Source organism: Pristis pectinata, chromosome 1 (assembly GCF_009764475.1).
Source record: "Pristis pectinata isolate sPriPec2 chromosome 1, sPriPec2.1.pri, whole genome shotgun sequence".
NCBI lineage: Eukaryota > Metazoa > Chordata > Chondrichthyes > Rhinopristiformes > Pristidae > Pristis > Pristis pectinata.
Genome location: NC_067405.1, coordinates 106,464,766 through 106,536,854, shown reverse-complemented (window position 1 = coordinate 106,536,854; position 72,089 = coordinate 106,464,766). Strand labels below are relative to the sequence as shown.

The window sequence follows — 72,089 nt, the reverse complement described above, 5'->3', positions numbered from 1 at the left end:
ATAGTTTGAGCAAGCTAGGGCTTTTCTCTTTGGAGCAAAGGAGGATGACAGGTGACCTGATAGAGGTGTACAAGATGATAAGAGGCATAGATCGAGTGGACAATTCTTCTTAAGGGAAAACTTTTCAGTGCTCCCCTAGTTTTGCAATGAATCATCTGGATTGAAATATGTACAGAAACAAAATTCTTATGTGTTTACTGAAAATGAATGCTACTATTTTACAAGAAAGTTTGTCTCACTGATGTTGTTTATATTCCATAATCTGAGGTTCAGAACCTTGAGCCATAGAGACTGCAGATGCTGAAATCTGGAGCAAAAAACAAACTGCTGGAGAGACTCAGTGGGTCAGGCAACATCTGTGGAAGGAAATGGACAGTCAATGTTTCGGGTTGAGACCCTTCCTTGGGACTTCATCAGAACCTTAATACTGGCCTGACTCGGGATTGAGACCCTTCCTTGGGACTTCATCAGAACCTTAATACTGGCCTGACTCGGGATTGAGACCCTTCCTTGGGACTTCATCAGAACCTTAATACTGGCCTGACTATCCCCAATACAAATGGAGACAAGGACAAGAACTTCACTATTTTTAGGCAATATTTTCTGAGTATAAAGTCAAGAAATAATGTTTTACATAAATTCTATGAAAGCAATCATGATTTTGAATCTCTCTTTAAAATAAAGAAAATGTTTTGTGCATTAGTAACAAGCGGACTTGTGGAATAGTTCTACAGGACAATTCCAGAGGCTACAAGTTCTCAGAAATGACTAAAACTTCCAGAAATACACTCAATTGCATATCTGCATCCTAAGGAAGAAGTAATAACTAAAACAAGCGATCATGGTGGCTTTCACTGTTACGTTTCTGCAATTCAGATAGATTGGGTTTAGAATGATAATAAAGACTAAAGAAACAAATATTTCCTGACTGTGATTGTTGCTGATCTAATGTAATTTGTAAAAAATAATCAGCCATTGTTGAACAACAGTGGTGTGGAAATCAATAGATATCCTGGAAATTCACATTAGGTCATCCTCTAATTCTGTAAAATTATCCTGATTAGAAAGAATAAAGAAACTCTTCCAAGTTTGTAGAAGCGGTGGCTTGATGAATCAAATGGCTTTGCTGGATGCTATCCTATTTCTGTATTAAAGTTGCTCACAATATATGTTTGGAAACACGATATAGTCTTTAGATTCCATCCTAAGGCCCAAGACACTTTCGTGAACAAAAAATCCTCATTCAGTCCAGTTAGATTAAACGCTGTCCAAAGTGTTGGCTCTGAGACAAATTAGGAGATATGTCTTCATTAATAGATCTCAGTTTTGTTTCAGCAAGCCATCTGTACAGTTGCGTTGACTTACTTTCAGGTCCTAAGAACGTAAGAAATAGTAGCAGGAATAGGCTATGCAGCCCCTCAAGTCTGCTCAGCCAGCCCACAAAATCATGACTTCCAACCTTGGCCTCAACTCCACTTTCCTCCCTGCAGTCCATGACTTTTCGCTGTTTTATAGTCCAAAGATCTACCTGTTTCAGCCATGAATTTATTCAATGATTCAGTCTCCACAATGCCCTTGGGAAGAGAATTCTAAATATTCATGACCCTCTAAGAGATGAGAAGGATTAAAAAGGTGTTCTCTTAACCCTACACACTACACTCTTGTTCTGGATTCCTCATATCCTCTTAGCATCTATCCTGCTAAGCCCATTCAGAATCTTATGTGTTTCAGTAAGATTACCTCTCATTTTTCCAAACTACAACAAGTTCAACCTTTCTTCATAATACAAATCCCATTAATTACTACCGCTCAATGCAATTGTCATCTACTTCCCATATTCAGGAACTACCTCTCTGCAAAATCCTCCAAGTTCACTGTAAGGATAAGCAAACCAATTTCAGTATCCAGTCTCAGGCCAGCATCCCCAACATTCAGTTGATTGTTGGGCAGACCATGTGGTTCACATGCCCAATACCAAACTATTCCAAGTTCTGTCACAGGAAGAGATTATAAGGTTTACAGAGGAAAAGATTCAAAGAAGAAATGCAAGATCTCCACTGATCTCTAGGAATTTCTGGCCCATGATGACTCAAAGTGGAGAAGAATCACTTGGGGTACAATGGCAGTGCACAGAAGCCCTGTGTAAACAGCGGAAGAAGCGGACCACCTCACAAATTATCAGTCAGGCACCTTCTATCCAATCTGGGGGAAGGCGTTTGCGGTTCCCATATTGACCTCATAAGCCAACTCAAAATACACAAAACCAAAGTAGAAGAAATTCATTTTTGATCCTGAGGGAATACCAAAGAAAAAGCACAATAGTTGTAGCAAGACTTCCCTACTTTTATACTTATCCCTCCTGCAATAAAAACATTCCATTTGAAATTCTGTACCTGCTATACTCATATACTAGCTTTGTGAAGACACCCAAATTCCTCCATATAGCAGCATTCTGTAGCTTCACTGCTGGTCCAAATAGATAGTACTTCAATGGTATTTCTGGTATTTTAATAGCAACGGCGGACGTTCCACACTGCTTTCTCTTATTACTCCCCCTGCGAGTTCAAGCTCCAGCTCTCAGCACGCCCCCAGATGCCAGACAATACAACGTTGTTTTTATAAAGCTGCACTGTCCAAGAGAAGGATTAATAGAGATGTGAAAGCTCCTTGCAATGCATGCAGAGTCAGCATCTATTGGAATCACTGCCGCATTTCTCTTCAGGGAACACTTGTAATATCAGCAAATTGACTATCTACCATTCCTTCAAGTAAGTTATTGATGTCTTTTTGGTAAGACTTTACTTCAGTTTACTTCATTCCTTGTAAACTTTGGACATTACCATGAAAGTAATCTGCATTGTCTTGAATTACCTGTCCAAGGTGACAATATATTACAGGCAAAATACTCCAAAATGTGCCATGGGATTTCCTGAAGAGCACCCTAAAACCAAGGACCTTTCAGCATCCCCTTGAGAGGTAAAATTGTTGTGTCTTCTCACGCAGCTGATACTTATTTCAGGGAATCAAACTGATTGTCTGTAAAAACAAAGAAAGTATACATCTGTGCACTGATTAATGTGGGTGATCTCACTAACACAACCTCAGAATGACCTGGAAGCATAGAACTTTCTATTACTTTCATCCTGCCTCCATCAATGCCAATGGTGGGTTTAATGATCTGCTCCCTTAAAACACTTAGAGCAAGTCAATCACTGTAGTTCTTGTGAAACATTGTCTGAATGGCCTGCATTGCTTTGTGTGACCAGGTCTGTCAATGCAGGTGGAAAGGTTCCAACACACACTTGTAATACTCCATTTGCCCTTTTATACTCCTTTAAAAAAACACAAGCCAGTTGTTATCATAGAATCAATGCTCACATGTATAAACAAATAATAATACTTTTCCCAAATAGAAATCCACCATGTGGTGTATTAGGGATTCAGGAGTTCTGGAATTATATGTATATACCAGATATCAATTCAAACCTGAACCAGTCTTCTGCTTTTAATGTAAATTGTAAGCAATGATCAGTTTGAAGTTAAAAGGACATATTTGTAAACAAACAATACTGTCTACAGAGCACAGGCTACTGGCCCACAGTAGGGGGCTGGCTGCTTGAAAGATACAGTTTGCAAAGTGTTGTGGCCGTGAGACATTCTTGTATGCATCAACCAAACGTAGGACAATTGGGCTATGGTAATTGGCCTACATCAAAATAGGCAATACTGGCTATGTTATTTTGTACCATTGTGACCGAAGCTTGCAGACCAGGCTGATACTGACACGTAGCACATCAAATACGGTCACAGATATATTTGCTCTATCAATAATTGGGATGTTTGTGTACTCAGGGAGTCAGCCTCACTACATTAATTTTGGGTGTCTGGGTTCTCTGTCTTCAGAAACTTTGTCCCAGAAAAGTGTTTGAACATTCTGAGGTCTCTCCCTTTGTAGATATGTAACTCAATAGAAGCATTGTTAGACTCAAAATATTGAAGTAAACAATATCATTATAGCTATTGAAATTGTATTGAATCACCTGCTGTTACCTTAAAAGTGTAAAAACTTGATGTATTTTGAGTTTGGGGAGACTACACTGAGAGGGTTTCCAGAAGAATGCCTCCTGTCATGATGAATAAAGACCATTTATATCAACCAGCTTCAGTGTCTCTCCAGTGACTCAGTTCAGTTACAACATGGCAAAAAAGTGACTGTTCTGCAATAATTACCATCATAAACCAGCTTTTCTATTCATGAGCCAACATTCTCAGCTACCATTCTGATGAAGTCAAAGTAACAGTTGCAAATGCTGGACAGAATCCCAAACAGAGAAGATGTGCTGCATCTGATAAATTCATGCCAGAATTTTAAACTTCAATGAAAGAGAAGAATATAACTGTGACACAGATTATGACATAGATATTCCTGCATGGTTCATTTACCTGGCATAAGGAAACTTTCACTGAAATTAATTCTTATGGTTAAAACAGCATTGCTTTACCCACATCTATGTCTGATCAGTGATTTATATTAAACAATAGTCTCAGGAACATAGGGTTAGAGTAAGCCATTAAGGACAATTCTTCAACATCACCCATTTGTGTGTAGTTTGAGTTCTTTTCCAGCTTATTGTTTGACCTTTAAATTTGGCTTCTATTTTTTTTTGGCTGACTGAGTCATCCCTGCCCATTCAGCATTATATTCGGTAAACTGACCACTGGAAGTACTCGGCAGGTCAGGCAGCGTCTGTGGAGAGAAATGGACAGTCGACGTTTCAGGTCAAGACTTTTCATGCGGGCTGCCCCCAGAACACTCTAGGCAAAAGAGGATTTCACTGTGTGTTTTGATGTACATGTGACTAATAAAGATATTTTATCTGGACTGAAAGAGTTGAGGGTAGCCAGCCAGTATAAAGAGGTGAAATGAGAGGAAGGGTTGGAGCAAGTGCTGGCAAGCAATAAGTGGATCCAAGTGAGGAGGGAAGAGTGGAAATCACGATAAGAGGCTGGGAGGTGACAGGTGGAGGCAACAAAGGGCTGCAGATGATGGAATCTGATAGGAAAGGAAGGTGGACCCATTTTAGTTCCCCTCCCCATTCCCACACCAACAGTCTGTCCTCGGCCTCCTCGCTGCCAGGGTGAGGCCAAACACAAACTAGAGGAACGTCACCTCATATTCAGCCTGGGTATTCTATAACCCGACAGCATGAACATTGAATTCTCCAACTTCAGGTAATCTGCTCCCCCTCTGTCCCTTTCCTCTCTCCTCATGACTCAGTTCCTCCTACATACATATCCACCCCCACCCCCGATCACCCTGTTTCCTTCCCCTCTTCCATTTGCCCATCACTCACACACTCCCCGACTAGGTCCTCTCCCCCTATTGTTCCCATCTGCCCACCCCACCTCCCTTCTTTGGTTTCATGCTCCACCCTGCTTACCTATCAGATTCCATCATCTGCAGCCCATTGCAGTCTCCACCTATCACCACCCAGTCTCTATCAGTATTTCCATTCTTAACTCCTCCATCTGCCTATCACTCCTCCTCACCTGGATCTACCTATCACTTGCCAGCCCCTGCCCCACCCCATCCCCTCAGCTCTTTATACTAGCTATCTCCCCACTACTCATTCAGCCCAGATGAAGGGTCTTAACCTGAAAAGTTGACTGCCCATTTCCCTTCACAGATGCTGGCTGACCTTCATCCAGCAGTTTGTTTTTTGTTTTTTTTTCCTCCGGATTTCAGCATCTGCAGCCTCTTGTATCTATTATTTTCGGTTGGAATGACATTTTTTTAACTGCCAGTGGCTTAGATCTATTGAACTGAGTGCTTCTAGCAAAGATATTTTGCCCCATTACTAGATTTGTAATTTACTTGATTTGGAATTTCCTCCACTTTTTGAACAAGTTTACTATGTATGCTGTTCTCATTCTTGGCAGCTGTTGGCTTTGTGGTCCTCTTGAATGGAGGGATAGGTATTTAATTTCTTTGAATCTCTAAATTAATCTCAAAATATGTGCTTCAGGGCCCCATCCTCAAATACTAAACCCTAATCACAGTCATGGATTAACATCCATACATGACCAGGCTCTAACTGGTCATCTCTACTTGAATAGCCAACCCGTTATTTTGAATGTATGACCTTTGGTTGTGGACACCCCAGCCAGATGTATAACCATTATTTGCATCTACCTTGTTAAGCTCTGTCAGAATTTTGCATGTTTCAATGAGTTCACCTCTCATTCTTCAAAACCCTGGACTATATGCTTAATCTCTACTCATAGGATAATATCTCTAACCTGGTGAATCATCATTGCACTCCCTCTGATCACAAATTTATCCTTCCTTGGGTCGGGAGACCAGAACTGTACACAGTATTCCAGGTGCAGTTTCAGTGGGGCCCTATGTAATTTCAGTAAGAGACCTTTATTCAAATCCCCTTGCAATAAAGCCCAACATATCGTTTGACTTCCTAATTGTTTGCTGTAATTGCACACCAACTCTCTGGTTCAGATGCAAGAACATTCAGGTTCCTCTGAAAACCAACACTTTTTGGCCTCTCAGCATTTAAAAAACATCCTGGTTTCTTTTTTTTAGCTGAAGTGATTTATCTCTTATTTTTCCACATTATGGGCCATCTGCCATGTCCTCACCCTTTCACTTTGCTTGCCTAGATCCTCCAAAGCCTCTCTTCATTTCACAACTCTTACATCAGGAAACTTGCAAAGATTACAATAATCAAAAAGCAAAAAATTGCAAATGCAGGAAATCTAAAATAAAAACAGAAAATGATGGAACTACTCAATAGGTTAGACAGCATCTCCGGAAAGAGAAACAGGTTACACATCAGGTCAATGGCCTTTGATCAGAACTAGGAAAAGTTAGAAATCAAGCATGTTTTTTGTTGCAGAGAAGAGAGAGCAGAATGGAGAAAACAAAGAGAATGTCTGTGATCCTTTGGAGATCTAGAGAGATTGAATGACACAAAAGATGACAGTGCCCATTGAAAGAGGGTGGTGAAGGCTTGTTAATCGCAGATGATCTGTCTGGAGGAGTTACAAGAAGAATAAGATGAATGAGGGCTGAGGAGAGAGAAAATAAATATGCTGGAACTATGAAAGTCAAGGGACTGCAACTACTGGAAATCTGAAATAAATAGAAATATTGGAAATAACCAGGCATGTAAAATCTATATTTCTTACCATTTTTTCCTATTCTGACCAATTGAAGGTATAGTTTTAGGTTTACATGTTCTGTCCCTCCTTGATATTCATTAGTTGTCTGGATCCTTGACTTCCTGTCCACCAGACCACAATCAGTAAGGATAGGAAGCAACACCCTGCCACGATTATCCTCAATACTGGTGCCCCACAGGGCTGTGTCCTCAGCCCTCTATTCGACTCCTTATACACTCACGACTCTGGCCAGATTCTGCTCTAACTCCATCTACAAGTTTGCAGATGACAACACTGTAGAGGGCTGAATCTCAAATAATAATGAGTCAGAGTACAGGAAGGAGATAGGGAGCCAAGTGGAACGGTGTCATGAAAATGACCTTTCCCTCAATGTCAGCAAAACAAAAGAACTGGTCATTGACTTCAGGAAGGGGGGGGGGGGTGGTGCACATACTCCTGTTTACATCAACAGTGCTGACATTGAGAGGGTTGAAAGCTTCAAGTTCCTAGGACTGAACATCACCAATAGCCTGTCCTGGTCCAAACATGTAGACGCCATGGCCAAGAAAGTGCACCAGCGCCTCTACTTCCTCAGGAGGCTAAAGAAATTTGACATGTCTCCTTTGAGCCTCACCCATTTTTATCAATGCACCATAGAAAGCATCTTATCTGGATGCATCACGGCTTGGTATGGTAACTGCTCTGCCTGAGACCGCAAGAAACTGCAGAGAGTTGTGGACACAGCTCAGCACATCACAGAAACCAGCCTCTCCTGCATGGACTCTGTCCACCCTTCTCGCTGCCTCAGTAAAGCAGCCAACATAATCAAAGACCCCACCCACCTCAGACATTCTCTCTCCTCCCCCCTCCCATTGGGCAGTAGATACAAAAGCATGAAAGCATATACCACCAGGCTTAAGGACAGCTTCTTTCCCACTGTTATAAGACCATTGAACAAGTCCCCTGAGGAAGTAAAGAGTTAAAAACTGTGACTAACTGTAGCCATGCATATAGCTGATGGAAAAATACCTCGCAAGCAAGAGCACGCAAGCTGCTGACTCAATGGATAGGTGTGAATTAGTGTATCCGAAACCTTGATTGCAGACCAGTTATGCTAGACAATAAGGGTGCTGGGTGCAATAAACAATAAGTGGGAAGCTTGTCCTAAACAATGAGGGTGATACCTGTCTTTGAATCTCTTGATTACAACTCATTTACGTTGGACAATAGGTGCGATGTCTATCTCGGGATCTCTGAGGCCTGACTGAAACTCATGGAGCCGAATTCATTAATTGTGCATGACAATATCTGTATAAATCACCGTCTGCTCCTTTGCACTGCGGAGACCTCCGATAAAGACTCTACATGACAGTCTGAGGAGAATTCCCCCGCAGTAACCTGCTAATAAACATGTTTTAACAGAATTAATCTGTGGCACTGTGTTACTTTGCAGCAGACAGGAGTGGGAACTTAAAATCGGGACAACAATTTGGCGAGCCAGCCAGGAGTCCAAGACGAGGTTTCAGGAGTGGCGTGAGCAATCGACGGGGATAATGACTACCTGAGACGGAAGGGCCCCCAAGGTAAGATTCATCTTGATCCCTCTCAGGGAGTCGGATACCTGATCGATCCCTTCGCTTGTCGAATATCCTCTGACGGACTCCTCACGAACCTGTCTGAGTGCCACAGGTAAGAGGGGTTTGGGGTTCGAGTCCCCAGTTAAGTTTGTGTTCGGGGTTTGAGTCCCCAGTTAGGTTCATGTTCGGGGTTCAAGTCCCCAGTTAGGTTTGTGTTCGGGGTTCGAGTCCCCAGTTAGTTTCGTGTTTGGGGTTCAAGTCCCCAGTTTCGGGTTTGGGGTTTGAGTTCCCAGATTTGGGTTTTAAGTTTGTGAATTTTAAGGTTTTGAGCTCTAAGTTTTGAGATCGGTTCTCCGGTACTACCACCCTGCCTTAGACCGGTTCTTAAGAGGGGAAATCCCCCACGGGAAGGTCAGGAACCTGAAGTGGGTGAAGGAAAGAGACTGAACTTATAGATAATCACAGCGATTTGTACCGTAAGTTATGTAAAAACAATCCAAAAAATGAGAATAACTTCCGTAAATTATCGGCATGCCTTGGTAAAAAAATTGGGAAATGAAATATGGCCATTGGGGGAACTTGGGATGTGGATAAGTGCCTAAAGGCAGAAAGGCAATTTGGGAGCGCAATACGGGGGAAACAATGGAAAATATTAATGTCTACTTGGAGAAAAACGGCTGAAGACCTAACAAATAAATCTAAACAGAATAGTTGGGAACATAATGCGCGCAGAAGGGGGATTAGTGTGTGTGATGAAAAGGGAAATCCTAAGAGTTGTGAAGTTCTGAAGTCTCAGTGTGGAGACCACGATGCTGAGAGGAACAGAAGGGAGAAGGAAGGGGTAGATCAGGAGAATAGGGAAAAACGTAGGAATAAAAATAGAAAAAAGTAAGGATAAAGTGGAGGTACCTCCTGACATGTCTGGCGTAACCCTGTTGTTTCAAGGTAATGATATGGACGAAAATGAGGAGGATTGGATGGTCCAACCCACAGCCCCTACCTACCCCCTGCTTCACTGACACCCCCATATAATGCGACTAGTCCGCGAACCATTCTGCTCTCACCACCAACGACTGCTAGCTAAGTCCCGCCCCAAGGACAATTCCATGGCCCTATTGCGTCCCGAACTAGGAATCAGCTTAGACAGAGAGAAAGCCCGCATGTGAACGACTCTAAGGCCACAGACAAGCGACGGGACTTTTTGGTAGGGGACAGACCTTTAGTAGACCCACAGACGGACACCGATTATGACTTCGATTCTATCACTGATAATGACAACCCTAAATATCCCGGCCCACCACCTATGTTGAATGGGGTAAAGGGTATCCAATGCACCCCAACGGCCCAAGAGCCCCAGCGTACAGACCCCCTCATGTGCCACTACCGCCCCCTCGTAATTACCCAGGACCCAGGAGACCCCAACAACCCGCACCGGCGAGCGTCAGGTTGACAGGATGCTACCTTTGTGGGGCACCTGACCATTGGCGGCGGGACTGCCCCCACTACCGCCAACGGCAGACTAGACCCCCCGGTAAATGACAACCTTTTTCAACTAGCAACCCGTTTTCCGCCTGACTAGCTGTGGGAAGTAGCCATTCCATGTACCCTACCCTCACCAATAAACTGGACAATGAACCTATTGTCAGTTTACTAGTTGAGGGAAAACCGATCCCCTTTATGATAGATACGGGGGCCAATACCTCGACCCTCGAAGCTCCTTGTATCTCCCAGCATGATTTTAAACTGTTCACTGCCATGGTTTCATTGAGCGGGTAAGGAGGGTACAGCACTTTTAGTTCAAGTGCCTAATGAATTGTGGAATCAGTCAGGCTTGACGTCCCCTCACATCATCCTGTCAGTTAATGAGGGTCATAAACCAAAGGAGCCGGGATTCCTAGCCCACCAACTTGAGGCACAGGCAGATACAGGCCTTTACGGAGTTCCCCAGATACTGCCAGAAGGGACCCTGATATTACCTCACCCCTTTCTCAGTGACAGGCTGTTTAGCCACCATCAGCCCCACCGACTCCCTTCGGATGAACCAACCCCCAATTTATGGGCCACGTCGAAAGCTGAGGTCGGATTCACCCCAGTGACCCCAGTCCAAATCCGTGTAAGACCGGGAGCACAACTGCCTTCCGTCCCACAGCACCCCCTTCGGAGAGAGGCAGTTGACGGAATAACCCATTTAATAGATTCGTTCTGCAAACAGGGCATCCTGGTTCCTTGCCAATCACCCTGCAACAGTCGGTGGTTGTTTATTCCTCCCATACCATAACGGCACTCTTGACCTCCCATCAGACTCAACACCTTACCCAGGCCCGCTTAAACCGATACAAGGTAGTGCTCCTGAATAACCCACTCCTCGCTTATGTAAAGAACCTCCTCCAAGCCAGCCATCCTCCTCACTAACAAATTGGCCATCATTAAATGCTCGGCTCACCTTTCAGACGCCTCCCTAGTAACACAGGGCAGACGCAGAGGCTAAATTGGCAGCACACTAGGGGTCTAAAATCGTTTCGACTGCGGAAAAACAGGCAGTTGCCTGCAAGCCAAAGATAACAACGCAGGGCACCCCAGACATGGTCACTGTGCAGCACTTACAGGGGGACGCCCCTGACTCAGAAAAACAAGTGTGGAAGGCGCACGGGTGTACGCACTCTGCGCCACATGGCCTCTGGATTACTCCAGTCGGCCAAGTATGTATACCTGATTCTTTGTTACCAATGCTTATTGACGGTCTCCATTCTGACACCCACCTTGGCAAGGAGGGAATGAGTTAACATTTTACTACGTACCTGGTGGCACCCCAGATTGGAGGAAGCAGCACAAGGCAAAATACGATCGTGTTTGATATGCCAACAAACCAACACTGGGAAAGGGGTGAGGTGCACCCCAGGCAAAACCCCCTTGCCAGGTGGTCCTTCGACTTAATGAATTACCGTATGTACATTGTTATAAGTACTGTCTTGTTATTGTTGATGTATTTATTAGATGGATTGAAGCTTTTCCAACCACAAACAATAAGGCCTCAAAGGTGAAGTTATTGCTTATGGAGATTATACCAAGGTTTGGGGTACCCGACAGATAAGTTCAGACAATGGTCCCCACTTCAAATTAAATAAATAAGGAATTGTGCGAGGCACTGCATATCGAACAGCAGTTCCATTGCACCTGCCACCCTCAGGCAGCGGGTATAGTAGAACGAGCTAACAGCACCCTGAAGAGTAAACTAACTAAATTAGTATCAGAGACGGGTCTAAATTGACTGAAGGTTCTCCCCTTAGCATTATACCACATGAGGATTACGGCGCCGCCCCCCCCCCCCACCCCCCCACTTGGCCACCGGGGTGTTGGTTGCCGAAATTGTCTATGGACGTCCAGGAAGGACCCCATGGGATGCTGACACCCAGCCCCCCACCCAGGTTGCCCTTAATATCATGGGGGATGAACTACAAAGGTATTTCAGACAACTTACGGCCTCTTTAAAGTTTCTTCATTCACAGGTGGAGAGTGCCTTTAAACCACTGGAAGGACAGGATGCGGAGTTGCCTGACCTGGACATCAGAGATTCGGTACTGATACGGGATTGGGAGTACCCTAAACTGGGACCTCAGTGGAAAGGCACCTTCCAGATACTACTCCAGACTCCTGCAGCTGTGAAAGTACAGGGCCAGGAACGCTGGATTCATCTGAGTGACTGTAAACGATGGCCACCGGAAGGAAAATGATGTTTCTTAATTTTGGACTCCTTATCATTACTGGTATTCTTGCGTGGGCATTAGAGGATAATTTGTTTTACAAAACACATATGCAACTACATAGGAATCGCACTGTTTGCTACCCCTTGGCAGAATCAGTGGAAGGTCTTTTTGTAGCCACACCAAGCTGGAGCCCCAGGGCTCTTTTAACGTATGAACACTCAAAAACAAAGTGTGTTGGGCAGACGGGAACTTACGGGAGGGTGCTGCTGGGTAAATGCTCGCAAAGAACAGTAACAGGTCCTAGTAGCACAATCAACCACCAGTCCTTCTCCCGCTGCTTCACCGATAAAGGATGGGGTTGTGGGATAGCGATTATACAGCACACGATATCATGTGCCACCACCACTTGTACAGAGAAAAAATGTGGATTTGGAGGGGGATGGTTTAGGTGTGAGTGTGCCGCCACTAGGTGTGTTACGTTACTTGCAGGGGAGCGATGGGTTTGTGGGGAAGGGAACGGGACCCATGTGAAATTGTCTAATGTCTCTTTAGAATGGCTAACCAGGGAGAATTACCTGAGAGAGCATGGGAGAAACGTTGTTGGAATCTCTTGGTATTCCCAGATGCCCAGTCCACAGCAATCGGGTAATGTAACCTGTTACCGGGCCAAGGAAGGGTATGTGTTCCTTTTTAATGGTACTTACACTACCACCACCCCCACTCTGTCAGCCTGGTTTGCAATAGGAATGATCGGGCCGGTCACGGTCCCCTGCCCCCAGAAGGCTCATGTCTGAATACTTGTGGCGCAGCCAGTTAGTGAGGAGTTCTGTGAGGACTGGAGGGATCCTATTATGTTGGGATCTCTCTTATCGTCGTTAGGCTATGGGTTTCTGAGTACTCTCCCTATGGGGGGTTCGGCAGGAACTATAGCCGCAAAAAACCGGAACTACCTTATTTGTGGACTGGCCGTGCTGGGAAACAGTACCATAAAGGGCCTGGAGGCAGTAAACCAGGGACTGGCGGAGCTTCGACTTTATGCCCAGCAGACCCGGTATTCCTACAACATTTCCCATGCCATTCAGGACATTCAGAAGCAGATACAGTGGCATGCAAAAGTTTGGGCACCCCTAGTCAAAATTTCTGTTACTGTGAATAGCTAAGCAAGTAAAAGATGACCTGATTTCCAAAAGGCATAAAGTTAAAGATGACTCATTTCTTTAATATTTTAAGCAAATTACTTTTTTATTTCCATATTTTACAGTTTCAAAATAACAAAAAAGGAAAAGGGCCCAAAGCAAAAGTTTGGGCACCCTGCACGTTCAGTACTTAGTAACACCCCCTTTGGCAAGTATCACAGCTTGTAAATGCTTTCTGTAGCCAGCTAAGAGTCTTCCAGTTCTTGTTTGGGGGATTTTCGCCCATTCTTTCTTGCAAAAGGCTTCAGAAGTTTGCAAAGGAACATCTAAGCAAGCCTGATGCGTTTTGGAAATAAGTCCTGTGGACTGATGAAGTTAAAATAGAACTTTTTGGCCGCAATGAGCAAAGGTATGTTTGGAGAAAAAAGGGTGCAGAATTTCTCCAACTGTAAAGCATAGGGGTGGATCGATCATGCTTTGGGCTTGTGTTGCAGCCAGTGGCACAGGGAACATTTCACTGGTAGAGGGAAGAATGAATTCAATTAAATACCTGCTAATTCTGGAAGCAAACATCACACCGTCTGTAGAAAAGCTGAAGGTGAAAAGAGGATGGCTTCTACAATAGGATAAGGATCCTAAACACACCTCAAAATCCACAATGGACTACCTCAAGAGGCACAAGCTGAAGGTTTTGCCATGGCCCTCACAGTCCCCCAACCTAAACATCATGGAAAATCTGTGGATAGACCTCAAAAGAGCAGTGCATGCAAGAAGGCCCAAGAATCTCACAGAATTAGAAGCCTTTTGCAAGGAACAATGGGCAAAAATCCCTCAAACAAGAATTGAAAGACTCTTAGCTGGCTACAGAAAGCGTTTACAAGCTGTGATACTTGCCAAAGGGGGTGTTACTAAGTACTGACCATGCCCAAACTTTTGCTTCAGGCCCTTTTCCTTTTTTGTTATTTTGAAACTGTAAAAGATGAAAATAAAAAAGTAATCTTGCTTTTAAAGTATTAAAGAAATGTGTCATCTTTAACTTTATGCCTTCTGGAAATCAGGTCATCTTTTACTCGCTTAGCTATTCACAGTAACAGAAATTTTGACCGGGGTGCCCAAACTTTTGCATGCCACTGTAGATAGCTTTAGACAGGGGCTTACAGGAGGGGTGGGTTGGTTGGGGTGGCTACTAGGAGGATCGTGGGCATCATACCTGCTGCATGGAGCAGTGGGGTTAATCGTTATTATTATAGCATGCTGTGTGGTGCTGGCCTGTTTAAATACCTGTTGCCCTCGGCCCCGTTCTTGGTGCCCCTCCAGATTATAATGTAATGATAACAGGAGGGAATGAGGAAGTAAAGGGTTAAAAACTGTGACTAACTGTAGCCATGCATATAGCTGATGGAAAAATACCTCGCAAGCAAGAGCACGCAAGCTGCTGACTCAATGGATAGGTGTGAATTAGTGTATCCGAAACCTTGATTGCAGACCAGTTATGCTAGACAATAAGGGTGCTGGGTGCAATAAACAACAAGTGGGAGGCTTGTCCTAAACAATGAGGGTGATACCTTGATTATAACTCAATTATGTTGGATAATAGGTGCGATGTCTGTCTCGGGATCTCTGAGGCCTGACCGAAACTCGTGGAGCCGAATTCATTAATTGTGTGTGACAATATCTGTATAAATCACTGTCTGCTGCTTTGCACTGCGGATACCTCTGATAAAGACTCTACATGAGCTGCTGACCCCAGAGAGCATGGAGGAACTAAAGAGGGATTACGCAGGTTGGAGAACCGTGAAACCCCTCTTTGACTCCCCTCTGCATTGGTGGGAAGCGACAAAGGAGAACATCAAGAGGTTCTTCATCCGCAGGGGGGTCCAGAAAGCAAGACAGAGTCAGAGGGAACTGTGCCAACTCCAGACAGACTTGCAGCAACTCCTCCTTCTGCAGTCGAGGGGGGTGGATGTGAGGGAGGAACTCCAAGAGGCAAAGAGCTGGCAAGCCCAGCTCCATGCCTCCGAATCCTCCAAGATTATCTTCCGATCCAGGGTTCGCTCCGTGGAGCAGGATGAGACATGCTCACGTTTCTTCTTCCAAAAGGTGCACAGGGGGAGCTCTGTGATCCACAGCCTTAAGGAAGAGGATGGCTTAGTAGCATCCTTGCAGACGGACATATTAAGGATCTGCAGATCCTTCTATGCCAGTCTGTATGACAAAAAGGCCACAGACAAGCACCGCCTCCCAGAACTTCCTGTCCTCTATCACGGAGGTCTTAGATGACAGCAAGCGGGAGAGTCTGGACCAACCACTGACCCTGGAGGAGCTGACTGGCTCCGTCCGTTCCTTTGATTCGAATAAAACTCCCAGAAGCGATGGCTTACCGGTGGAGTTGTACTCGGCTCTGTGGGACTGGATGGGCCCGGACCTGCTGGAAGTGTGCAATGCTACGCTTCAGTCTGGCAGTATGTCAGAGTCTATGAGGAAGGGCACCATTACCCTCATCTACAAGCAGAAGGGGGAGAGGGCAGACATCAGAAATTGGAGACCCATCTCACTGTTGAATGTGGACTATAAGATCCTGTCCAAGGCCATTGCCAACAGGGTCAGGTCTGCTCTGGGACAGGTGATCCATCCGGACCAAACCTATGCTGTACCTGGCAGGAAGATCTTTGACAGCCTCGTGCTGCTCAGGGATGCCATCGCCTACGTGCAGGACAGAGGGGTGAACACCTGCCTGGTCAGCTTGGACCAGGAGAAGGCCTTTGACAGGGTATCACACACGTACATGCTGGACATGGTCTCCAAAATGGGCTTTGGGGAGGGAATCAGGAACTGGATCCAATTGCTCTACACAGACATCTGTAGCGCAGTCCAAATCAATGGGTGGGAAACAGACAGCTTCCCCATCAAGTCTGGAGTCAGGCAGGGCTGCCCTCTCTCCCGTCTTGTTCGTGTGCTGTATAGAACCCTTTGCCGAAGTCATCAGGAAGGACGAGAGCATCAGAGGGGTGACGTTGCCAGGCAGTGAGGTCACCCAGGTGAAAACCTCCCTGTACGTGGATGACATCGCCGTCTTCTGCTCGGACCCAAGGTCAGTTCACAGATTGACCAGCATCTGCGACCAGTTTGAGTTGGCATCAGGGGCCAGAATCAATCGCGTGAAGAGTGAGGTCATGCTCTTCGGCAACTGGCCCGACTGATCCATTGTCCCCTTCACCGTCAGGCCTGACTATCTGAAGGTGCGGGGGATCTGGTTCGGAGGGGCTGGGGCGTGCAACAAAAATTGGCAGGAGCGGATTGGGAAGGTGAAGCAGAAACTGGGACTGTGGGAACGGCGCTCCCTATCGATAACTGGGAAGAACTTGGTCATCAGGTGTGAGGTGCTCTCAGGGCTGCTGTACTTGGCGCAGGTGTGGCCTGTTCCTCGCTCCTCTGGCTTGGGAATCACCCGCGCCGTCTTCCGGTTCATCTGGGGATCCAAGATGGAGCGGGTCCAACGGGCCACCATGCACAAGTCCCTGGACAATGGGGGTAAAGGTGTCCCCAGTGTCACCCTCCTCCTGATGACCACCTTCATCTGTGGCTGCATCAGGCTGTGCGTGGAACCCAATTATGTGGGCACCAAGTGTCACTACGTACCGAGGTTCTACCGGTCCTTGCTGTTGCAAAGGATAGGCCTGGCCCCATGGCCACACGGTGTCCCAGTCAGCTGGATGCTGCCGCGCTACCTGTCCTTCGTGGAAAAGTTCTTCCAGATCAATACCTTTGACCACAAGTCCATCAGGCAGTGGTCAGCACGGAACATCCTGCAGGCACTGCAGGAGAAGGACTCAATGGATACTGTGGGGTGGTTCCCTGAGCAGACTGTCCAGACCATCTGGCAGAATGTGTCATCGCCAGAACTCACCAACAAGCACCAAGACCTTGCTTGGCTGGCGGTGAGAGGGGCCCTCCCAGTCAGATGCTTCCTGTATGGTTGGAACCTCACTCCCAGCGTGCACTGCCCCCGGGAGGACTGCGCTGGGGACGAGATGGTCGCCCACCTCTTTGCAGGCTGTAGGTTTGCGAGGAGGGTGTGGCGAAAGATGCAAGGGTCCTTGTCACGGTTCATCCCCAGCAGCAGCGTAACAGAGGATTCTCTGATCTACGGGCTGTTGCCCGGGACACACACAGAAGCGGACATCAACTGCTGCTGGAAGGTCATCAACTTGGTGAAAGACGCTCTTTGGTCTGCCTGAAACTTGTTGGTCTTCCAGCACTGTGAGATGTCCGTAGAGGAATGCTGCTGGCTGGCACATTCCAGGCTGCAGGAGTATGTGCTGAGGGACGCACTGAAGCTGGGTGCAGCCAACGCAAAGGCTCGGCGGGAAGGACTACGGTTTAGGGCTCTTCACTGGAGAGGGAGGGGCGGGGACAGGCGAGAAAGCCCCTAAATATTGTAAATACAGGACCGGGTAGCTTCCAGGGAGCCACACGTGTGGCATCGGTGCTGTTTTTTTTTATATATATAAAAAGGTAACACTAATGAATGATCTGTACAAGAACGTAAAGGTTTGCACTGTTTTGTAATTGTATATAGTTTGTCTTTTATTATGAATAAAGTTTATTTTGAATTAAAAAAATTCTCCCGCAGTATACTGCTAATAAATGTGTTTTAACAGAATTAATCTGCAGCACTGTGTTACTTTGCAGCCGACAGGAGTGGGAACTTAAATTCAGGACAACACCCCTAGTACTATAAAATGGACTCTGACCTCACAATCTACCTCATTATGGCCTTACACTTCATTGTCTGTGTGCACTGCATTTTCTCTGCAACTGTAACATTTTATTCTGCATGTTGCATTGCTTTACCTTCTACTACCTCAATGCATTGTTGTAATGAAATGATCTGTATGGATGGCATGCAAAACAAGGTTTTTCACTGTACCTCATTACCTGTGACAATAATAAATCAGTTTACCAATATATTATGGTAAAACTCAAATAATCCAGCATGCTCAGGACTTTGATGATGCAGGATTGGTAGATTTTCTGGATTATTGGATGTTATTTCTATTAATACCTGAACACTTTAAATTCAGGTTTTAAGATATTATACAATATAATAATTTTTAATAAATTAGGTAAGTTGAAAGGGAGCATGGGAACCAGAGCCCTTTTGAGTGGAAAGAGAGCGTGGGAACCAGGACCTGTTTGAGTGCAAAGGAAACCCCAATGTGTTAGAGGGAGCTTGGGAACCAGGACCCTAGTATGTTAGAGGGAGCATGGCTATCGGGGCCCTGGGGTTTCAGATGGAGTGTGGGTACTGAGACCCGGGTGAGAGGGAAGGGAGCGCGCCAAACATTACCTGGTGAGTCAGAATGCCGAACCATCGGGATTTCCGAATAGTCAGATAGCAGATTCTTACCCATTTTTTAAAATATTACTTAGTTGCATATCCTACACATTCGTCGTACCTTTAACTTTCCCCTCTCCAGAACACGCCCCCACCATTTAGTTTAAAGTCCCGGCAGTTGAAGTTGGCCGGCTCGCGCCCTGCCACTCAGCGAGGTGGGCCGGTGCCCGGGCGCGCGCGCGCGTGCAGACGGCGCGTGCACCCTGCCCCGGGGGTGCCCGGGCGCGCGCGCGCGTGCAGACGGCGCGTGCACCCTGCCCCGGGAGCGCCCGCGCGCGTGCAGACGGCGCGCGTGCATCGAACCGGGTGCTCGCGCACCCAGTGAAAACGGTAGCTCCAGGAGCCCCCGCCTCCCTGTTTGTAGCGTCACGGGCTTCCCTGCGCGTCACGTGACCCTGGCTCTCCTGCGCAGCCATGATGGTAGGTGTCCTTTAATTTTGTCCCATTTACGGTTTCCTACACTTCGTTTCACTTTTTTTTCCCTGAGTGATTTTCGTTTCGGGCGCGGATGTCAGTATTCACTTGTGCAGTGACATTTATATTTCATTCATTTAGCAGGAAGATTTGGACGATGGCCCCGACTTCCTGTCAGAAGAGGACAGAGGAGTAAGTTTTTGCCGTTCTCAGTTTCTAGCTCTCCTGTATTGGGCCCTCGATTGGGCCTTAAAGGGGAAATAAATCATGTTCAACCCCTTCCTAGCTGCTACCTCCAGAGGTGAACTTGCCTCCTGCCAATTGCAACTGTGCACGAATTATTTCCCATTAAACAATGTTAAGTATCATGTAGGTTTCTTTTATTTTTTGGATCTCGATTGGCACAATATTATTGTAAGATGCATTTCATGTTATTTGTTGTTGGAATTGATTCGGGGTTACAGTTATCAAATCTGCTTAAAGAAATTAATGCCTATTCTAGTTTAGAGAAAGAATCAAGAAAGCTGTTGTATTGTTTTCCTTGCCTTTAGAAAGCTTCATATTTTGGGAGAAGACAGAGTTTGGGGGGGACAGGGACTCAGCTCTCTCAGTCTATGCACCTACTTCAACTGAGTTTCAAACCAATTCAAATGTAACCACAAAGATTAAACTGAAAAATTATTTGCACTCCCAGTGCAGAGTTGCTCGGACTCTTATCTCTGAATCAGAAGGTTGTGTGTTCTGGTCTTGTATTAGAAAGGTGAAAAATCTGCGTGAGAGTGCTGTCTTTTGGATTAGATGTTAAACTGAGGTCCTTATTGTCCTCTCGAGTAAAAGATCTGGTGCATTATTTCAAATCTGAAAAGAGTGGGTTATTCCTGGTGCTGTGGTTATTCTTTTCCCTTCAGTCAGCAATGCTAAAGACATCATCTAGTTGTTGTTGTATTGCTTTTTGTGCAAGTTTACAGTGTGTAAATTGACTGCTGTGTTTTTCAGATAACAACAATTAAAAAATATTTCATTGGCTGCAAGGTGTTAAAGTGTTTTGGGATGATTTGGCTTGACAACATGTTGGAAAGGTTTGGCACAAATCTGAATAAAAAGTAAACAAAAAAGACTGACATTGAATTTGCCCATAATGAATAGATGTACAAGTTTTCGAAACCAGACATCGTTTAGAATTTCTGAGTTGAATTGGCTGTATTGTTTTGCTGAAGATTTTATTACTAAATATCAAGACAGTATTAAAAATAAATGTTAGTTTCACCAAGTGATCAAAATGCACATTCCAAAAGCATACTGGTAAGAATGACAGTTGGGTTTGTAAACCTTCCAGATTCATTGTCTGTGGTTGTCTGTTTTCTGACTGATTTATCTCCTGCTAGAGCTGTAGACTAAGGGACTTCCTCAGTATCTTATCAGCCTAAAGATTTCTGAAGTCAAATCCATAAGTCAAGCTTGGTAAAATACATGATGTTTAAAAAAAAGCACAATGTTAATGAACAGAGTCCATTGTTCAGCAGTCAACAGCATAAATTTGATGTCTGGTTATATTGCCAAATTAGCATTGAACTTGAGTCTGAGGGAAGTCATGCTTAATGCTTTGATTAAGGTTTAACTTTGACTCCAGTCACTCTCTCAAGGTTTAAGCAACTGTCAAGCCTTGATGGTGGTAGAAAGAAGAGATGGAAGTTTGATTTCTTATTTAGAATGAATTGAAAGTTAGAAAAGTATGGCTTATTCAGCTTCGAAAGGAATTAATTGAGTCCAGATCTTGTGACATGAAATAAATAGCATTTATGTCGCATAGTTCTTCACAGCTTTTTAAGTATGGCCTCAGTTGTAAGGAAATGGATCAACTAATTTATGGAAAACATGATTGCAAAAGTAAACAAAGAGAAACTATTTAGTGATATTTTGTAATTTATGTATTCAACATAATATGCCAAATTAATAAACAGGTAATGGCAGTGTTTTAAAGTTAGCTAAGAGTTGACGTATAAACTTGTTGAGGTTTCTGGAGGCATTCATGTCTGGAAAGTTCCATGGAGTAGTGAAGTCAAAAGATCTAATAATTCAGATGATCTGATGGCAGAGTAGTGATTTTCTATAGAATAATGATCAGGATCTGAATTATCCTGTTGATCTGCTGAGCTATGATTTTTGTTATTCCATCGTACTCACTCCAGAATTTGAACTATTCCTTTGTAACTGTTTTTGGTGACAACTTTATATTTGCGTATGATGGGATATTTTCTCAATGCAGTGAAGCTGATGATAAATGTAGGTTGTTGATAGATACTGATCTCCTTGCATTTAGTACAAGTCAGTGTGAATAGAATGTTCAATAAAAAGGTAATTGCTTCTCTGTTAATCATCAGATAAACTTTTTCATTGACTGAATAGATTCAGAGGAGTTGTGTACCTTCCAGGAAAAACATGACTGCTTTTGAATTCAGTTATTAAGTTGTTAATACAGATCTTCCCTTTACGAATGTCCAACCTGTGTACAGCCCATACATATGAATCAGCATGTGGGAGACTGGTGATATGGATTTGCCAGCTGCTGCGGGGCTGCAAGCATCTTCTGCCACATGGGAACTCCGTTCGCGGCTGCATTTCCAACTTGCAAACTGTTCGGATTATGAACAGAACACAGGAACGGAGGCCTGCTGTATCCTGGGAGGACCTGTACCACTGGCTTTGAGTTGTTGAATCAAGATAAGATGGATATAGTTTGCAAACTTTTTCTTGACATGACATTTGAGGAAAAAACATTTTTACTGTCCAACACGGTGTGCTTTAGGTGGCTTACTGGAATTTTTTGCAGTGGTGAAATTTATATTCTCTTGTTCCTTCCAGCAGAGAATAAAGGTATTCAGGAGGTATTTCAGAATAAATAGTTCTTTACAGTGCAGTCCAAATATTTGTCTTTGTTATAAAATTGGAATCTATCATTTATTGTTTCTTCAAATTTATGGATAAAGTAGGGAAGAATCCTCATCTGTGAATTAGCTTTGTGCATTTCTCTGCCTTCCTTTAGTTTCCAAAGATGGATCTAAGTCAAGTATGGCATTCGAGTTGTCTGTGCATTTTAATTTGTTATCATAGCTGGTGAATACATTTAATACACTTTAAATAAAATACCTCTGTATTGTTTGAACACATTTATTAATCTTTAGTTAGAGCCTGAGCTTGCTAACTAATATTGGCTTCTCTGGATTTCTTGATTTTAAAATTTCTGTTCATATATTCTAAGTCCCCTACTATCTTTGTAATTGCTTTTAGCCCTACAATATTTTGAGAACTCCTCGCTGACCTCTTGTACAATTCTGACCTCTTATGCACTCCATCTCTCTTTGATTCAGCCTCAAACTTTTCCACTTCTGATATCTGCTTTTTACAGTGGTCGTTAAAAGCTACTTCTTTCACAAGCTTTTGTTCATCTATCTCAGCTTGGCCCCTCATTTTGTCTGATAAACATTCCTGAGAAGCATAGTCTCAACTGTATTCTCCAGGAAGTGGATTGCAACTTAATTTAAAGTCAAGACAAGAATCCAGAGGACTGCCAGAAAGGATAAGCTTTTGAAAGGAAACTGTGTTTAATAATTACTACAAATTTGACTTATTTGAAAATCTGAATTTTGTTGGTTAAGTTGCCAACTGGAGAACATCTGTGGGTTTTTAAAGGTACAGTATTGATATTTTTAGTTTATTGGCTTATTTCCTTTCATTAATACAGCCATGGATACTTTGTACATTACAAAATCTTAAATGTTTTCTTTTTGTTGGGCTACTGCTGAGGTTTGCCTTGGTGTAAAAGGTAATACTACATTCTGCTTAAGGATAATGGTTACTGCAAAAATGTTGATTTAATGTGGCAGTCCTGTGGAAATTATGATGAATAACGCTTCTATAAAAGTCTTCAATATTAGTTTGAGTTTTGTTGGAGGAAAATGATATTTCGGAGCATACAGAAGCCATTGTTTGTAGATTTTTCAAAGTAATAACGGAACATTGACTTTATATTCATTTTTATGTTTGCAGTTGTTGTTAGATTTGAGGTTATCGTCATATAAATACTCACTGCAAGCCTGTGTAGAATCAGACCTGTTCAAGTCGATGTCAGTGCTTTACCACACATGGGACACAAAGTCTGATTCTGCGCTTCTCATTGACTGCTTTCATCCTTCACCATCCTATTATTATAAGTCATTGTTGTTCTAGCAGCCACCTAATTTTCCTCTGAATTCATGGATCCTGCTTCAGTAAGAGTCTGAAGCAGAGAACTCCGTATTCTAACTGCCACTGATGCAAACGCTATCCACTTGATCCTTTACTGTGATTATCAACATTTGTATTGCTTTATTATTGTTGTCAGTAAATGGAAATAATTCCACCACTGGTTATGATCTTTTGAAATTTTGAAGATCTCCTTTATTAGTCACTCGTCAATAATAAATATAAACAAAACACACTGGAAATACTCAGCAGATCAGGCAGTATTATATGTGGAAAGAGAAACAGGGTCAACATTTCAGTTTGGTCTTTTTAATAAGAACGTTCTGGTGAAAGATTGTCGAACTGAAACATTGTTTCTCTCTCTGCAGATGATGCTGCCCAATCTGCTGAGCATTTGCTGCATTTTCTGGTTTTTATTTTCAGTTTTGAGGCATCTGTAGTGTTTTGCTTTTCAACACCTCAATAATCTCAGCTCGTGATAAAATCCCAACTTTGAATAATTCTTAATTATATTATCTCATATTTGATAGCTTCCAGTGAATACATTTTCTGCATTTTGCATTCCTTTTATATCTTTTTTGTAATGGATGAATCCAAAGCCATATACACTACTATCAAATAATTAAAGTCCAAGTTGCTGCTCTTGGCTTTTAAATGCCCAGGTTTTTAAAAAAAAGTCCATTTGCCTTTTCATTGTAGTTGTCCTGCCATCTTTGGTAACCCATTTATCTCCAACCAAACTCCTTGTGCTTCTCTGTGGCATTTGAAATTTACCATTTAAGATTTGTGTTTTTCCCAATTCTGACTCCTAAAGTGTATTAATTCACATTTTTCTACATTACTTTTATTTTTTAAATGGAATAATATTGTCAATTTCTTTGTACATTTTGAAGCTTAGTTTTAAATTATTTTTCCCATTTCAGTCTAGACCAGTCAATGTGGATCTCCAAACAGATGGCACTCTTCAGGTTGACATTTCTGATGCTCTTAGTGAAAGAGATAAAGTTAAATTTACAGTTCACACAAAGGTAAAGGGATTAAATTTAAGATGAAAACTGAGCACTTTAACTAATCTGTGTTTATATTTTCTAATATTCTGTTGTATATAATTGCTGTAATTGCTTTCTATTTAGTTTTAATTGTTGCCTACAGCAATGTAATCCTCCAAAAAAAATCACAATACTTACATTTCTTGCCTGAATTTTTCAGGTGCTGCTACAAATTTCATGAGTGACTGACTTGCTGTATGCAACCCACTTTGAAGTGAGGACACTTAAATTTGACTTGAAGCGCTAATGGTCTATGCTTATGTTGCATCCTTATTAAAAGTTTTCAGATGTTCTTAATTTTATAGTTTGTGGGCACTTTTGTGTCAGGAATGCTTAAGTTATTTAAGATAATTTTATTTCTGATCTACAAATTTAAGATACTTTTTTAAAATCAAATTGTTTACAGTTTGTTTGTGATCAGCAAAAGGAAATCAATCCACATTAAAAATCATTACAGCTTCAAATTTAAAATAAAAATTCAAGTTATTTGCCCTTTTGATATGAAAAATGAGTAAAATACTGTATGTTTAATATTTAGCTAATCCAAAGTTCAATTGTGTCCTCATCCTGCTGCACTTGCCCCTTAAACCCCTGTGGATTGATTTCAGCATTGTTATCTGTGTTTTAAAATATCCCTTAGTCTGATTTGGATAACAAATCGGTAAACAACAATTTTTCCTCTGAGTTGGAATATTGTGGATACAAGGCCCACACCAGGGACTGGAGCTCAGAAATCTAGCTTGAACACTGAAATACATTATGATGGGAGTATCACAGTATCAAGGGTGCTGCTTTTGGGATGAATAATTAACTGTTCACTCTCTCGTGGACATTATTCCCAGGCATTAGAATAGCAGGGGAGCTATCCTTGGTATGGAGTTCATCAATCAACTTCACATGTAAATAAGTTATCTGATTAATATCACAATGCTGTTTGTGGGAGTTTGGTCTCTTCAATTTGTTTGTTTCTTACAATGCAGCGGTGATTATGTTTCAAGACAACTTTATTGGCTGCAGAATTCTATGGGATGTTCTGGGTTGTCAAAGGGACTTTATGAATGCCAATTTTTTTTACTTTAAGTCTGATTTTTATAATCTAGCTGACATCATCTGATTCAGGATTGCTTCTTGTCTCCACTTATCCATTGGAGAGTGATATGTTCCATTAATCCTCCACTTCCTTGCTCTCCCCTGCTTTTAGAATACTCCAAACATTTATCTCAAACTATGCCTGTGTTTTGTTTTGAGCCCATTCATTACTTACTGCCCTTTGTCACCAATGTTAGTTTTTTAAACTGTAAATACAAGTCTGTTGTATTAAAATTCTTGGCAATTATACAAGTCAACATTTTGCTAATGGTAAATTTGTGAGGTTTATTGCACCTACCATATGTTTCCTTTTTCTCTTTTAAAAACGTGTAAGGATAAATTGTGACTTACTGTGTACTTGTATCCTTACAGAGTACTCTACCTAATTTCAAACAAGATGAATTTTCTGTAGTTCGTCAGCATGAAGAATTTGTCTGGCTTCATGATGCTTTTGTTGAAAATGAAGAATATGCTGGCTATGTTGTGAGTGTTTTGGAAATTGAATAGTTAATTATTACAAAGAAAAATTATTTATCTTACTGACTATCAATGTTTTAACTGAGCCAAGTTTAAAGTTTGTATAGATATACTGATACTCCACTTAGCACTACCCCGCAAGTAATGATTCATCATTGTACCCTTGGTCTTGTAGTCTGAATGCTCACAGATACGTGTACCTGTTCCTTAAAAAATGCATCTGCTCAGGCTGTACTGGAACCTGATGCTCTTGCGGCAGTGGAGCAGTGGCTTGGAATAGAGTAGAACACTGAAGCAATGTGCAGTGGCTGGCTGTGAGGGCTGGGGTGAGTGTTGCAGCTGATTAGAGCTGAGATGTGGGGTCCAGGGGTGTGCCCTGGTTGCCATGGCAACAATCGAGCTGGTTGTCAAAGAGAAATCTCTGGACTGGGAAGAGCCATGCAGCCAAACAAAGAGGGGGAGGTGGCAGCATCCATTGCATCTTACGGGAGATAATGATAGAGATTGTAGGATCTGTCAACGTGGAGCAAATGCTGCCAATCCTAGTTCCCAGCAATGCCTGCACTCACTGTGCTGGTCAGGGTGCACCATGCATCTCAGTGCTAAGCAGCAGTACCAGTTGCCATGGCCCTTCCAATACTAGCTCTCGCAGGTAGCCATGGGACATTGCCTTGGTGGCTCACTCTACATCAAGCCATGTGGCAATGAGATTACTAACTATATCAATGCTGTGGGAGTGCCAATGGAAGACTGAGCTTTCATTCAGGTTCCTGGCACAGCAGTGGAGAGGGCAGAGGTTTGTGCCATATTCCTAGAAAAGTAGTGTTGTCTGTAACGCATTATTATTTATGTAATTTTTATAATGACTTTTTTTTTTAGTGCTCATCACTAAGCGAGGTACCAGGGTAATCTGTCTCTTGAAACAGTAAATGAAAAGAAAAATTTGAATTAACTGATGAACTTTGTTCATGACAGTGTCAATAAAAATGTCTCATCTTCCTCTCCCACAGAACAGTGATTTCCCTGAAATAATTGGGTAAGGGAGAACATGTAATCTGGATTGCAATTAGCATTTATAATTTTTCTAAACAATTACTGGAGCAAAATGGACCACTAGTACATGGCAATTAAGCAGATTTGACAACTTGAGCAAAGGAAATAAAATGAAATGAACTAATCTAAAGTACAGGGATGCCTTGAAGAATTGGTGGGGGAGAGAAGAGAGACGGGAAGCTGTTGACAGTTATACTGCATTTTTATAAATATTTAAATATTTCCTGTTTATCATTTTATGTAAACAATTTTAATTGAAAGATTTGAACTTTTAGGACTCTGTTAAAATATTAGGAAATGGGAAAATTACTCGAAGTATCAATTTGTTGACAAACCGGTTGAATTACTCCATGTTTTGTTTTGAAGCAAGTTATCAAAAAGTCAGGAACCAAGCGTGAATTGAAGGGTCCCCACTGGGACATTTTTTTTCTTCAGTGACACCCCAACATTGATTTTAATGTACTCCCATTGCCATCAGGATGCAATTATAAAGGGTCCAGCATCTGTGAATTAGATGCTGCAATCAGTTGCACTGATAAGTGCTGTAGACCTGCTTGATTGTGACATTATGATTGGGGGGCTCCCCTTTTCTATCTCTCCCTCCATCTTATTTCTGTTCTTTAAACCAAAATTACCTAGTCCATTTACATTAACTCCACTGATCCACTTCCCAGCAGGTAGCATTTGAAAAAAATTTCAGCCATCTGTGAAATCCCAAGTCAGCTTGTAACTCTTCAAAATGTGAGGGGAAAACCAAGATGGTTATTTCCTAAAGCAAGAATATCGAAATGTAGCCTTTTTTTGTACATCTGATTTGGAGTAGGGCAAAACAAAGCATCCTTGTAGCATATCAGAAATTTAATTCCTAAGCTTGTGGGAGGTGAGAAACTTGTTAAATGTAATCAATTAAACTGCAGATAATTAAAACTTGCGATGAATCCTTCAATTGGTGGCATTGTGGTCCATGGGTTAGATTCTGACTGTCTGCATAACCACATGGGTTTCCCACCTAGAGCTTTGTTTCCCTCCAGCATCGCTGATGCATTAAGTTACTACTTAATACAGGTAAGTGACAAGAGAATCAAAATGAGACATGATGGGAGTGTGAGAGAGATTAAGTTGCAGACCTTGTAGGACAGTACAGAAGAGGAAATGGGGTCGATGAAATTGTTCTCTTGAGAGATGATAAGGACCTGATGAGCCAAAGGTCTTGTGTCATAATAAATGTCGATGTAGGACTATATTTAAGCTACTAGCTATGTTCTAATGTTAAATGTTATGATATAGAGTACATGGTGGGATATGGTACTAATTAAATTCTGCATTTGTCTATTTTGTTTGAAAGTACATATCTTGAAAGTTGTAAAATTGTCTTTGGCAGTTATTTCTGGTGATTTTAGTTTTATGCAGAAATTGCCATATTTAGCAAACACCATTTCCTTTAACAGATTTAATCACACAGTGGCGCAAAATCATGAAAACATTTCTAAATCTGTAAAATTAGTTAATTCATTATTTCTTAATGTGTGCTTGCAATTCATGAATGTCTGGGTATCCACGTCCTCATTATTAGTGAGGGATAGGAGCAGGGCTTTCCCATAGATAGCAAAAAAAAACTCTGATAGCAATGATATTCAGCGGTTTACCCCTCCATAGATATAATAACTTCAATGTCAGTTTTAACTTGTCAAAGTAGGCTGAAACTGACATTGAAGTTGTAATCGACGTGGACTCTGGACCCACCCCCCCGCCCAGTACTCTTAACCCTGACTCCAGACATGCACCAACTCTTGATATTTCATCTCAGCATTTACTTGACAACAGAAGAAAGGTCTCTGGAGGAAGATGCATGTGAACCTCCAGTCTCAGTAATATGTGGTCAACTTCACAAGTATGCAGATCTACAACTACTAAGTCAGTGGATATTGAGGCCTTTGTGTGTAGATCGACTGGGAATAAGGTAGCAGTTAAGAGTGGAGCATGGACATAACATAGGAAACAGGAGCTGGAGTGGCCATCCAGCCCTCTCAAGCCTGCTGTGCCATTCAATAAGATCATGGCTGACCCAACCTCTACACCATATTTGCATGCTCTCTCCATTTCTTTGACTAAAAAAAACTGAGATAGGGTTACCTTAGCAGCAAAATGACAGAGGTGGGGCCACATCATGGAATCAGTTTGGGTAATATTACAAAAGAATAACATTTAGATAAGTTAAAGATTGGACAAATATGTGAATAAGTTAATGTAAACTGTATCTTCCATGAAGGCATTGTAAATTTTGGCATCATTTGGAAAATGGTGACTAAAGGTACTGAGATATAAAAATCTTTTAAATATTTTGGGTTTATCCTTTGGCTAAAATCCTGATTCCTTAATTGTTCGTAGATTGTAATGTGGAAAAATGATATAGCCAAAGGGCAGTCTTGATCTTAACGTCGTGATGGTTACAGATAAAGCAAAAAGCAGGAATAGGCTCTCTGGTAGTTCAAGGCTATTCTGCCATTCATCAAGATCATGGCTGGTCTTCTATCTCCACTCTGTCTGTTTGCAATATCCCCATATCTCTTGATTCCCTTAATATCTACAAATCTATTGATCTTTGTTTTGAATGAATTCAATGACCAGAACCCAAAGTCTGAGCCTTCAAGCCCTTGGGGTGGAGAATCACCACCTTCTGAAGAGATTTCTACTCAGTTCAGTATGAAGTGGCTTTCCCTTTATTCTGAGACTGGTTCTTGACTCATTCGCTAGGAGAAACGTCTTTCCTGCACCTACCCTCTTGATTCCAGCAAGAATTCTGTGCCTTAATGAGTTCAGTTCTCCCTCTGGACTTTAGAGAGTACACACACTGTCTATGCAATCTCTCTTTGTACAGCAGACCCACCATCCTAACTAGTTGTTGCACACTCTCTGTGGCAAGTATACCTTTTTTGGGTAAGGAAACCAAAACTGTATACAGTCCTCCTCCAGGAGTGGCCTCACCAAGGCCCTATATAATTGCAGTATGAGGTGTCCCCTACTGTAGCCAATTTCTGATGACACAACATTTGACACATCTTGCTTGTTGCACCTGCAGGTTAACTTGTAGTGTTTTATGACCAGCTAGGTCCCTTCGAAAATCAATTTTTCCCAGTATCAACATATAAATAATATTCTGCTTTTCTTTTTTATGCATCAAAGTGGACATCACAATTTTGCACATTATGTTCCATGTTCTCGCCCACTCACTTTGCTTGTTTAATCCCCTTGAAACATTGTTACATCCTTCTCAATACTCTTAAACCCACACTTTTATATCATGAGCAGATATGGAAATATGACATTTATTCCCTTTGCGAAACTGTTGATATTGATAATAAATAGCTGAAACTCCAGTACTAATCCCTGTATTACCCCACTGGTCATTTCCTCCCAACCTATGAAACACCTGTTGATTCCTACTTTTTACTTTGTCTGTTAACCAATTCTCAATCCCTGCCAGTATGTTACCCCCAATTCCATGTGCTCTAACCTTGTTATTCAACCTACTTTTAAGGGACTTGGTGAAAGCATTTTGAAAATATAGATATTCTGGTTCGCTCTTACCTATTTTACTGGATACATCCTCAAAGAACAGATTAGTCAAACATGCTTGTCCATTCATAAATCCGTATGGACTCTGCTGAATCCTGTTATTTTGTAGGTGTTATGTTATTACTTCATTACAGATTCTAATATTTTCCCTACTACTAATATTAGGTTAACTGGTTGATAGTTGACCCCTGTGCCTTCTTTCTGAAATAGTGGGGTCACATTAAAGGAAAACTTTAATGGAAAGGGGCCTTTAGGAAAGAGTGATCTGATAAAATCTTATAATATTGAAAGTGATTTAGTTCAATTCAAAACTAGGGTTTTAAATCTAAAAGCAAACTATATACAGGTATGAGGTGTGAACTAACTATAGTCAACAGGGAAACTGGAGTAAGAGGTATGAAAGTAGATAAGCAATGGCTAATTTTAAAGCCTGAATACATAATTAACAACAGAAACCAAAAAGGAAAGGTGGTTTAACCATGGCTAACAAGGAAATTTAAAGATAGTATTAGATCAAAGGAAAATGCCAATGTTGCCAAAAAGGGCATGAGGATTAGGAAAATTTTTGAATTTGGCAAATGGTGACTAAGGTATTGATAAGGAAAGGGAAAGTGGAATGGTATAGCAAGAAATGTAAAAACTGACTGTAAAAGGCTCTATAGATATGTTTTAAAACAAAAAGACCAGCAAAAGTTAGTGTAGATCCCATTGAGATGACAGAGAAGTGTTATATTTGGCAATAAGGAAATTGGAAAGAAGTTGTGTATTTTGAATGTCTCTGGTTAAGAAGACTCAATTCCCTCAGAAATAGTGGTGAGCAATGGTTCTTGCATGAATGAAGGTATCAAAGAAATAAACACAAGTTTTAGTTTTTAAAAAGTTGGAGAAATTAATGATACAAAAAGTGGATAAATCCCCAGGACCTGATGACTTTCATTCCATGGCTTTGAAAGAGATAGAAATGAAGATAGTGGAAACACTGTCGTCTTCCAAAATTCTAGGGATTCCATAGTGGTTTCCACAAATTGGGAGGTAACCTGGGTTATTTAAGAAAAGAGGGAGAGAGAAAAATGGAGAACTATAGCCTGACGTTAGTACTAGGGAAAATGCTAGAACCTATTATTAAAGAAGTAGAAAATAATAACAGGATTGGGCAGTCAATCTTGATTTATGAAAGGGAAGTTATATTTAACACTTGAGGGTTTTTGTAGTGGTAACTGGATGAATAGATAATGGGAAGAAAGTGGATTTGGTGTATTTAGCATTTCAAAAGGTCTTTGATAAAGTGCCACAAGGGAGGTTATTAAATAAAATTAGAGCACATGGGATTACCTATAATTTATGCCATGGATTCAGGATTGATTTAAAAATGGACAGAAAACAGAATTGAATAAACAGGTCTTTTTTTTAATGTTGGTTGGCTATGACTAGTGGGATGTTGCTGGGAGCAGTGTTGGGTGCCCTGTTGTTTCTCTTCTTGTTGCTTGGTGATTCTAGATATAGATATAGATATCACCAATTTAGATGAGGGGATCAGGCATAATATATCCAGGTCTACCAATGAATGAAAACTGGCAGTGTAATGTGAGAACGTTGCAGAGGAGTATTGAGTGGATATTAACAGGCTATGTTGGTGGTGAGGGCTTGGAATTATCATGTTTAAAAAATGAAATCTGTTTTGATGGGGGGAAAAAATTAGCTTTTTTTAAAAATGGTATTTAGAGGGGCCTAGGTGTTCTGGTACACTAGGACAATCATTGAAAGTTAATGTATGGGCACAGGAAGCAACTAGGAAACCAAATGATACGTTCCCTTCATTACAAAAGTAAAGGGTTCTGACTGAAATTTAATAAATCACTGGAATATTCTATAAGCATCTGATCCTGCTATCTCAGGAAAGATATGCTTGTGGTAGAGAGAGTGCAACAAAGGTCACAAGATAGAGTCCTGCGATGGTGGGTTTGTCATAGGAGAGAGTAAGTGAACTTGGCTTATATTCTTCTGAGTTTAGAAGAAATAAGAGGTGATCTCATTGGAACATTCAAAATTCTTAAGAGGCTTGAAACCATAGATGCAAAAATAATGTTTCCCCAGGCTGTGGCATCTAGAACCAAGGGAGTCAGTCTCAAAATAAGGGTTGGCCATTCAGGATTGAGACGAGAAGGAATTTCTTTACCTAGACAGGAGTGAATCTTTGAAATTCTTTATCTAAGGTGCCTGTGGAGACTGGTGGAGTATATTCAAAGCAGACATCAATAGATTTTTGGACGTTAAGGAAATCAAACTGTGGGGTTAGTACAGGAAAGTTGTGCTGAGATAAAAGATCAGCCTTGTTATTCCTCAATGGCAAAGCAGGCACAACAAGACACATGGCATAATTCTGCCTCTGTTTCCTACAAACTTGTCTCTTGACGAGTTTCCATTTGGTTCTTTATCACTGATTCTATGTGATATTTTAGATATTATTTCCTCATGCTGTTTTTTTTACTCTTCAAATTGGCTTTATTCCCATATACTGTCCATTTTAATTGTACTGTTGCCAGAGAAGGAGCTCTCCTTGCATCCTTTGAATTTCCTCGTTGGTAATGTTAGCAAACAAATCACTTTTTGTGTGTTGCAGAACAAAAAACTCTGGAGGAACTCAGCAGGTCAGGCAGCATCCGTAGAGGGAAATAAACAGTTAAAGTTTCGGGCCGAGACCCTTCATCAGGACTGGAAAGGAAGAGGGCAGAAGTCGGGGGAGGAGCACAGGCAGGTGATAAGTGAGTAGGGGAGGGGGAGAAAATGTAATAAGTTGAGAGGTGATAGGTAGAAGAGGCAAAGGGCTGAAGGAGGAGGAATCCGGTAGGAGAGGGCAGTGGACCATGGAATAAAGGATGGAGGGAAGGGAGAAGAGGAGATGGGCAGGTCATCAAGGCAGGGGAAGGGAGCCACAGAAGTAAGGGAAGATGAAGGACTTGGGGTGGGGGGGGTTACCAGAAGTTGGAGAAGTCTATGTTGAGGCCATCAGGTTGGACACTCCCATAGTAGAATATGAGGTGTTGTTCCTCCAACCTGCAGACATGTCAGTATGGGAGTGGAATGTGGAATTGAAGTGGGTGGCTACCGGGAGGTTCTGGCTGTTGTGGCGGACAAGAGCGTAGGCACTCGATGAAGCGGTCTCCCAATCTAAGTCTTGTCTCACCAATGTACAGGAGACCGCACCAGAAGGGCCTCCTGTACATTGGTGAGACCCGATGTAGATTGGGTGACTGCTTCGTCGAGCACTTTCGCTCTGTTCGCTGCAACAGCCAGGACCTCCCAGTGGCCCCCACTTCAATTCCACATCCTGTTCCCATACTGACATGTCTATCCATGGCCTCTACTGCCACATTGAGGCCAGACACAGGTTGGAGGAACAGCACCTCATATTCCGCTTTGGGAGTCTCCAACCTGGTGGCCTCAACATCGATTTCTCTAACTTCTGGGAATCCACCACTCCTTTGTCTTCCCTTATTCCTGTGGCTCCCTTCCCCCACCTTGATGACCTGCCCATCTCCTCTCCTCTCCATCTCCATTCTTTATTCCATGGTCCACTGCCCTCTCCTACTGGATTCCTTCTTCTTCAGCCCTTTACCTCTTCTACCTATCACCTCTCACCTTATTACATCATCCTCCTCCTCCCCCACCCACCTATCATCCCCCCCTCACCTGGACTCGCCTATCACCTGTCTGCGTGTGCTCCTCCCGTTCCCCCGACCACCTTATTCTGGCTTCTGCCCTCTTCCTTTCCAGTCCTGATGAAAGGTCTCGGCCTGAAACATTGACTGTTTATTTCCCTCCATGGATGCTGCCTGACCTGCTGAGTTCCTCCAGCACTTGTGTATTGCTCCAGATTCCAGCATCTACAGAATTTTTTGTCTCAGCTTTTTGTTTTGCACTCGTATTGTTCGATTATGAGCCGTACAGTAGTTAGTGATGCTTTTAATTGAAAGAATTATACTGAAGTTTTAATTGCTCTGACAAGCGTGGATGGTTTCAGATAGGAAAGATAAGTTTAGGACTCTAGTAGATGGTAATTGGATGTATAACTTGTATTTTACAGAGCAGAGAGCTAAAATAATTTAACTAATACAAATATATTGAACTTGTGTTTTCAAGGATCTTCCATAATGTAGGTACAAAAGAAGATTTAAAGAAACTAAGTGTGCAAGGAGAACTTCATTCAAAAAAAACAGTGGGTTGCAAAGAGGTCTCATTGGACTGTCTGATATTTTAGCTTAAAAGATAATACTGATTTGAGATTGAAAACCAGTTCACAACTCCCAGTTGTAGCCCTATTTCTTCCAGTAAGCCAAAAGTAGAACAATACTAAAAATGGAAGTAACTAATATAAACTAAATATCATATCAACAGATCCCACCAGCACCTCCAAAGCCTGATTTTGATGCTTCAAGAGATAAACTGCAGAAACTCGGGGAAGGAGAAGGATCAATGACCAAGGAAGAATTCACAAAGATGAAACAAGAACTTGAAGCGTGAGCATGATATACCATGCAGATTAAACAAGTCAATACTTTGTTGTGCAGTTGCTAATGGTGATATTAAACTGTTTTCTTTTTACAGTGAGTACCTGGCTATATTCAAGAAAACTGTTGCCATGCATGAAGTATTCTTGTGTCGTGTAGCTGCACATCCAGTTCTACGAAATGACTTAAACTTTCATGTCTTCTTGGAATATAATCAAGATGTCAGTTGAGTTTACTTTATAAGGTCTTTTATGTATAGTACACATTTGCAAGATTATTTTTGCTTTTAATTTATGAAGATTCTGCAGTTAATAAGGCATGATATTATGCCTGTATTTTGACAATAGTCATAGTCAGGGGACCAAGTCAAACTGACTGACGGCTCTTGGTTTCATAAGGAACCCCCAGCTATCTGCTGTTGCAGTCCAGCTCATCTTGTATTTCAGCACATGCTCGGCCAAATGCGGTGTCCATGACGAGCTGCTCAGATGTTAGTGAATTTGAGATTGCCATTTGAATGAGGTATTAACCCTATGGAAAAAGGTAAATGCAGGTCATGTGTTGGTATTTGTTGGTGTTTTAAATTTTATTTTTCAATATTTAAATTAAAAATAATTAAATCTACTTGAATATTTTTAAATGCCCCTATCAGAGGTAGATAAATATAATTCAAAAGCTTTTTGACAATGTTTTCAAGATATTCTGGGTGTGTAGCCTCAGGAATACAACACCCAAGGCCTTTTTGCTTTTTGGAGTTTGTTTTACCGTGCAGGATGTGAAAAGTCAGTTCAGTTGGCTTTCAGTATTTGGAAAAGATAATTCTTGGGTCAGTGGGCCGAGTCCAGCACGATCCAACCCATTGTGTTGTGCTGAATTACTTGCCTCATTTTGTTTTGCTTGGAATGCAACTTTAGTACATGTTTTAGTCTTCAGTGATGAAAAGAGATTACTTTTGATGTTTTTAACATCCCTTAGGAGATTTAAGATTTCCATTTTCTATATTTTCTGCAAATAATTTTGATGTTCTAAATTGATGTGAATGAAGACATGCTTAGAAGGCAGTAGTCTCTTCATTTCAGAAACTGATTTCCAACATAAGGCTGTTAACCATATTCCAGGATTTAGCGCACTAAGTTCAAAACAGATAACATTCTCCTTGGTATGAATAACTTGGCTCATTAGCAGCTTTGTCGAGTTAATTTTTTCTTTTTCAAAAGCTGACCAAATATACATGTGGTTTTGTAGTGGCTAACTGATAAATTAATTTAGCTTGTTTATGTTAACAATTAATGTTCAAAATATTTATTGTGTAGTGGTTCAGTAAAATAATGAAAGATTTGATCAGCAACTTCCTCACATGAACCATTAATATGTAGGACATATTATCTGGAACAGTTAATGATCAGCATAGTTTTGGAAGGGCAAGATTACACCTCATTGAATGTTAAGTGTTGAAACTGATGGAAAACTAGGAAGATTGAGTGGCTACCTGTTTAGTTGCTTTTTAAGGATTTAGTTAAATGAAGACACAAAATACCTAAAAATATTTGTCACAGCAGAGGGGACTTGAGCCTATGAGGAAATTAAATGGTGTCCTTTGAAGTATTATGTTTGTTTTACTGTGTTATCTAAAAAGAAATTTTAAAAAGTTATGGTTTGATGGCAGGCTTTGCAGGTTTTCCATATTTTTGTATCTGTTGCTATCCGTCTGGATTGATGCTTACCCCAGATAGAATGGAGGATCAGCTTGGTGCCAATGCCTGTGCCTTCATTTGGAGCTAATGATCAAGAACCAAGACACAAGTTTTGTTCCATCTTCAACCTTGCTCCTTGTCATTTTTTGTCTTTTTAAATTGAGAAATAATGTTAGAAGTTCCAATTCTTTAGAAGTAAAATGTTAATTAATTAACATTTATGTGAAAGACGCTTCAGAAAATACTGTGGTAGATGTAATAACAGTATGTATTTTGATTTTTTTTAAAGCTGAGTATTCGAGGAAAAAATAAAAAAGAGAAATTGGAAGATTTCTTTAAGAATGTGGTAAAGTCAGCTGATGAAGTCCTTGTTGCGGGCGTTAAGGTGCATTCATGTTTTTTTTTAAGTTCAAAAAACTCATATCAAACCAGAATAGTAAGCATGCACTATTGGCAACCATGTGACACCATGTAGTGATCCATTTACCTTTGCCTTTTCTAGACATTTGAACCATGGGGCCAAACAAAAGCCTTTCAAAAGCAAAGTTATTATATCTTGTATTTATTTTGGGGAAAAGAATATCAGGAACATAATGTGGTTTCTAATAACTTTAAATTTAGCTTCTATTTGATCATGTAGTTACAGAAGATTCTCAGAAAAGATAGCAGGATATTACCTGGCTAGACATTGTTGATATCAAGGCACAACTATGGAGGGAAACAATATGATGTTAGGAAGAGGTGTAGGGAGTTGATAAGATAAGATATCTTCATTAGTCACATGTACATCGAATCACATGGTGTGTTTGCGCAGAGTGTTCTGGGGGCAGTCCACAAGTGTCTCCACACTTCCAGCGCCAACATAGAATGCCCATAACTTCCTAACCTGTACATCTTTGGAATGTGGGAGGAAACCAGAGCACCTGGAGGAAACCCACGCAGACATGGGGAGAACGTACAAACTCCTTACAGACAGTGGCCAGATTTGAACCCGGGTCGCTGGTGCTATAAGGTGTTAGCTAACCGCTGCACTACCATGCCTGTTTTCTTTTAGATGATGCAGAAAATGATTTTGGCAGAGGAGATAGCTGGGGAGAACCATCTTCTCTTGATGTACTAATACCTCCCATTAGCCATAGATAAAGTAGAGATCCCAGTCTACATAAATCTATCACCTAGCTCTCAAAATCAGTTAACTTTTGTGACAAATGTATAATGGTATGAAAATTGGAGTGCTGAATTTATTGCTTGCTGATTTTCCAAACTGTAGCGCTTGACTTTAATTATTGGTCCATATTTAATCTGCAGTAATGTTGGCATTTCCTCAATTTCAGTAGAAAAATATCATACCATTATTGGCCGGTTTTCTATTTGTGAAGAACACACTATGCATAATATGCTTATTATTACAGAATAATGATGTGTAGTTTCAATGATAAAACAAAAAAAAGATCAGTTAAATACAAAGGTGGTAAATGGCTTCTTGGTTTTATCATGGCTGCTAGCCTGCAGGCTATGTATTTGTAAAGTAGTTAAATATGGCCTAATTTTCTTAAAGAATATATATTTTTTACAAGCATCAATTCACATGTTAATTCTTAAATGGAATTTTCTGCTTAAGTTAACATTTTAATGTATCAGTTCTAAAATATATTTGAATAAAAATAGCTATGTAATATGTATATCTTGAAATTAATTATGTCATATCTAATTTCTCTACTAGTGCCATAGCCACAAGATTGCTTTAGGTCTGTTATCTCTTTTTTTTAGTGGAAGTATTACTTCAGACCTTTTGAAGATATTTATCTGTGAGGTAGCTGCTGCTTATAAAGAAGATGTACTACAATAGACTAGGAAAAAGGCAGGAGAGAGAATTTAGCTACATCAAGGTTTGATTAGAAGGTTGAAAAATTGTAAAATTGGAGGCATAGACAAATAAGAAACATTGTCAGATTACCAAATTCCCAAACCATTCTTGTAAAATAAGTTAATTCAACAACATTTCTGTTCTTAGTGTTGTAATTATATTAATCTAATATTTGTGTCATTGGTTTCTCTAAATTGTGCTAATTGTTGACCTGTAACTAAAAGATACATCTGTTTACTTTCACCTTCTTGCCTCCTTCAGCTCCTCATTATTTTGGAACTCTTAATTATGCCCTTATTGCTTACAAATGATTAATCTGACAGATTCCTTGTGGGCCTCCAGAATATCCTAACTTGTTCAAAGCTTGACATCCAGGTTCTTCCCTGGAGTTAATTTCTACTTGCCTATCATTCCTGTCCTTAATGACCGATGGTGACTCTATACCCAAGATGTGAGATTTAAAATCTTTCCACTATCATGTCACACCCAGTTTTTGACATCTCCTGAAGCTTTATTTCATCTTCCAAAGACTCTGTTCCTCTGACTTTAGTCACTCATACATTGTCGCTGCACTCCACCATTGTTTTAAGATTTCCAGTTGTCTTGCTTGTTCTTCTGCTATTTTGCTCTCCCCCTTCAACTTGAAGCCAACCTTTTTTGATCACAGTTCTGATTACCCTTCCTATTCCTCCCTGGATTTGTGTGCCATTTGGGTGTACAGCAACCAATGATATTTTGTTAATGATGCTGTCTCAATGCAAGTTGTTAATGCTATCCAGAAATAATAACAAGTTATTGGTTTGTTTTTTTAACAAAGAGCAATAGACTGATTGCAGCTGCATAAAAAGAACTTGTTAGGCTGCAACTGGTTTCTTCAAAAAAAAATTGCAAAATTTGGCCTTTACTAGTTAGCTGACAGCTACTATTCCAATTTGAGCCTGAGAATATAAAGGTAATCTTGATATCATACAGCTATTGGAATGCTGTTTCAGCGAGTAGTGTTTTAATTCCATATTGGGTTGTTGTTTTAAACTAAATAGAAAATATTTTTAGGATGTTGATGATTTCTTCGAGCACGAGAAAACCTTTCTTCTGGAATATAATAACAGAATAAAGGACGCAGCTGTCAAAGCTGACAAATTGACAAAGTCACACAAAAGTAAGTAGCATTATTTTGTTGTGATGCATTGAAATGTGAGACAATGCCAAAGAAATATGCAGAATATTTAAAGTTTAGACTTCTGTTCATTTTCATTTCTTTGTATTCCTTCATTGGATTTTTGTTATTTCTATGGGACAAGTAATTAGTGGAAAAATCTAAGCATGAACTAGTACAAAGTTCATTGTTGTTTATGCTTAATTTGGTTCGTTAGAGATAACGTAACTTCCAATTTGTTGGGCCAGATCTCACTGCCCATTATCACTCAATTTTTGTGGTTCCTGGTGCCTTGCTGGTCTTGCTGCTGCAGCCTTCCTGCAAGGCAAAGTAATCCATGCGCAGCGACTTGGCCAAAGATGGCAGAAGCTAAAGTCTTGCCCGTGGAATGTTCTGATTTTCTTTTGGCAACCTGTGCAGTCAGAAGGGCTTGTCCGTTGTTAATAATTACATTTAATACCCCATTCAACTTGCAGTAATGAATTATTTCTTTTTTACAAAAGCAAGTTCTTTGCCGTTTTGGTTAAGTGAATGGGGCTACACTGAATGTTCCAGTTCTGCCTTGTACAAAGCTGAGGAGCCAAATGTGAATTATTTCAGCTCAGTATGTTACAGAATGCGACCAGACTTGGCCTCCAGCACATTCTGTATCTCCAGCCTGTAAAATACACAGACACTGCAGTCTGGAATTAATTGGCATGTGCTGTGCAGGTAGTTGGTGATGATTTACGGGAACCACAGATTGGCCATTGATTTAATTTGGAATGATAGGCTGGTGGCAGCCTATGTAAAACTGGCAGCGTTGTTGCATCAGGCACAGAGAATGTTTATGGTGCTAGTTATTAAATGGCCTCATGAGCCTGAAGTTCAATTCATTATTTGGGTGGAGGGAGAGTTTATTGCAATGTTCTGTGAGGGTTGTGAAAGATTGGGAAAGAAATTTAAATTGGTTCCAGGCACGTGGGTTAGAAGTTATGCACAAAACAGACTAATTGAACCGTTTATAATAAACTGAATTTTCTGATGTTCATGAGAAATGTATCTTACTATAGCATTGTACATTTTTTCTTTTCAGGTGTGGCAGATGACAACAGTAGAATTAGTTCAATATTGTACTCTTTAGGAACTCAAGACTCAACAGAGCTATGCAAGTAAGATTTCTTTTTTAGATGTTTTCATTTTTCCAAGTACTCCAAAATACATTTTCACTTGAATTGTGAATTGGCATTTTCCTGGCAGAACATTAAATCATATAATCAGAATGTACCTTGTTTGAATAGTTGAGGCAGTAGACATATTACTATAATTTGCTTTGGTATTACTGACAAGGGCGAGGAAAATGTTGGTGAGGAATTCCATTTTTTTTGTAAATATGCCTGAAAGTTTACTTGTAATGAGAGCAAGATCTCTGATGTCCTCCACTGCAAAATAGTCAACTGATACTCACGTGAAATGTGGCCATTTTTATAACATGGGTCCATGGTAATGATTTCAGAAAAGGTGAGTAGCTTTAGAGGAAATCGAAGGAATTGGGATAGAGAGTGATATTAGAATGAACACGGCATTTAAAATTGCAGATGGGTATTGAGCCTTTAATTCAATCAATACAGTGATTTTTGGTTTCTATAAGGAACTTCTGTAAGACTAGTTACCCGTGCCTTTAATATTCTTCAGTCCTTTCTGCAGTGATTCAGACATGTCTACCAGAGTTGCATGTTGTTCTGTTTGGTACATCTTTATGCTTGTTAATTCATTTTTAGGGGTTTTATGGGTGTTGCCATCAAGCTCAGGATTTAATGGTCTTGAACCACCTTCTTGAATTGCTGAAGACCTTCTTGTGGGTATGGATTTCTCAAATTTAAACCCAGTGGCAAGGGACGGTGATACATTTCCAAGTCAGAACAGTGTATGTTTTGAAGAGGAATTTGCAAGTAGTGGTGTTCCCTTGTGCCTGGTGCCCTTGTCCTTGGTGGTAGAGGTTATGGTTTTGGGAGATTCAGTCAGAGTAGCCCAGGTGATCCCAGCTTTCATTAAGGTGCGATCTTGGGTGTATGGGTTGCATGTGGATTTTACAGCACTAAAGAACCTGCACTTGCTGTCATTGGTGGCAAATGCTGAGCTAGGAACAGGGGTGAACTCATCAAAGACAGGGAGCCAGTCAGTGTCCACTAGAACAAATACATTTAAGACCCTCTTAACAATAACTCTGTCCTTCACATAATTGGCCTTGATTCTATCCCACAGCAGTCTATTTGGGCCAGCCTTATTATATTTTTGACCAACAAGAAGTCAAGAAGCTCATATCCAAGGCCTCAGTACTATGCAATATCCCCACTTGAAAACCTGAAACTCAATGGTGAAGTACTTAAGTCACAAATCCACAACTTCATCTGGTAAGAGGAGAATATTCCAGTGGATGTTAGGTATGCTGTAGTCGTGACCATCTTAAAGACTGGAGACAACTCTGACAGTGATAACCACCAGGGGCTTTCCTTGTTGTCTGCCAAAGGGAAATCCACCACTAGGATCCTCCTTGACTGCCTCCTAACTCATAAGCTGGATTTTTGAATCATAGGGTGCTTTTGGTCCATCCAGGGCACAGTGGAGATGATCTTCACTGTGCAGTAATCAAGAGAAATACAGGGAGCAACATCAACCATTATATGTGGGCTTTTTTGACCTTGCCAAAGTCTTTGATTCCATCAGCTGGGCATAACTTTGGGATGCCCTCCTTAAATTTGCCTTCATCTTGTGTTTGCTCCAAGATGGCACGCAAGATATGATATTAACCAACAAAATTATTCTCAGTTAAGATTAGTGATCAAACAAATTTGCTTCATTGCCCCAAAACTATTCTCAATTTTTCTTGTCTTACCTTAATATCTTGCATCTCACCTTAATAAACTTTGCATGTATGTGTAGGTAATCTTCAGAATAATGGGAAGCTGTTCATCTTGTGACAAATACAAACCAGAACCAATTTACCCAAACTCCAGTAGTTGAGCTGCAGCATACAAGCTATATTTCCATTTGTGCAGGTCAGAGGCCAAGCTTAAGTAATTGTTGACATTTTCCTGGAACTTTTGAGAGGATGGGCTTTGCACTCAACATCTGCAATACAGGTCCTCCATCAGCCTACTCCTGCTGCACCACAGTTGAGAGCAAGACTCTGGATAAAGTGGACAACTTCCAATTTCTTGGAAGCCAACTCTTGGTAAAGGCAAACATCAGTGATGAAATTCATCACCAACCTTAATGAGCCAGCACAAACTTTTAGTTGATGCAAAACAAAGAAGGTGTACTTGAACATCAAGACTTTGGATCTGGCACAAAAGTTGTGGTCTACCAAGCAGCAGTGATCCTGGCCCTTTTATATGCTTGTGAGGCCTGGACTACCTTCAGCAGGCACCTCGGGGTACTGGAAAAATGCTACCAATGTTGCGTCTGCAAGATCTTCAATTTACTGGAAGGATAAGCAAACCAACATTAGCGTCCTTTCCCAGGCCAACCTCTGATGCTCCGTCGCAGAAAGAGATTACTACCGGACAGAGGAAGATTCAGGGATATGCTCGGTCTCCTTGAGAAATGTAAGATTTGAACAGGTTCCTGGGAATCTCTGGCCCCTGATCACTCAAAGAAGAGGAGCATTCAGGGTGGTTTGAGGTCATGCTTTGGGAGCACACAGAAGCTCTCCGTAAGCGGAGGCGCACATCACAAACCACCCACCTGCCCACTTCGTCAGCCACCTTTCCCCACTAGTGGAAGAGTCTGTAGTTTCTACATTGGCTTCGTTAGGCACCTCCAGAACCCATAAAACTGGAGTTGTAGTAAGTCATCCTTGAACCCAGGGGGCTGCCTGCCTAAGAAGTGTAGGTGCATTTTGTCAGTGACATGCACACTGCAGGTCTGGGGCACAACTGGCAGAGGAAGTGAACGTTTAGGGTGGTGAAAGCGGTGCTAGTGAAGTAAATTGCTCTGTTCTGGATACTGTTGAACGTACTGATATTGGAGATGCACTCATTCATATGAGTGCTGAGTATTCCATCATGTTGCTGACTTGTGTCTTGTGAGTGCTGGAAAGGATTTGAGGTGTCAGTTGCTGCAGGATATGCAGCCCATTCCTGCTCTATGGTGTTTATGTGGCTGGTCCATTTTGGCTAGTGATGGATGAACTCTATTATATTACATAAAGAGGCAAAAAGATCATCCTCCATACTCTTAATTATCTAAAGCAATCAAGGAGAACTTCAGGAGCCCATGTTGTCTGCGAAAGCAGAAAAGATTAGGAAAATTTCAGAATTAAAGGAGGATCAAAGCTTTAATAGAGAAAGATAAAGTAGAATTTGTTAATAGGCTACTGAGAAACATAATGTAGTAACACCTACAGGAGGTGAGTCAGATGAAGATGGGAGAAATTACTGAAGAATAAGTAAATGGCAGAGAATTTAAACATTTTTTTGAGGATGTAACTAGTAGAATAGATAGGGCAGAACCAGTGGATGTGTTGTATTTGGATTTTCAGAAGGTATGTGGGATTGGTGGAAATATACTGACACAGGTTGAAAATTGCTTGACAGACACAAAACAGAAGGAATAAATGGGTATTTTTGAGATTGGCAGGCAGTGACCAGTGGGGTACTTGCAGGGATCAGTCCTTGGTCCCCAGCTGTTCACAAAGTTTATCAGTGATATGGATGAGGGAACCAAATGTAATATTTTTGAGTTTGCAACAACATAAACTGCTGTGAGGAGGATGCAAAGAGGCTTCCAGATCATTCAGACAAGTTGAGTGAGTGGGAAAAACATGGCAGATGCAGTATAACATGGATAAATGTGAAGTTATTCACTTTGGTGGGAAAACAAAGGCTGAGAATTATTTAAATGGTGATAGGTTGGGAAATGTTGATGTACAAAGGGATCTGTGTGTATACCAGACACAAAGGAAACTTGCAGGCACGGCAAGCAGTTATAAAGGCTAATGGTATGCTAGCCTTCATAACGAGATGTTGTGTATAGGAGCAATGATATCTTACTATAGTTGTACAGGACCTGGGTGAGACCACTCCTGATACATTGTGTGCAGTCTTCGTCTCCCTACCTAAGAAAGGATATTCTTGCCATGGAGGGAGTGTTGCAAAGGTTCACCAGCTTGACTCCTGAGATGGTGGGACTGTTGTATGGGGAGAGATTAGGTTGACCAGGTCTGTATTCATCAGATTTTAGGAAGATATTTTATTGAAAGCTACGGAATTCTTTCTGGGCATGACAGGCTGGATGCAGGGAGGATGTTTCCCCTGTGCCTGGGGGGTGGGGAACGAATTGGGGTGGGTGGTGTTCAGGAACCAGGGGTCAGTCTCAGGATAGAGGACAAGACATTTATAACTGAGTTGAGAAATGTCTTCACTGAGTATGATGAATCTGTGGAATTCTTTACCACTGAAGGCTGTGAAGGCCAAGTTGCTGAATATATTTAAGGAAATAGATCAATTTCTACACAGAAAATGCATCAAGGGGTATGGAAGAGACCTCCTGGTGGCCACCCACTTCAATTCCACATTCCACTCCCATACTGACATGTCTATCCATGGCCTCCTCTACTGTCACACTGAGGCCAGACGCAGGTTGGAGGAACAACACTTCGTATTCTACCTTGGGAGTCCCCAACATTGATCTCTCTAACTTTTGGTAACACCACCCTTTCTTCCCCCTCCCCCCCCCCCCCCAACTCCTTTGTCTTCCCTTATTCCTGTGGCTCCCTTTCCCCTCCTTGATGACCTGCCCATCTCCTCCATCCTTTATTCCATGGTCCACTGCCCTCTCCTACTGGATTCCTCCACCTTCAGCCCTTTGCCTCTTCTACCTATCACCTCTCATCTCATTACATCTTCTCCCCTCCCCACCCACCATCCCCCTATCACCTGGACTTGTCTATCTCCTGAACTCACCTATCCCCTGCCTGCATGTGCTTCTCACCAGCCCCCCACCCCCAATCACCTTATTCTGGCTTCTGCCCTCTTTCTTTCCAGTCCTGATGAAGGGTCTTGGCCCGAAATGTTGACTGTTTATTTCCCTCCATGGATGCTGCCTGACCTGCTGAGTTCCTCCAGCACATTTTGTGTATTGCTCCAGACTCCTGCATCTGCAGAATTTTTTGTGACTGGGAAGAGAGAGGCAATGTCATATTGAGATAGAGGATCATCCACGATTGTATTGAATGGTGCAGCAGGCTAGAAGCGCCAAATGGCCTAATCCAGATCCTATTTCCCTGTTTCTGGAAGGTAACTTTCTGGAAATAATGGAGAATTACAGGTTTAAAGTGAATGAAGAGCTTAAAGAAAATAGTATTGGAAATACTAATGGAAGTCAAAAGTGATAAATCACCAGGACCTAATGACTTGCGTTCCAAGGTTTGAATGAGGTAGCAATGGAGATGGATGCAGTGGTTGATATCTACCAAAATTCTGTTGATTGGGAATTAGCTAGTGTTTAAGAAAGGGAACTATAATCCAGTTAACCTAAACGTTAGTAGTAGGGAAAATCCTGAGATGTATTAATATTAAGGAAATAACAACAGGATGGTTAGAAAATAACTCTGAGATTGGGTGGAGTTGATTTGGATTTATGGATGTTAAAATCATGTTTGACAGATCTGTTGGAATTTTTTAAGATTGTAATTGGCAGAAAAGTTGAAGGTGAATCAGTGGATGCAAATATCTGCCAGATATTGGAAATCTGAAACAAAACCAGAAACAAATTGCTGGAAAATGTGCCACATGAGGTGATTAAAGAAAATTGAAACACATGATATTAGAGGCAATATTACAGGCATGGATTGGTTAACAGACAAAAAGCTGAAGGTAAGAATAAATAGGGAATTTTTGGGTTGCGATACTGTGACTAGTGAGGTGCAAGCACTGCCCCTTGTGCCTGTTGCTCCCAGGTGCTAATTCAAGTGATCCCTGGTATTCAACAGCAATTATGTCAACCAGCTGGCTGACTGGCCAATCACAATAAGACTTCTCCAGGACGGCATACCTGGAAGCAAAATTAAGACTGGAACCTGTGAATGAGCACAAGAATGCAAGAAAATACACGCAGGAGTAGGCCACCAGGTCCCTCAAGCCTGCCTCGTTATTCCATATGATCATGGATGACCTATGCTGGCCTCAGCTCCTCTCCTGTGACATCTTAAAAACATCTAATGATTCCACCTTAAATATATCTAATGATCTGGCCCCCACCGACCTTTGGTGAGACAATTCCAGGATTCACTACCCTAAGAGAAATTTCTCAGACGGTAGTGAATCACACCTCATTTTGCAGCTATGTCCCCTTGTTCTTGACTCTTCCACTAGTGAAGACATCTCAACATCTACCCTGTTAAGCCCCTTAGGATCTTGTATGTTTGAATAAGGCCACCCCTTGTTCTTCTAAACTCCAGGGAATACAGATCTACGAAGTTTACATACAAATACTTATGTATCATAAATATTACAAAAAGTAAAAGATAAACACTTTTTAAAATCTCCAATTTGAAATCCTCCGAATTTGCAATATAGATAAAATTGTTTTTGGGGTGCGATAGTTTATAAGCAGTAGTTATGGCTTATTAAGCCATTAAAACTGAACATTTTCGGAGTATTTTACACTGGGACTAATTTACAAACACTCAATTCCTGCTTGCTTGCTTAAAGAAATTTGTTTATTTTTCTTGTGCACATTCTCATTTACATAGCCATCCACATCACACACCAACCCCTACATCCCATAATACCCACAAGTGTCCACCTCCGTAAATGCACATATGCAAGCATCTCAGTGCACACAAGCACATTCACACATGGTTAATGCAAGTATTCTTTTGAATGTTGCTTGATAGTGGGTGTCTGTTGAGAGAGAGAGAGATGGTGGTACGTTTTAAGTTTCTGTAACTAAAGATTGTAAGGAATTTTTAATATTGTAAAAGCTGTGTTATTCATATTTGAGGTGATCCAATTTTTTTTCTGAGGTTCTTCCTCATCTCAATGTATTAATTGTTTAAAGAAAGGAATACATAAGGTAGATTGTGCCACATTATAGTTGCTGGTGCTGTTACGTTTCCCAGGTTGTGCTACAATTGAATTAGATACTGGCAAGTAAAAAGTGAAGGGAATGTACTTGTGAGTACCCATGACACAACACAAAACCTGAAAATTGAGAATGGGGTATAAGAATTTGACCAGATTGCACACTTTGCATCAAGAGTTTCCATGTTTCCATCCTTCACCTATTGCAACAAATCAAAGCTGAATAGTTCACTACAAATTGTTACTCACCAGAGCCTTGTAGACCAGGACACCCCCCTTCCCACCCCAACCTTATGGCAGTCGGGTTATGGAAATTCATCGTTTATGGAATTCATAAATTACTATCAAAAAGTCTAGGATATGGAATAAAAAAAATCACTCCTTACAAAATTAATTTTAAAAAAAGAACAATTTATGTTTTTCCAACTCTCATTACTTGACGCATGTGCAGATGACGTGGAGCCACCTGTATTATTTCTCATTTTATATCCTGATGCACTATATCCTAAAATTTGTGTGCTCTCTTCACGATCAGATCATTGTAAATTTAAAAAGTATGCTGATTACTACCTTAACAAATAGCTACAACCAGGTTACGGCAGGGTTCCGTCCCTGTGAACTATTCATAACCTGAACGGTTTAGAAATAGGAATATGGGCACCTACCGAGTTCCCCCGCAGCAGGTGACATATCCATACCATTGGTCTCCCAAACACTCGTCATAGGTATGGGCTGTACATATGTCGGTCATTGGTAGGCTAGGGAGGACCTGTAGTCCTAAATTGCCGTGCTGAGAATTCCTAACCCTTCACCAAATCAGTTACTACTTTTCTAATGAGATTACATCTGTCACACAGTCTCCTTCACTTAACTTTTCTCACAATCAACCTGCTAGTTGTGAATTTGGGCTTGCAGTGACCTTTTACATTACCTGCGTTAAATAACATTTGTGTGCTGCAGACCAATTTTAAGTGCAATAATGTTAGCTAAAATTTTTGTATATGCATATCATTGTTTAAAATACTACTCTGTAATGTTAGGACCATGATATCATCTTGAAATAAATACTGGAGCAAAGTATCTATTAAAGAAATAGCTATTAGTATCTCATTAGAGAAACTTTTATTCTATTAGAAATCCTGCAGGGATTGTCCTCTTGACATTTTAAAAGGTAGTTGTTTAAAGTATCAACAGGTTTTTTTCAGTTACATGTTGTTGCATATTTACATATTCATCTGGATCTTGTTGGTAAATGCTGGGAGTTTCAAATGGAACCGATACACTTGTCAAATATGCAGGTCCTCAACTTACTGAAAGATCTGGAACTTTGAACTGCACCTTGGTGAGAGTCCCTAGGATTAAGCCTGGTCCAAGATCTGAGATTACATTGATTCCAATGAGAATTGTAAAGCAATGGAGGAATTCCCTTCTAAATTGTACTTAACTTGAAAATGTGAAAAATTAAATTAAGTTGGTAACATTTAAAAATGCCTTGCATGTTTTACAGCTGGTAAAGCTCTTGCTGGGCTTTCGTTGTCAATAATTTTCAGGCAGGGATTTTTGATGGACTGTTGGAGGTCCTCTGCTGTTCAGACTGTGGTGCTATAGTATATTTCAGGACAGGAATGTAAAGCATCAGTATCCAGACATGCTAAGTATGGGCAAGGGAAGACTGCAGACTTCAATTCTGAAGGCTCAATTCGTAAGGTTCAGGCCAATATAATAAGATTTCTAATGGATTTATTATCAAATTTATTCTGAAGAAGAAAAAATCTTCTCAATTTATAAGTCTAGGTCATGGTTATAAGCAAAATGAATTCAATGTGTAGTTTTCTATTTTTGATATTCATGTGTCAGTTAAACTGTAGTGTATTAATATGAAACTCATTGAATGCTGAATTTTTTTTAAATGGTGTGCACCTATAGCTTTTAAACAGGATTTCACATTGCTCTTTTCTGATGAGTTTGCAAGTGATTTTCTGACCCTGCAAGCAATGCTGAAACATTGTAATGACTTTCTTAAACATCGGACATGGGACAGAGAGATGGGAAAAGCATTATTTAACTTTGTCTCTGTAGATGAGACACACAAATGAACTATTTCATTTCGGTACTTTTCTTTTGAGACTTTTCAATCATTTGTAATACGAACATGCACATTCAACACTCGTATCGGGCATTCAAATGGTTAAGCTCGACAGTGCAGTAGTTATCTTCTGAACTAGGAAAGTAAATTGCTCTCTGGTAAAGGTTATGGCTTCAATCAGATGAACATGCTTGGTAGTATAAATTACAGATCAAAAGATGATGTACCTTCTGCATTATATATCATTCATTTATTTCAATGTTGTAAACATCATCTTTATAACATCATTTCAAGCAGTATATGAACAAAATTCTCTCTCAGGAGAGCCATTGCAGTGCCATTACTGTGGATCAAAACTGTTAAACATCACAGGAATATATAATGAAGCAACTTATTTGGAATTAAAGTAAGAGGTGTTTCACTGTGCAATGCATTATTTTCAATGCATTCATAGCACCACAGAAATATGTGATGGTAAAGATTCTAGATGAATAAAGTTCATGGGTTTTGGCAATAATGGTGAAACTTTGTTTTATGAGGGACAAAATTGATAAATGTAATAGTCAACACACTTTTAACAAAAAAAAGTTGATTTGAGGCAGACCTCTGATTTTTGGAACTGGAGTTTAATGAAAACTGCAAAGCTGAGTTCTTTTTTTAAATCTTTGTTAATTAAATAGTGAAATTTAGTAAATAGAACATTTTTAAATTCATTTTTTATAATTGGCATTTATTGCCCATCCTCAATTGCTCTTAAGGAGTTCTGTTTAGGGGGGTAGGTTCCTGGATTTAGACCTAGTGACAGTGAAGGAATGTCAATATATTTTTAAGTCAGGACAGTATGCGACTTGGAGAAAAACCTGCAAGTGGTGATGCTGTCATGTGCTTGAAGCCTTTTGTCCTTGGTGGTAGAGGAAGCAGGTTTGGGAAGTACTGCCTATGTAGCCTAGCCGAGGAAATGCAATACATTTTGTAGATGGTGCACACCACAGCAAGTGGCAGAGGGAATGACTGTTTAGACAATGGATAGGAAACCAATCAAGTAGGTTGTTTTTACCTGGTTGGTGTTGTTTTGAGTATTGTTGGAGCTGTACTTATTTAGGCACCTAGAGTGCATTCCATTGCACTCCTGACATGAATTGTAGATAGTGGATACACTTTGGGGTGATATAAGGTGAGATGCTCATCTCAGCCCTGGATCTGCTCTTGAGGCCACAGTAATTAATTTATTTTCCCCTTGGAAAATACAGCCAATCAAGGATTAAAATTTCTAAAAATATGGCTGTAATTTGGTTTCACTACCAAATGTATTAAAATATATTTAATATACTGAGTAAAACTCTGACAGTCTGCTATCTCAATATTTGGAAATCCTAGTGGTTTTGTATATGGTTCCATTTCCCATGCTCCCTATCAAATTTATCAGTTTACTGGAAAATTTATTATACCATTATGTCATATTTAAAAAAAATGAATTAGAAGTGTGTTAATAGGAGTGAAGTCCAGTGGTTCTGAAAATCTGGCATAATAGTTCTAAACTAAAATACTTTACAAGCATTTATTTAACGTTTTAATTTAGTGAATGGCAGTTGAATGAAATGTAACCACTCAGCATTGGAAACACCCAATTAAACTGTTTGAAGCAGGTAGGCTTCTTTGTGCTACGGTGGCCTCTAATTAAACAGTATTAAGTCTTACAACCAAATAAACACTTCTAAGTGATTCAGAACCATTCTTTACATAAGGTACTTTACAACCAGTTATTTTACAGTTGTATTTAGTTAATGGCTGTTGAATGAAACATTACAACTCAACATTGGAAATACCAAATTTGTGAAACAGTGGTCTCTAACTAAATGGGGTTAAGTCTTACAAGTCTTGAGGGTGTCGAGTTATCGAAGTTTTATTGTATTAAAATGTTATATTTACTAATTGTGAATGTAATATCTTTGAGCTGAGCTCAACCAAATGAGATGGTTTTCACCTTTATCATTTTTTTAAATTACAATACAGATAATGTTTGTTGATGGTCTGCATTGAGCAAAATTCAATGAACTGCTGAGACTTTCTTTTACAAAAAAAAACTTGCAGTTTCCAGCCTGTTTTTCATATAAGTAAAACTACAAAGTATTCTGACAAAGTATGATACTTCTGCTTCTGTCAGCAGCCATGTTTATTGTGTGAAACTTCCATTTTAAGTTTTAAGTAATTCTGTGGTAGAAATTTGTACCTAAAAACAAGGCAAATTGAAACTAGCCAAGCTAATTTCACTTAGCATTCCTAGAGATATGGTTGAGATACTGGTTGTTCAAATCCTGGTGCAAAAGTACTTTAACCTACAATGATCTTCATAATTTAAAATGGTGACTTTTATTGGAATAACTGGTTTAACAAATTCCCTACACTCATTAGCACTATATGCTATTTTTGGAAAAAATACTTTACAGTTTGGTAACGTGTTCCCAATTTTGTTTCAGATTTTTCTTGAAGGTATCAGAATTATTTGAAAAAACAAGGGTATGTCAATTTTGACTTGCATGCACCTGATATGACTAACTTCCAGGTTTTGTAATTTAGCTGAACTTTCTTTAATAGGCTTGCACTTTATTTTTTTAAAAGAACTATTATTATCTTGTACAAAGTCAGCATGAATATACAGCAACAGCATCTGTTTATAGGACAGTTTTTAACATGGAGAAAGTGGTTAAAGTGCTTTACTGACTTAAGGAAAAAGTAAATACTGAGGAAATGTTATGATGGATAACCACAATCTTGGTTGAAGGAATTTTTCTTGAGGATTTTCTTAAAGGAACAGGAGTTAGAGATAAGTGGTTTAAGGACTGTTCTCCAGAATGTGAGGTCAAGGTAACTCAAGTATGACTATCAGTGATCAGATGTGGGGATAGGAAGTGGGAGAGCAGTGAGGGTAGTGGCATTATTAGAGAGAGATTTAGGCAGGCCCGAGAATGGATTGTAATAGAAGGGAATTGAAAAAGAATGCAAGTCAGCAAGGTCAGGAATATTAATTGAGTGGACAATGCTGCAAAATTTGTACGAGCTGAAGCTTGGAGCCATAAGGAAGGGAACCACTGGTATAGTCAAATTGAAGTGAAAGTCATAGCAGCTGAGGGTGTCATTTGCAGACATTTAGTTCAGGTTAAATAGAGTCCAGAATTTGCAAAGAATGGAATTGATGAAAAGAATACAGTTTTTGGTATGATTGGAGGCAGTGACTACAGTCTTCTAAAGCTTTTAATTGAAAAGAATTACGGCTTGTCCATAGTTGGAAATTGCATAAACAGTTTGATAACATGGATAAGGGTATCAAGGAAAGTGGTGTTGAGGTTGGTGTTGTCAACATGTCTGTAGAATTTTTGAATGGCGTGAAGAGGGGCCCATTAATTTGTAGAGAAGGTATTGAAATTGTTCTGGTGATGATTAAATAAGTAAAACTGCAATTAGATGCAACTGTAGATGTGGGAGAGATGTGAAAGGAATGAGTTGATGACAAAGTAGAGGAAGCCATTTACAATGTCACCCAAATAGAGGGCCAGGGAGAGAATGAAAATAAACTGGGAAAGAGAAAAGTTGGATTTAAATTGCAGAGAGAGTAAAGGAGGGAAGGATGGGATAAAGTAATGACTTCATTTACAGCTTATTCACACAGCACTTCTGGCCTCACCTTATTCAAAGATATTTCCTTTGACTCCATTGTGGTTGTTCCTAAAATTGGCCTACCAAGCCACTCTATTCAGCGGTAGTTTGGAATGGACTGTATTAGCCTTGCCAGCACTTTCCATACCCATGGATGAATGAATCTCCCACTTATTCTGAATGGATACAAATAAAAAAAATAGAAACCAGAAGTAGGAATTAGCTACTTGACCCATTATGCCTGTTCCACCATTCAGTAAGATTACAGCTGATCTTTTGCCACTGTGCCACCTTCCTGCACTAACTTCCTATCTCTTGATTCCCTTCATATCCAAGAATCTAACTATATTTATACTGACTATATTTCAATGCCAAAGCCTCCACAGCCCCCTTGGGTAGGAAGCTCCAAAGATTCACCCAGGGCAAATAAATAATCTTATCATTTCTGTCCCGAATGACTGGCTTCTGATTTTAGGCATCCGCTTAAGGGAAACATCATCTTTGCGTCTATTCGGTCAAGATATTTAAGAATTTGATTTGCTTTAATGAGATCGCTTCTCTTCTTCGAAAATCTACAGATCAAGTCTGCTTAATTTTTCTTCATAGGCCAAATATCCCATCCCAGGAATCAATCTGATGAACATTTGTTTTCTTCTTTAAGAAGATCTGTAGTATTTCAGATGCATTTTCACCAAAGCCCTGTATAATATCAATAAGACGACTTTACTCGTATCCGTAATTACAAGAGGATTTGAGTACAACACATTTTTGAATTCTTAATTACATGCTACATCTTCAGGTTTGCATTTAGTAATTCATGCACAAGGACACCCAGGTCCCTGCAAATACCAAGAGATTTCTTTCTGTCATTAGTTAAAAATATAATGCACCTTTTTTTTAATATGTAACAAAGGAGAAGGCCTCACATTTTTTCCATATTGTAATCTACTGTGTCCTTGCCTGTTCCCTGCCTCTGCAGATGCTGGAAATCTGAAATAAAAACAAAGTCCTATAAACATGCTGCAGGTCAGGCAGCATCTGTGGAAAGAGAAACAATTAATGTTTCAAGTTGAAGACGCTTCATCAGAATTGGGAAAGGGAGAAAAAAAGTTGGTTTTAAGTTGTAGAGAGGGTTCTCCTTGCACTCCCATACTGGCATCCAGCTTTGTATCATCACATTTGGAGTTAGAACATTTGATTCCCTCTTCAAATCATTGAAGTAAATTGTGAAAAGCTGGAGCCAAAGCACCTCACTAGTCACACACTCCCACCAAATATGATCTCTTTATTCCTATTCAGTTTTCTGTTCCTTATCCAGTCTTCAATCCATGCTAGTATATTGCTCTAATTTTATTTCTAAACCTCCTGTGTGACAGCTTTATCAAAAGCCTTCTGAGACTCCAAATACACCACATCTGCTGATTCACCCTTACCTATTCTGCTAGTTGCAACTTAAAAGAATACTTTTAGCAGATTTGTCAAAGGTGTTTTCCCTTTCATAAGAGTTGAGTCATCATGAATTTAAATTCGTGTTAATAATCCCATTATTATTTTCTAAGTACCCTGCTATCACTTAATAGATTCTAGCTTTTTCCTGGCTGTTATAGATTTGATAGCTGTGTAGTTTAAATTACTATGGATGTTGAAATATGCCTTTTGTGAGTTTGGACCACCCTGTATATAGATTCAGCAGGCAAAATTTTCTGTCATTTTGTACTTAATATCTTGTGCTTTATTTACAGAAAATAGAAGCACGAGTGTCAGCAGATGAAGACCTAAAACTTTCTGATCTTTTGAGGTATTACTTAAGAGAATCGCAAGCTGGTAAGGTAAATCATTTTTAAACTAATTACTGAGTTTATATAATCATGTAGGATTAGATTATTTCCCTTGATGTCACTCCAACTTTTAAGAAGGGAGGGAGGCAAAAGACAGGAAATTATAGGCCAGTTAGCCTGACCTCAGTGGTTGGTAAGCTTGTAGAATCTATTATTAAGAATGAAATTTCAGAGTACTGGGAAATGCGTGATAAAATAGGGCAAAGTCAGCATGGTTTCATTAAGGGGAGACCTTGCCTGACAAATCTGTTGGAATTCTTTGAGGAAATAACAGGCAGAATAGACAAAGGAGAATCAGTGGATGTTGTTTACTTGGATTTTCAGAAGGCCTTTGACAAGCTGCTGCACATGAGGCTACTGAACAAGCTAGGAGTGCATGGTATTACAGGAAAGGTACTAGCATGGATAGAAGATTGGCTGACTGGCAGAAGGCAAAGAGTGGGAATAAAGGGGGCCTTTTCTGGTTGGCTGCTGGTGACTGGTGGTGTTCCGCAGCGGTCGGTGTTGGGTCTGCTACTTTTCACGTTATATGTTAATGATCTAGATGACAGAATTGATGGCTTTGTGGCCAAGTTTGCGGATGATACAAAGATAGGTGGAGCGGCAGGTAGTGTTGAGGAAGCAGGGAGTCTGCAGAAGGATTTGGACAGGTTAGGAGAATGGGCAAAGAAGTGGCAGATGGAATATGGCATAGGGAAGTGTATGGTCATGTGCTTTAGAGGAAGGAATAAAGGCACAGACTATTTTCTAAACAGGGAGTGAATTCAGAAATCAGAGGTACAAAGGGACTTGGGAGTCCTGCTGCAGGATTCCCTAAAGGTTAACTTGCAGGTTGAGTCAGTAGTAAGGAAGGCAAATGGAATGTTAGCATTCATTTTGAGAGAACTAGAACATAAAAGCAAGGATGTAATGCTGAGGCTTTATAAGGTGTTGGTCAGACCACATTTGGAGTATTGTGAGCAGTTTTGGGCCCCATATCTAAGGAAGGATGTGCTGGCATTGGAGAGTGACCAGAGGAGGTTTACAAGAATGATCCCGGGAATGAATGGGTTAATGTATGAGGAGCGTTTTATGGTCCTGAGCCTGTACTCACTGGAGTTTAGAAGGATGAGTGGGGATTTCATTGAAACCTCCTAAATATTGAAAGGCCTGTATAGAGTGGTTGTGGAGAGGATATTTCCAGTAGTGGGAGAGTCTAGGACCAGAGGACACAGCCTCAGAATAGAAGAACGTTCCTTTAGAACAGAGATGAGGAGGAATTTCTTTCACCAGAGGGTGGTGAATTTGTGGAATTCCTTGCCACAGATGGCTGTGGAGGCCAAGTTATTGGGGGTATATTTAAAGCGGAGGTTGATTGGTTCGTGATTAGTAAGGTGTCAAAGGTTATGGGGAGAAAGCAGGAGAATGGGGTTGAGAGGGAAAAATAAATGAGCCGTGATCGAATGGCGGAGCAGACTCGAAGGGCCAAATGGCCTAATTCTGCTCCTATGTCTTATGGTCTATTGATTTCTCAGAATTTTTAACCAAAGACAATTGAAGGATGTAGGTGAGAAGTAATATGAAATGAGAAGGGGAATTTTAACCACCAACTAATTGGTTTATGGTGCAGAAACGTCTGGTTTCACTTTGGTTGCTTGTCCTCCCACAACACTGAGACCATGGTGATTATATCACTCTGTTTGTCTGTTTCCCTTTTGAAAAGGGTGAGAAGTGGTTGCTGGTATTGTAAATAATAAACTATGTGCTTCATCTTGGCCCCACAGAGGAATGTAAGTTAACTGGAGGACATTCTGATCTTCTCAATTGCAGCCTTTACTTAACTTCAAAAGATAGGCCTGTCAGAATTCTATCACTGAATCCTATCACATCTTTTAACTCTTATCGTGAATTAGAAATGTACCAGCTTTGCATATTTGAATTATAGAATCTTAGAAAGGTACAGCACAGAGATGGGCCCATCTCCTCCATACTGACTATGATGCCTGTCTACGGTAATCCCACATCCCTGCATTAGGCTTGAATCCCCTACATCTTTCCTATCAAGTACCTGTCCAAATGTATTTTAAATATTGTAAGTGTATCTACCTCCACCACTTCTGTCAGCTCATTCCAGATATCCATGACCTTCTGTCCCTCAGACCTTATTGAAATTTTTCTCCTCTTATCTTAAACCTGTGTCTCTAGTTTCAAACTGCCCTGCCTGGGAAAAAGATTCTGACTATCCATCCTATATCTGGACAGTTTTGCAGTGTACAAATAAGTTAGGGCATTTGAATTGCCCAGCTGCCTGTGTTCAGTGGTTGAGTAGGGTTAAAGCAGTTTTTCACAACATAAGCCACATCTGGACAGTGGGATAGGTCAGTCTGACTTGACCCGGCTGTCTGGCAGCCTTGTTTCTGTCTTGTCTGGCTTTTGGAAATGTTTTTGGAAATCTCCCAGATGGCCTTTTTTAAAAAAAAATCCTCCTGAAGGGACCAATGTGTGATATCATCAGGGAGAGCGTGCAGATGAGGGGGAATGCTGTAAAGGCTGCGGCTGAGAGACTGGGAGTCCCTCCCGATGCCAGGCCTAAGCCCTCTTGGAGCTGGGTCCCTGTCCAGGGTCTGTCAGGCTCAATCTTTTCATTTCGGCTTGAGTCGAGTTCAAGATCCATATGTGGCTCGAGGCCCAGGTGTGTTATACTGGTGGGCTAGGGTCTGTCAATAATAACACGGGTGCAGTACTGGTGCCTTTATAACGGGCACAGCACTAGTTGGCAGAGGTCTATCGTTATATAACTATGGGGTATGGTAACGGTGGCACTGAGTTGCAGTAGTATTGGGCCTATGTCTCTCCCTATATAATGCTGCAGTTAGAGAACCTCTGGGTACTGGGTCTGGCATGGTGGAAATATGGCAGGTGGAGCACCATGGAGGCAGTGAGCTGAGCAGTGGAAGCTGTAGCACTTGTATCTTTAAACATAACCAGATATGGATATTTTACTCGTGTACCATTTAAAATTGTGTTCCTTGTGAATGGCCCTCAGAAGGTTTGGATTGTAAACATAGCCATCAAGTAAAAGTATGGATATTACAGTAGGCCTAAATGACTTTGCATTGCCAAGGGGAAATATTGATCAAGATGTTTGTTTCTAATCCCAGTGTGACATGCAGTACTGAGCTCCTGTTGAGTTTTGCCTTTATTTAAACCCTCATCTATTATGGCAGCTACCTGGTATAGCTGGGAACCTAGAATTGTCTGCCTTTGGGAGCTTTTGCAGCCTTATTCAGGCTGTGACATCTGCAAGGACCAAGGGAGCTATTTTATTTTTAACAATTAGGCCCAACCGTTTGCAGTTTACGGTTCATTGGGGAATTTTAGTTCAATTTAAAGATTACTACTGTAATCTGGTAAAAGAAGCTATTCTAATCTGGTAATAAAAACTATCAAAAATCAATTAAAACTATTAGAGGCTGTCAAAGGCTGCCTGGAATATTTTGAGCGAAGGGCCTCCAAAGTTGCTGATATTCCAACTATCTGATTGTAATTTCTCATGCTGCTAGATTCCAAATTGTGGAGGCCCAATCAGATTGGGTTATGTATTCAGGCAAGTAAATGCTGGTATGTAGGGAACTGTGGGCAGTGATTCTGAGCTAGGAAACTGGGTCAGCAAGATAGGCGCAACAGGAAGTGTTCAGAATCCTGAAGATGTCTGTTCTGTCCAATTGCAGTTTTCCTGATCCTTCTCTTTGTGGTATAGAAGGCCCAAGCAAAACCCGACCATTGTCTAGATTCGCTGGTCACCTAAATATTCTACCTCACCAAACAAAAGTATACCTGCTGAAGTTCCAGCCAGAAGCTGACTTATGTGAAAAAGAACAATGCTAGTTTTTTTTTTCAGGAATATTATGCAAAGTAGTTAGAATCATTCTCTTTCTTGGCTTCAAAGTTGCTTTTATACACAGCTAATGAAAGAAATAGAGCAAACCATTCTTCTCTTCTCTTTGTCTTTCATATAATTTGCATGCTAATCAAAACGCAAGAAATTTTCCTGACCCGGTTTCACCCATTGGCCTGTATTGGGTTGTACATCAGCATTGTTAATGTGAAGAAAAAGTTGAAAATTACTATTTAAAATACAATTGTACGTGAATGATAGTTACTGAGGAAAAAATACAGGTATACTTCAGGTAGCTACGAGTCCATACCTTAGTGAAGAAACGATGCCCAACTATAGAATTGGTGAGAGCAAACACTTAATATAGGAAAAAAATGGATCAAAACATTCCAACTACCTGATCATTACCTGGCTTTTGATGATCATTTAAGACAAACCACTATTTTATTTGCAGTGGAAACATTTACAATTAGTCAGATGCAGTGAGTCAATTTGTGTAATGTTGTGTAATTTTCACCGACTTTCCAAATCTATCTTAAAGTTTTAATTTGTGTGCTCAGGACCTCCTTTATAGACGAGCAAGATCTTTGGTGGATTATGAAAGTGCAAACAAGCTGCTGGATAGATCAAGAGCTAAAAACAAAGATGTCCTTCAAGCTGAGACCAACCAACAGTTCTGCTGTCAAAAGTTTGAGAAGCTTTCAGAGTCAGCAAAACAAGGTAAATGTTTTGCACCATTTGCACTTCAGAATTGGACTTTGTAAGCAAATTATGTTACAGCTGTACAAGATGTTGGTGAGTCCGCACCTGAAATATTGTGTGCAGTTCTAGTTGCCATACTATAGGAAGGATGTGATTAAGTAAGAGAGGGTGCAGAAAAGATTCACAAGAATGTTGCCAGGACTGGAGGGCTTGAGATACAAGGAGACACTGGATAGGCTGGGACTGTTTCCCCGGAGCGAAGAAGACTGAGGGGCGGCATTTAAGGTTTATAACATGAGGGGCATAGGTAAAGTGGATGATGACAATCTTTTTCCCAGGGTAGGGGAGTCCAAAACCAGTGGCCATAAACTTAAAGTGAGAGGGGAAAGATTTAAAGGGGACCTCCTGAGGGGCAAGTTTTTCACACACACGGTGGTAGATATATGGACTGAGCTGCCAGAAGAAGTGGTGGAGGTGGTTACAATTACAACATTTAAAAGACATTTGGACTGTACATTGATAGGAAAGGTTTAGAGAAATGTGGGCTAAACACGGGCAAATGGGACCAGCTCAGGAGGACACCTTGGTCAGCTTCAATGAGTTTCTGCTCTCGATGACTAAGGTTTTCAAGTATCCTTTTGAAAGTCTGCATGCAATTGATTAACTCTTCAGAAAAAGCTTGTGCTATAAATCTTGCTTTGTGGCTTATCAATTGAGCAGTAAATCTAGAAACTGTAGAGGTGTCCAATTTTCTGAAAGATATAAAACTTTTTAAAGCTAATATTTTCTTGAGTATTTAAAAATAACTTGAATATTATTGATGATTAACAATTTTATTTGTGCTTCTTTTACAATATTTTAAAGTGTTTTATACTCATTTAAAGTGCAGTCATTGTAATGTTGAAAATACACCAGCTGATTTGCACACTGCTAGTTCCAACATTTTTGTGATGATCGGGTAATCATTTTGGTGATGTTGATTGATTGATAAATAATATCCAGAACACCCAAGGTAACTTTCCTGCTTTTTCAAATTGTGCTATGTGGTCTTTAATGTCCACCTGAGAATGCACATAGGGGCTTAGTTTAGATTTGCATCACTAATAAAATTCATAGTAAATGAAAATCAAAAACTGCAGATGCTGTAAATCAGAAATAAAAATGGAAAATACTAGAAATATTCAGTAGAATTGGTTCTGAAATGTTAACTGTTTCTCTTTCCACAGATAGTGTCTGACCTGACTGTTTCTAGCACTTTCTGTTTTTATTTAGATACTTGCAGGTTACATTGGAGTGAATGGGCTACTTTTCTAACTGAATCTGGCAAGGCAGTGTAAAAGTAATTGAGCAAGCATTGACTGTCTTAACAACCAGAGATTAATCTACCTTCCTTGAGATCGTACTATTGATAATTACAATTTTATTCCTAGAGCTTATAGACTTCAAAACTCGAAGAGTTGCAGCATTTCGAAAAAACCTTGTAGAATTGGCAGAATTGGAACTAAAACATTCCAAGGTAATGTTTGTGATAGTTTAGACCATACATTGTGCGTATAACTTTTTTTAAACTCATGAAACTTCAGCCTCTGCGTCAAATTTTATCTTCCACTATGGTTTTTTTTTTGCAGGCTCTCATTAGTATCCCTAATTATTAAGTTCTTCCAAGCATACATGAAGTCACATTCCTCTAACTTGGGTACATAGACTTGCTACTTATTTTTACTTCTGGTTCACCAGTGCTTCCAATTTAAAAGTTGGTGAACATCCTATAAACATCCAATAATTTTACTTTCCTTCAAACCTGATCTCTCATGTAGCCCCCACGTGCTTTACCTCATCTTGATAGCTTTGTTTGCATGGACACCATCTAATTTAATGGTAAGTTACAGTTTAAATTGTTCCACTTCAATTTAGCAATGAAGAAAGATTCATCCTACAAATTTGTATTGTTTTGAGTCTCCTACAATCAATAAAAAAAAGTAAATATGCATCTTAAAATATTGAACTGTTAGTTCTGAACGATTAATAACTGCACATGGAAAACCAAGACACTTCCATCTGTTCTAGCAAAGAGAACTTGAGTAAGTGGAAGTTATAAACAGTAGATGGTTACTCCTTGCAAAAACAATTGCTGTCTCATAAACATTGTATCAATTATCTTACTATTCCATTTTAAAAGAACCCCAGCTCCTCTAGTCTTAATTTCTTTCTTTTCCACACTACACAAAAACATTCAGTATTGCTGTTTTGAATATATTGATCTTGTCCATGGAACAATATTGTCACTGGTTAAATTACAACAAAGTGTACTATTTGCTTATTGCACCAAATATTCCTTGCTTCTTCATGAAAAGGCTTGGGTACCAACAGGGGTTGCAAATCAAACCTATTGGGAGATGTTAAATGAGCCAGAATCATAACTGACATGAATAATATTTTTTTGTTTGTAAAATCTGCTTCACTTATGCAAAAATCAAAATTGTTTTTAGTAGAACTCTGAAAATGGAAATGCCAGAAATGTACTTGGTTCCCAAATGGCACAGGAATGTTCTTATTTCCAAGGAAGTGATGACAATATGAGGAATGGGGAACTATTCCTTTTCTTGGTGTTTATATATTTATATTTTGAACATGAGGTTTTTGAAGCATCAAAATTATGTTAAGTTCTTGCCCAAATAATGTGTACACCTTTAAAGCTCATTTGTAAATTCAGTTTACATTTCTAACATGTGCCTGCATGTATCTTGGATAATTTTTCTTCAACCACCTTGAATGTCCTGAGAATTTTAAGTCTCCCAAAAGCTATTTAAATGTCAAGACCAGATCCAATTGCTTAACTTTGACAAGATTTGCAAACTTTTTTTTGGTTCTGCATGTTTTCATTAAAATCAAACTGTTACAGGTTTTCTCCTGAATGTTCATTTTAGTAAGGTTATTTTAATATTTGTTTTTTATTTACAGGGACACTTGCAATTGCTGCAGAGTTGTCTCGTAGCACTCAAAGGTGACAGTTAACTACTTTATAGTTGTTGTATTAACAAGGGCTGTATACAAGGAAGAACACTTGGCAAGCTTTCATGGCTCCATAGAGATTTACTCTGAGGAGGCTCTTTATACGTCAGAAGTAAACGACATTTTTGCATCTGATGAAAAAAGAGAAATCTTGAATCAAGAAACCCCATTCTGAGATGCCACATAACATATCATTTGTATTTGATTGTCCAGAAATCAAAATATTTTCTTCATTTGCCAATACCTTCAATATTATTGTACATTTGCCAACTATATTCATTTTTACAATATCAAAGGCCTAATTTGAATGTTTTTAAAAAATAAAATGAAATACCATTAATTGTATTCCGTATAGTCAAGTGCATTGTTTGGCATTTAGTGCTGTTCCAACATCTTAATATGACAATTAGTCTTCATTTTTTATATTGTTAACATTTATCTTCCACTAAAAATATTCAATTCTAACATAATTTCTAAATCTAATGTATATCTGCCTTAAGCTCATAGAATGATTCCTAACCATTGTATAATAAACCAGTATGCTAGAGAATGTTTCAAAATTGTCTTTTTTTAATATATATATATATATATATATATATATATATATATATATATATATATATATATATATATAAATAATATATGACATGAAGGGGGAATTATTTGGCCTACTGAGTCTTTGTTGGTGCTCTGAGGATTTCCATCACCCCCATTCCCCTACTTATTTCCCTGTAACCTATTCTTTCCCATATGCCCATCATTTCTCTCTCCTGCTACCAACTTGCACTCGAGGTAATTAACAGTGTCCGCTAACTTGCCAAACAGTATTTCTTTGGAAGTGACAGGAAACCAGAGCACCTAGGGACAATTCATGGAGAATATGCAAACTTCACATAGTCAGGATCAAACCTGGTTCACAGGAACTTTGCAGTAGTAGCATTAACTGCTGAGTTGTACACTTCAAGGTAAATAGATGTATGAGGACAGTTAGAGAAAAGAAAAATAACTTGCTGAAACAGATGCAGGACACTGTAATTACTGAAAATCTGAAACAAAAGAGAATGCTGGAAATACCCAGCACATCAGGGAAAAAGAGAAGAAACTTAGTTAATGTTACAGGTGGATGACCCTGCAATAGAACTGGTCATTTCTAACAGGAAATGCTTGGTTATCTGAAATTGTTGAATTCAGTATAGAGCCTCGAGGGCTGCAAATTGCCCATGTAGAAGGTGATGTGCCAAAGACAGAGTGAGAGTAGGATGGAGAAGCTCGTGGTCCCCTTTGTGAACTTTAAGGGAAGTGTTCTGCAAAACAGTCGCCCAATCTGTAAATGGTTCTGCTAAAAGAGACCACATTGTGAGCACTGATGCACTTCACTGAAGTGCAAATGAATTGCTGGTTCCCCTGGAAGAAGTAGAAAGGGACAAAGTAAAAGGGCAGATGTTGCATCTCTTATGGTTGCAAGGGAAAGTGTGATGAGAAGGCTAGTTATAGGTGGAGGTGGAATAATGAACCAGGGAGCTACAAAGGATATGGTCCCTTGGAAATGCTGAAAGGGGAGGGGAGTGGAAGGTATGTCTGGGGGTGGACTTTATGGGTAAGCACACTAATGGCTTCTCTTGCTTTCTACTAATTTAGTGTTTAAAAACACATTCCTTCTTCAGGATGCCTGATTAGAATGTATTCTACACCAGCTGAAAGCAGAGCCTATGGATTACTCTTGACTGAAATATTTCAAATGAGCTGTAAATTCACATTTTTCCATCACCCCACCTTTTTATTTCCAATAAGACCTATTTGATAATCCAGGTCAGATCTAGAATCATTACTTATGCTGCTAAATGAAGTTTGTTAAGGCAAGGACTTACAGCTACAGATTTTGCTAAACTAGCTGTCACGTGTATAGATTGATTACAATTGAAATATTTCAGTAATTCTATGTCTCATTGCTCTTGGTGTATAATAAACCACTAAACATTCCCTTCCCTTTAAAGGGGTGATTTACTTTAGTTGGTTGAGGTAGCAGAATGACACCAAGTATCTGTCAAATGTAAAGTTTAAAAAAAGCACAAGCATGTTTGCTGCCCTATTTGGAATTTCAATTAGAATGTTGTGCACTGTTTAAAACTATATTTGAGAGTATATTTTAATGTAGCAAGATATTTATAATTTATCACGTCAAATTGTTGCACACAGGGTTATATAACTCAATACACTTCCATTAAATATGGAAGGGCTAAATTCATAATTTTCTTGTACTGTGGGATCTTTTTCACAGTTTCTATGATCAGGGCGAGACATTTACACACATTACTTTGCTAAATGTTTGGTAATAATACTGACCTAAACATGTTCAGGTTACTTCAGGCTATTTCCCCACATACAACTCTTAAATATAACTACTAATTCAATGTATTATAGCCGTTAACCAATATTGTGAATTTATAACAATGCAGAACTTTGAAAACAGACTATTAGATAAAGCCTTTCACTTTTACTCAGACACACATCTATGAGAATTCAGTTGTATATCTTATTTCCAATTCCAGCTATGAAGAAGGGCCTAGGAATAGGGACTGTATTAAGATTTAAGATTCCAAAGGCCAGAAGGATGAAGTAGTTGTAAATAAACTGCACAATTATTAAACACTATGATAGTCAAATCTTAACCTTTTTAAACCTGTCCCCAACAAACACAACAGTTGCTTCTTTTTCCAAATCGATTATATAATTCTTCATTTTGCTGTTGTAACTGGTTTTAAATTCACTTTGACCACTTAATATGCTTCGGTACACCCTACAATATACGACAAAGGAAAAGTAATACAGCAGTTATTGCTTGGATTATTTTAATGGTTTTATACATCGGTTAAAAAGTATGAATAGTTTGATTAAAAGTTCAATATGTTTTTCACAGACTTGCTACATTTATTACATAACTGCAATGTATTTAAGATCTTAATCCTGCATTCACTTCTGTGCTGTTATACTGCAGCTGCTCTGTATTTTTTGTTGTCAATGTTTTACAATATGAATTTGTTAATCAAAATTCATCATGAACTTTGCATGTTTAAACCTGTCTACTGTAATTACATTCCCATTATTTCTGGCACTGTGGCCTTCCTCCCTTGAAATCAAGTTCTTTTACCAGTTATGGCACAGGAATGTCTAACCTCCAGCTGCTGAATCATCAACGGCTGAGAGCACTGGATACAGCACAGGCTGTGGGACCAGACAGCATCCCAGCTACAGGACTGAATATCTGTGCTCCAGCACTAGTTGTGCTTTAGCCAAGCTATTCCAGTACAACTATAACATCTATCCAACAGTGCAGAAAATTGCCTGGCTGTGATCTGTTCACAAAAAGAAAAGTACAAATTCAATTTGGCTAATGCCGGTTCACTCTCAATCCTCAGAGTATCAGAAGCTATCACTGATACTGCTGTCAAGTGGCATTTACTCACTGATAACGGACTCACTAATGCCCCATTTGGATTTTGCCAGGATGTTAGGCTCCAGAGGTGAGAGTGACTGCACTTGACATCAAGGCAGAATTTGACTGAGTGTGGCCTCAAGGCACCTTGGTAAAACTAGTCAGTGGTGTCAAAGGGAGTAGATCCTAGAGTTTGGACTCATATCTCACACAAAGGAAGACGGTTGTGTTTGTCAAAGATCAATCATCTTGGTCTCAGGTCACCACTGCAAGGATTCCTCAGGGTAGAGTCTTGCTCCAACTATCTTTAACTTCTTCATCAGTGGCCTTCCTTCCATCATAAAATAAGAAGTGGGGATGTCTGCTGATGATTGCACAACATTCAATTCCATTTGTGACTCCTCAGCAAATGAAGCAGCCCATGTCAGCAAGCAGCAAGACCCATGCAACATTCAAGCATAGGCTGATAAGTGGCAAGTAACTTTTGTGCCACAGAAGAGCTAGGCAATGACCATCTCCAACCAGAGAGAGCCTAACCAGCTACCCTTGATATGCAATGGCATTATCATTGTTCAGACTCCACTATCGATATGCTGGGTGTTACTGTTGACCAGAAGCTCAGCAGGACCAGCCACAAAAATATGGTGGGTGATATAACAGAGGCTGGGGTATCCTGTGGTGAGTGACTCATCTCCTGACATCAAGGCCTTTCCACCATCTACAAGGTACAAGCCAGGATTGTGACAGAATTGTCTCTACTCGCCCAGATGAATGCAACACCAATAATTCTAAAGAAGCTTGACACCATCCAGGACTGGCACCTCCACGTCATATCCCTTCAGAGGTCACTTGTACTCACTTGGCCTGTTGTTAGTAGTCACATTTCTTCTGATGACCATCTGTGTTCACCAACTTATCATAATTACCGCCATTCAAAATTATTAATTGTTTTAGGAACAAGCCTCTGGTTGCCTTAACTCTTTTACAAACTGTAGCTATTCAATAGCCTGCCCATCTGCACTGTCCTGCCTGATGTATCTTTATAGTGACCTATGGCCTCTAGTTGCCATGGACATTCGTGCAGGGACAGCCACAACCCTGAACCTGAGAACTCTGTTGATCTTAAGGGAACATTCTAATGGACTGTTTCTTATCAGGTGTAATTCCACCAGGCTTAATAGGGCAGAAACATTTGTTCTTTTACAACATATTTTATGCTGGCCACATCAATATTACAAATTAAAATTTTAACCCAACACTGTGAAGGAATGAGATGGGCTGTTGCAGTGAAGATAGCATTGAGTGAAGAAAGGTTTTTTGAAAAATCACAATAGTTAGCTTTTGCGGAAAATGCCAACTGTTCCACTTAGAATTGCCATCATTTCCTTGTGTAAGTGTGACTGAGTATGGGATCCCTATGTAACTTACAACTTCACTGGTAATTTCCCAACTGTGCGGTGACACTGCATTCCTCAGAGCTATTACAACAATTTTGCAGCACATAACACTGGGGAATTTGCAAAATGGCTGAATAGAAGCACACTAAGTAATAAATAATTTTAATTGTTTGATTTTTGATGCTTTTTGATTTTTGTTTTGATCTTACATGTTCAGCAAGCTAAAATTTTTGACAGGTTTGATGATTGGATCAGCAGGTAGGTATAGCTCAATTGAATTGTGGGTTGGCTTCCTTCCCACACTGCACAGCCCTTCTGGAATGCAGTTCTATGATTTGTTTCCAATTCCAGCGATAAAGAAGGGCCCAGAACGGAGACTAGATTCAGTGAAGGTGAGCATTTAGGTCAGGGCAAAGTACTGTGAGAAGGGCTTTGGGTCACCCAGTGGGAATATCAAAGTAGGGATAGTGTTTGGGTTACAGAGCAGAATTCAGACCAGTTTAACTGGGGTGGGGCTGGCACCTCACAATGGATGGGCAGAAAGGTGCAGCAGAGAAGCAGGAATGGGCTTCTAAGCAAGAGTGGTCATGTGAAAATAGCTGAGGGAGCAAGCAGGAGTGGTTAATTATGTGCCTGTTACGATGTCAGTTAATTGAAGATGGATAGTCAGAAAAGGTGGAGGATGAGGACTGAACAGCTGTCAGAGATAGAAATAAGCAAGGGAACTAAAGTTCAAATTATTTTCAAAAAATTAGTTTTAAATTTGCAAGGTGAGTTTTTTTTTTACACAGAGGGTGGTAAGTGCCTGCAATGCGCTGTAATAGCAATGTTTAAGAGGCATTTGCACAGGCACATGAATAGGCAGGGATAGAGGGATGCAGACCATGTGCAGACAGATGGGATTAGTTTAAATTGGCATCATAGTTGCTGCAGACATCATGGGCCAAAGGGCCTGTTCCTGTGCAGTACTGTTCTATGTTCTAAACCACTAAAGCACAGGATATAAAATGACTGACACTGAGCTTGAGGAACTAAAAAGAAATAAGCAGAACCATATGATGGCTGAAGAATAGAACTGCATTACTAACTATGAACTCACATATAATAATTGCATTACAATAGCACATTTCCTGTCTTCAGAATCTGATTTTCTGTTATGCTTTTGGCACATTTGGTTTTTTCCCCCCAGTATAAATTTGTCCACATTTATAATGGAAGCTGCTTATGCTCTATTAAACCACACACTGTAAAGTCTCACTTTTACATCTCCAAATTTCTCCATTTCTACTACAGAAAGCCCCTCATCTGCTGACCAGTTTCACTTCCCATTTCTTAAATTGTTTTACAATTTTGCAACAATGACCTACAAATCAAACTATATAGAAAAATAGGTAATGTGTCACTTTAAAGAAGGATTAAATTACAAATCTGCATTAAAGTCAAATTCTTATATTGTTTTATTGTCTTGCTTTACCTGAATACTCTGCATTTGCAATAACAGGAGATTGGTACTAACATGGAAAAGATTTTCTAGGGGATCTGAAAATCCAATTTTTTTATTGTATTTTTAGTTCTGCTCATCTGTAGCTTTGCCAAAATGGAAATTTCTTCTGCAAAATGAAGACAAATCTAAGGCACTCTCATGTCCAACAATTTTATCATAACGCCAGAAAAACGTAGGCCATCCACCTCAGTTCTGCCAAAATCCAGGACAACTCGCTAAGCCCGGGAAATATCTGCTTTGCTACAAAAACATAGAAACTGACCATGCTTTCAAAGTGGAATACAATTAAATCCCTCTCCACCAAACCTATACGCAACAAGGCTGACAGAAACATTGATGAATTATGGTCAGTCTTTACCATCAATAGATTATCAGAAAAAAATAGTATACGATAGGCCACATTTCTGTTCTGGAAATTTGACAAACACATATCCATATTCCCTGCCTTGAATGGTGAAGCAGAACAGACAATGTGGATTGTGAAGCAGGCTCCAAAGAAACTGTCCATTGACAACAGGTTGGGTGACTCCATACAGTACAGAATTGCAATCTTTCCATTGATGTTTAGGACAATACATCAATCTACCAACAGGGTAAATCGTGGCTGAGATGGTGATGAACTGCTGTTTAAACTACTTGCATATGATCCTCAGGATGCAAAAATTGATGGCAAACCCAGTCATAAGACACAAGATGTGCCAGAAGAAAAGGTCAGAAGAACATTATGAAGCTGTAGATGAAGTAGTGATAGTGAATCCAAGAGATCGTGGTGAATCCAGAGTGGATGCCAGAGAGACATCGGTCACGTTGGCAGTGGTGAGAAGGTTACTAGAGAGTGAGAACACCTGGGGTGTGGCTGAATCTCTAAATATGTGAATGCATATATGTAAAAGTGTGCAAGTGTTTCTTTCTTTTATGTTAAAAAGAGAGGTATTGTATATTATTGGTTGAAAAAAGGATAATTGTCACTTTAAGGCTGTTACCTCTTACCTCTGTTACATGTCAGTTGGCTGCTCTCATGGTTGCAACTTTAGCACATAAATATCAGTTGAGCTGAAAAAGTGGCAAATAGAATTTAATGAGGTGGAGGTGCAAGGAGGCACAGAATGTGCAATGTGGAAGGATATGGAGTTGTGTGGAGGAATAAAGCAAACTTGGAACATGTGTCCACAGATCCTTAAAAGTAGCAGGACAGGTCAATATCGTGGTTTAAAAAGTCTGATGGGGAGATTCCCTCTATTAGCAGAGGCAAAGAATATAACAGTAGGAAGATACCAGAACTGTATATAACACAGCCAGTGTACTGCTTTTGTCCTAGTCATGACATTACAGGAAAGGAGTGAATACACCAGAGATGAATGCAGAGGAAATTTACAAAGACGACACTAGGACTACAAAATTTAAGCTAATAGGAAATAATAGCTATAAGACCAGAATACATAGGATCAGAATTAGGCCATTCAATCATGACTGATTTGTTTTTCCCTCTCAGCCCCATTCCTTTGCTTTCTCCCTGTAACCTTTGACGCCCTGACTAATCAAGAACCTATCAACCTCTGCTTTAAATAAGCCCAATGACTTGGCCTCCACAGCCGTCTGTGACAATGAATTCCACAGATTCACCACCCTCTGGTGAAAGAAATGCCTCTTCATCTCTGTTCTAAAGGGACGTCCTTCTATTCTGAGGCTGTGCCCTCTGGTCCTAGGCTCTCCCACTACTGGAAACATCCTCTTCACCTCCACTGTATCCGGGCCTTTCAGTGTTTGGTAGGTTTCAATGAGATCCCCCCTCATCCTTCTAAACTCCAGCAAGTACAGGCCCAGAGTCATCAAATGCTCCTCATACATTAACCCTTTCATACCCAGGATTATTCTCATAAACCTCCTCTGGACCCTCTCCAATGCCAGCACATCCTTCCTTAGATAGGGGGCCCAAAACTGCCCACAATACTCCAAATGTGGTCTGACCAACACCTTATAAAGCCTCAGCATTACATCCTTGCTTTTATATTCTAGTCCTCTTGAAAGGAATGCTAACATTGCATTAGCCTTCCTTATTACCGACTCAACCTGCAAGTTATGTTAGGGTTGTTTTCTTAGAACAGAGGAAGCTGAGGGGAGATAATAATAAAGGGATATAAAATGATGAGGAACCTAGATGGAACAAATAAGAAGGACCTATTTCCTTTAGCAGAGGGGCCAAAAACTAGAAGGCATGGCATTGGTTGAAGGATTAGAGATTTATTTTTCATTCAGAGGACGGTAGGGATTTGGATTTCACTGCCTTAAGGGTGATATAGGCAGAAACTCCCATACCACAGTTAGAGAGTAAATGAAGTATATTCGAAGAGCTCTGACCTGAAGGATGAAACACCTCAAGCTTAGAAGTGGGATAAGACTGGTG

The 72,089-nt window shown here is 40.2% G+C and overlaps 1 protein-coding gene across 1 annotated transcript; it reads left to right on the top strand.

The window, feature by feature from the left end:
• Nucleotides 1-19,307: 19,307 nt before the first annotated feature.
• On the top strand, nucleotides 19,308-63,897 carry snx6 (sorting nexin 6). Its single transcript, XM_052016643.1, has 14 exons — nucleotides 19,308-19,411; nucleotides 19,547-19,597; nucleotides 24,571-24,675; nucleotides 26,158-26,268; nucleotides 35,287-35,408; nucleotides 35,497-35,620; nucleotides 37,383-37,478; nucleotides 40,014-40,119; nucleotides 41,192-41,267; nucleotides 52,746-52,785; nucleotides 55,665-55,751; nucleotides 60,198-60,357; nucleotides 61,770-61,855; nucleotides 63,301-63,897. Exons 1-14 carry the CDS (start codon nucleotides 19,406-19,408, stop codon nucleotides 63,352-63,354), a joined length of 1,224 nt encoding a protein of 407 aa, XP_051872603.1. The 5' UTR covers nucleotides 19,308-19,405; the 3' UTR covers nucleotides 63,355-63,897.
• The last annotated feature ends 8,192 nt before the right edge of the window (nucleotides 63,898-72,089 follow it).

What these genes read in the sequence shown, in the direction of transcription:
- snx6 (XM_052016643.1), top strand. An exon ending in ATGAAACAAGAACTTGAAGC is followed by an intron (nt 35,409 to 35,496) that starts GTGAGCATGATA and finishes TTCTTTTTACAG; the next exon opens with TGAGTACCTGGCTATATTCA. An exon ending in TCTTGGAATATAATCAAGAT is followed by an intron (nt 35,621 to 37,382) that starts GTCAGTTGAGTT and finishes TTTTTTTTAAAG; the next exon opens with CTGAGTATTCGAGGAAAAAA.